General features: G+C 41.0%; 2 long non-coding RNA genes across 2 annotated transcripts; both read left to right on the plus strand.

Annotated features, from left to right (window-relative positions):
• The first annotated feature begins 19,585 nt into the window (after nt 1-19,585).
• LOC127432802 (uncharacterized) lies at nt 19,586-20,150 on the plus strand. Its single transcript, XR_007895796.1, has 3 exons — nt 19,586-19,621; nt 19,862-19,931; nt 20,111-20,150. It is a non-coding gene; the product is annotated as an uncharacterized LOC127432802 (long non-coding RNA).
• Nucleotides 20,151-22,155: 2,005 nt separating this feature from the next.
• Nucleotides 22,156-44,879, plus strand: LOC127432803 (uncharacterized). The gene is made up of 2 exons (XR_007895797.1): nt 22,156-22,208; nt 41,583-44,879. It is a non-coding gene; the product is annotated as an uncharacterized LOC127432803 (long non-coding RNA).
• Nucleotides 44,880-72,089: the final 27,210 nt, after the last annotated feature.

The raw sequence follows: 72,089 nt of genomic DNA on the forward strand, positions 1-72,089 counted from the left end.
CGACAATGTTATCATCTGTCATTTATGTTGTTAACATTTAAGCAACAACCTTGCTTAGTGTTAATACATCTTGTGGTTAAAAAATTCTCACAAAGTTAAAAGATCACACTTGTTTTCTTAGGCGGATAGAGAACTTTACTGAGCATGTGCTGAATAAGTGTGACACAAACACTCTAGCTTGTTTGTTATTGAAGAAATGTAGTGTGTTACAATTGCCCCTAGTCTCCCCTACTCTTTCCAAGGCCACTTTAGGTTTACTTTGAGTTGAGATAATCAGAGCAGATGCTGATCATTGAACTATTATGTACTCAAATAGACTACTAGATGATTCATACTCATTCCATTAGACACATTACAAGTCTTTGAGAGATTCCATTCCATTTCACTCACTGTAGTTCAGTTATTTTTTGAAAGCATTTTGAAAGAACTTCACTCAACAGCAAACTCTCTGACATTACAAGCCATTGTCCAGTCTTGTAGAAGATCGATTTCCCTGTGCCAAGTGGCGTAACTTCTGATCACAAAGTTTTTCTTTCTTTATTTCTCATTTTTAACCCTGACAAAGGAATTTTGAATAATGTGAGAACATGGAATTATTGCCTGTAAACAAAGATTTTTTTTCACCCTGTGTGCCTGTGCATATGGACTTTACACAATGAATGTGGACATGGTACCTCATCAATGGTCAATGGATATCGCTATGTTTATTCAAAGCCTGCAGAACAATGGCTGGTGGTGACATCATCACCTGTCTTGTCAGGAGCCATGGTAACCCTTCTGGGCACACTGAACTCTAAGTTAGCATGTTTGGCCTCACACGTAATAGACTTGGATATTAATGTAAAACTCCTCCAAGACATCACTGGAAATTTGGTGGAGAGCTAGCAAGGTAAGAAATGGATTTCACACTGTCATGTCAAGAAAAATGACTGTCAAGATGCTCAAAGACATTTTTGAAATGTGTCCTGCCAGTCTCCGGCACAGATTATCTTCATATGTTTATTTTGTAAATAGAGAGTACAAAGAACCATATTGTGTCGCTTCTTTTGACATACGTTTGTGAACAGGAAGCCTCAGCTGTTTAACTGCTCACCTGATCAAAGAATACACCTCTAGAGAGACACAATATGAACTCTCATTTCAAAGATTGATATTTTTCTATTTGCTGTTTCATTCAGTTCATCTCATAAGCATCATAGATTTTCGTATTTTGTGTATCACTTCACCAACGACGTTTGTCGTGTATGCGGTTTGAAAATCGAAAGGTTGAAATCTCTGCTTTGTCAACCCTTGTGTCACACTGCAAAAAATAAAAAATAAAAAAAAAATAAAATAAAAAAAAATAAAAAAAAATATATATATATATATATATATATATATATATATATATATATATATATATATATATATATATATTCTCATTCAGTGATTTTGTGTTGTTTTCCAGTAAAAATATCTAAACACCCTTAAATCAATATGTGTTTACTTGAGAAACTAACTTGCTTGATGAGGGATATTTTTCACAGTATTGAAAATTTTGTCATGACAATTCTGTCACTCTTGTGTTGTCCTTTCTTTTACTAAAAGAGATGTTAAAACACAGTCACAATTGAATGAATTAATGAATGAATTAACCTACATTTATATAGTGCTTTTCTCACACTACACTCAAAATGCTTTACACAGTGAACAGGGGACTCTCCTCAACCACCGGCAGTGTGCAGCATCCACCTGGATGATGCAACGGCAGCCATAGTGCACCAGTATGCTCACCACACCAGCTATTAATTAATGGATGGGGATTATTAGGAGGCCATGATTGAGAAGGGCCAATGGTGGCAATTTGGCCAGGACACCAGGGTTTTTTAAGACCACAGAGAGTCAGAACCTCAGTTTAAAATCTCATCTGAAGGATGGTACTTTTTACAGTATAGGTTCCCCATCGCTATACTGGGGCATTGGGATTTACACAGACCGCAGGTGAGTACCCCCTGCTGGCCTCCCTAATACCTCTACAATTCACTTTTATTGAGAAAAAAAAAAAAAAAACATGCAATGAAAGTGCATGTTGACTGATGGAGTGAGAAAAAATAAACACAATTTGTGTAAAAGTACATTTATTTTGTTTTGAAAGATGTTGAGCTATTTTTACTGGAAAACAAGACAAAAATAAGGGATGTAAAATTATTTTTGCAGTGCATACTTTACATTTTGGTATGTGCCCAAACTGTTGTGATCCACCACCAGCTCTTACTCTTTCTCCTTAGTTTTGTATTTTCTAGAAGCCCAGGACAATTAAAATAATATCAACTTGTTCAATGAGAGTGGCTTGTACTTTGCTCCAAGGCTTTATGCATGATGTATTGAGTATAAGCTTGATGTTGTTAGGTAAATGCTAATAGAGTTACCTGCCCACCACATTTCAATTCTAAGTCGCAGGAATTTTACAACATCATAAAACAGCCCTTACAGCAAGGTATTAGCTCAGTGGCAGTGTTGCAGAAAATCCATACTACTTTCTGTGCCTTGATTTTGAAAAGACTGTTGTTTAGAGGAAAGCAGGATAAGGAAATTATTCTAATTACAGAAAATATAATAATCAAATAAGATAAAATTATGATTATATTAATATCTGATTATTTAACAGCATGAGCCTGATATAAATGGTGACACGTTTGGGATTCTTTTCTTGGTGAGGTTTGTTTAAAATATTTTGCATACAGCATTTATTCAGAAACATAATTTTTCCACTTTAAATGCATACCCAGTCACATTAACAGTTTGGATCAGGGGTTGCACAACTACTCAACTAGTCGATTAGTCATGCCACTAGTCAGCGCATTGGGTTTATGTCGACTAGTCCTGGATCACATAACCTTAGTTGCGCTTGTTCTATACATCTGACACAGGAGGAAAATTACTCACATTTTCACTGTATTTGTGTACAAAGTATGCAAAAGTGTAAATATCACAGTGGATCATGAGAGCTTTGCATTCACAAATCGTGTTATGAGCAAACTGTAACAGGAGCCAACTGATAGATAGCTGTGCGATGTGTATAAACCTTACTCTCCTGACCTCAAGAGGCATGCTAGTGACTGACGCTAGGGGCTGTAGCCTTTAGCCTCCGCGTTAGGGTGCCTGCCTCCCTTGCTGGAGACCCCAGTTTGAATCCCGCTTGGAGAGGGTTGAGCAGGACCGGTTCCAATGGTGCCATGACCCGGAAGGGAGTGAGGTTTAGGGGGGTGAGTATAATGGGAGCCAGCTATTAAACAGCTGTGCAATGTGAATAAACCTCACTCTCCTGACCTAAAGAGGTGCACTAGCGACTGACACTAGAGGCTGTAGCCATTAGCCTCCTTGTTAGCACACCCGCCTCCCATGCCGGACACGCTGGTTCAAGTCCCATACAGAGTGGGTAGAACAGGAGCATCACAAAACCATGCTGCCACTAGTGTCACTAAATGAATTTCCAGAAATAATCACTGTTTTCAAACAGATTCCAAAAAAATCACCCCATCTTCCAATGGTTGTACTGATAGTGTCCCCTTAAACTCAAGCCATTGTTCGAGCAAATGTTGCAATGTCAGGCTGGTGGAAAGAATGATCACACTGTGAATTTGGCAAGAGTAGGTTTGAAAGTTTTTCTGCTGAAATTGGTCTGTGCCTACCGAAATTCAAATCACTGCCCCCAGTGGCCAAAGCTGGAAGTGTCGTTGAACATATGGGCATGTGTGGGCTCAATTTTGTGTCCTCAGAGTGGTGCCAAAAGTGAGTTATACTTTTAGTTGTAAATGATGTAATACAGTCAACAGGAATGCATATTTTAATAATTTCACCCCAACCCAGACCTCAACCTAATCATCAGTGGAGTATAAATGTCATTTCTGAGTGAAATTGCCACCTCTCTAAATCACACTCACCACTGTTTATGTAAACACAGTTACTTCATGGTTCCTAAAAGACCAGAACTCAAGTCTCAGAGGGTGCTTACGCAGTGTGCCCAAGACAAAAAATTACCAAAACGGCAATTGCGAGTGTGGTGGCCAATGGGCTGGCCAGGCTTCGGTCCATGGTGGCCACGGCCACCCCTGGCCACCCCCTAGCTCCGCCCCTGCCACTAGTCGACTGGTAAACATTAGTAGTCGTGCAAGCCCTAGTTTGAATGAGTCACCTTGATCCTCTGAGCTTGTAAGCTATCATTCAAAGCAATGATTCACTTCCTCCACAAAATCAGCAATTCATTGCTGTTAATTCACCAAATCTTGAAGCTACATGCAATTTTCTATTCCCATAATTCTGCAGTATACCAATAGGATGAGCTCTTACTTTTTCTTCCTTCCCTCACCATTCTGTTGATACAAAACAAAATCATGACTAAACCAAGCAACCATAAACCATTATGAATACTTGCTTTAGGATGTACATTTGCTAATGTACTAACAATTTGCCGCTCTGTGGTCATTTGTTTAAGGCTGAGTACATGAAATTTTTTTTCAATCACGTCTGTGCATGCTCTCTTTACTTGACTTTCGCATTTTTCCATTTCTGAAAAAAATTCTGGAGTTTTTATATATGCTGTTGCTGTTAGGCTGCAGAGAACAAACAAGCCAAATGTTTATTTTTCCATTTTCACCATGGTTCACTCCACACAGGATGTTTACTAAAAGGAGGGGATGGGCGTAATTCACTAATAATCAGAGAGCTCATTACTGGCAATGTATTTGTTAATCCATTACATTCACACTAACTAGACATCACTACATCCAAACTAGACATAACTACATCCAAACTAGTGCTTTCAGAGAATATATCTTAAATTATATTTACTTTTCTTACACCATTGGCATTTATTTTATTTATTTTTTTAAGGCTGAACATCAAAAAAATTGGTTAGTTTTAGACTTAAAACAAGAAAAAAAAAATGCCTATGGAGTAAGGAATTAATTCAAGTTATACAGTATTATCTGACAGTCTTAAAGGTGCACTCAGTAATTCTTTCCTCATAAAAAAATTTACTCCTAAAGAAATTAATTGTAATTTTGAAACATACTGTATGTATAAAACTATGACCACTCACATAAGATGAGGACTCTAGTCATATCATTAACCTTATAAAAGCTGTTTTATTGTACATGGGGAGGGGGCACCCTCATGGGGGCTGCCATTTTAGAATCACATAACCAGCTGAAAACTAATCTCAGTAACCGTCTTGTTATTGGACACTTTCACTCTTGGATTATACTAATCGTGGTTTATTGTGAATAGTGAATTTCTACAATTACTGAATGTGAAGGGGTTTGTTGGGTGGGAAAGGAGGAAACAGGAAACTTGGGACTTATGTTGGGCACTTATTGGCTGCTATTCTTTATTATTTGGTCCAAGTCATCAATTTCAAAAATGTTTTTTTTTTATTTGTTTTTATTAAATTTTAATTTTATATTGAAATAAATTAATATGGTGGCACAATTATATTTTTGTCTACAAAACTAATTTCAAACATTTAAGCATATACCTTCAGATCAAAATATTTTTAAGATCATGAGAAACATTTCAGTCAAGTGTTTCAAAACTTTTGACCGGTAGTGTAGATAAACTCAAATAGCTTTTCCGCATTCAACAATCAAGCTTTTCAGCATACAAAGCTTCACAGTCTCTCCTGTATGTGGTAACTCCCTCTCTCTGTCACTGGCATGGTTCCTCCTTATATCGCTCTCCCCAGTGCTTACTGCAATCAGAAACAGGTGTTAGACATTATAGCGCTCAGTTGTGTGCACCCTTTCCGCTTTCTCTCTCCGGACGTACGCTCGACCATGCCCCTGCCGTCACATATCCCCACCGCCCGACTCAGGCCGAGGAGTCATCTGGTCTGCCCACCAAAGCCCACCGCTCCAGCTCTGCCTCCCCTGCCAAAGCATCGCACATTTCACATCTAACAACTTTCTCGCAGGACCAATCCACACATACTCCCTTTAATAAATGTTTTAAATCCAGCCAGTTAGTTCCCAAAATTAGTGTATGGGTGAGGCGGTAACTAACCACAGCCTCCACTCTATGCTTTAGTCTCCAAAATGTAATAATGAGGGTCACTATAGTATAATTGTGAATATCCCCATACACACACCTCACCCTCACCCTTCTACCTGTGTCCAAAGCCTCATCTTGCACCAAACATTGGTGTATAGTGGTCTGATTGCAGCCCGTATCACCAAGGCTTGATGTGTACTCCCCTAGACACTCACCGATTGCTCTCTCCAGTGCTTACTGTAATCAGAAACAGGTGTTAGACATTATAGCTTTAAGGTGTGTGCACCCTTACCGCTTTCTCTCTCTTCAGACGAACGCTCGACCACGCCCCACCACACTGAAAACTACTAATTTTGAATAATGCTGTATCCAGGCCACTAGGTGTAACTGTAAGTCAAAGATGACATGAACAAAAAGTTACTGAGTGCACCTTTAAATGTACACTCAGTATTTTTGTATTTTGTGCTGTTCAATATGGCAGCCATCTTGGACTTACACTGACACCACCACGGGCCCATTCTTCATATGATGATTAGGGAGTTTTCTGGATTTCATTGTTGATGATTTGACTCAATCCTTGATTGTTATGTTCTTTGAAGAACATCTCAGAGTGGCTGTCATGGCAACAGGTCTGTAAGCTCAAACCTGCTCGGGAGCAGGCTTATTTAACATTAACAGGATTAGATCGCACCTTTAGTTACTGAGTTACTTTAAGTAATTCAAAAGTAAGTGCAATTGAAAATAATTTTACACAATTTATTCACAACTCTTCAGCCTTTTCTCTTTATTTTGGCCAGTTTGTCTGTGATTATCCTTTTTAAGAATACGTTCTGTTTAGCTGGGTTTAAATTAATTAATACAAAAATATCTTGCAGTATAAATGGTACTACTTTGTAGGCATATATATTTTTATATATTTGCAATGCTATTTACATACAAATAACAAATCTCATATAAGTCTATATCAGGAAATAAATATATATAATAATTTATATCATCATTCATATTTTTTTACTTAAGTTAATGACATCATTACGTTGGTCTTTCGTATCGCCAACCAATCACTGCATTGCTGATTATGATTTTGAGTATCGATACTTTTTCAGTAAACACAGGAATGCGCAATTATCTCAGACAACTTAATCTAGATATGATAATATTATCATTATTATCATTATCAACAGTATCATTCAAGTAATTTTTATTTGTGTAGCGCTTTTCACAACACACATAGTTTCAAATCAGCTTTACAGAAAATCATGCTTTAACAGAATATGAAGCTGTAATATCTATAAAGTCTTAGTCATCATTTTGTAGTTTGATTAAAATAAGATTGTAATTTGTGTATAAAAATAAATAAGTAAATAATTATTGTATTTAGAACCCCAGTGAGCAAGCCGAAGGCGACTGTGGCAAGGAACACAAAACTCCATAAGATGTTGGTTAATGGAGAAAAATAACCTTGGGAGCAACCAGGTTCAATGTAATTATAATTATATTTATTTATCACACATTTGCACTTATACAGTGAAATTCTTTTTTTTACATCTCCCAGCTAAGCTGGGATCAGAGTGCAGGGTCAGCCATGATACAGTACCCCTGGAGCAGATAGGGTCAGGGGCCTTGCTCAAGGGCCCAACAGTGGCATCTTGGCAGTGCTGGGGCTTGAACCCCCAACCTTCTGATCAGTAACCCAGAGCCTTAACTGCTGAGCCACCACTGCCCACATTGTATTTATGCTGGCTAAACAGCAGGAATATAATGGCAATATTATTTTATTGTGTGTAGTGCAAGTCATGGTTTAAAAATAGTAAAATAAGTAAGTTTTAAGGGCCATTGTTTAAACCAAGATATTGTTTGAACTGTAAGATTTTTTATTTATTTTTTTTTATTTTTTGCCGGAAATATACAACACAACAATTTTGAGTTATCGATGTCATTGTAGAAATTCACTCCTTACAGTCAGCCATGATTACTTTGATCCAAGAGTGAAAGTGTCCAGTAACAGGGCAGTTACTGAGATTAAGCAAGTAGTATTCGACTTGTCATGTGATTCGAACATAGCTGCTCTCATGAGGGGACCCTCTCCTAACTCTTTTATAAGGTTACTGATATTGCTGGTGTCTTCATCTCATGTGAGTTCTTATGAGTTTTTACATGTTTCAAAATCATTACTCATTTCTTTAGGAGTAAACCTTTTTTTTTAATGAGGAAAATTTACTGAGGGCACCATTATTGTCTTATTCGGTATTGCTTCTCAAGGAAATTTATCTTGTTTTAAGGATGTTTATGTATTTTTACTGAAAAAATAATCAAGACAAAATACAGATAAAGACAGTATTTTTTTCCGAGTGAACTACTACTTTAGCTTTAGTGTGAATGAACTCAATTTCTGCTGGGTTAAAACATCAACACTGCACAGAGTTTTTAACCTCCATTTTGTTTGTTTTGGTTTTGTTTAATTTCCCAATGTGTTTTGGGCATTAGTGTCTGCTGAGAACACATATTCCCTCAAAGGCAGGATTTAAAGGAATGGAAAAGACATTTTATTTCTGTGTTGACTCTCAAATGAGTGTCTAATGCAAATATCCAGAAGGACAGAAAGTGGAAAAGAAAGGACCAGCAGACAGAAAATCCGTTGGCCAGTTTCTTCTCTGCAGCACAACCATATTGTGGCAAACATCTTGTGAAAGAAGCTATATACCACACACTAACACATACAGCACATCTGTTCATCTGTGCAGAAATTAGAGTAGAAAAAAAAAAAAAACACTGCTTATCTCGAGGCTTGCACATGGCTGAGAGATAGCAGTGTTGTCTGTGTGCGTGGGTTGGCCCATGAGGCTAACATCTGCTGCTATTGTGGACTTGGCCCTGTCACCAGACTTATTCTCTGTCCACTAAATCTGCCACATTCAACCAGAAATACAGCCCACAAACTCCCTAAACATCAAATATTGTGGTTTGGTTGTAACTGAATGCTGAACAAAATGGCCTGGCAAAAATTGACCCAAAGGTTCTGTTCCAAAACCTAGTGTGTTGCTTTGCTACATAGGCAGCTGCTTTCTAATCATGGAAAACTCATTGAGTGGCTAATCTGGAACGATCCTCATACTGTGCAGCAACTCTGTTCATCATACAATTAACACATCTCTTGGAAAAACATCCAGGAGACTTGACTCAACAATTGACTTCAATCGAGTTCGGTGTTAGCACTTATGCTAACAGCACGATATAGGGCCGTCACACAAATATTGAGTAACATTAAGATGATAAAAAGCTAATTTAAAATTGTCATTTAACTATTTTATTTTTGATTATGAGCCCTTACAAAAATTGAGAGTTCACTACAAATTTGCCGTAAACGTTTTTTTTTTTTTTTTTTTTTTCAGATGCAAATAAGCTTTGCGGCAAACTTGCGGCAAATTGTCCATTTTTGCCAAAGGTTTGCCGGAGGTTCACCACTACTGGTGAAGAGCTGCAAACTTCTGGCAAACATTTGCAGCGACTCGCAAGCTCATTTGCATGGGAAAATAACGAGCAGCAAATTTGCAGCAAGTTTGCAGCTAGTTTAGATTTTTTGTAAGGTAGTATATTTATTATCAATATTTCTCTCGCTTCGTCTACCATTTTTAAATGATTTCTTTGAGCTTGTCACAATGCATTCTAAGTTTTATATTCTTTCTTTGGCCAAAAGCAGGTTTCTTACTAGGTATCCTACTTTTTGGAACTACATTCAAGTCTGGAGCGTGCCTATGATGCCTTGAAATGCTGCCTACCTAGGCAGTTCACTAGGTTTTGGAACAGAGTATTAACTCTGAAATGCTAAAATAAAGGCATCCATTGCTAATAGAAATAGATTAAGATAAAACTCATTCAAACCTGAACGTATTATAATCGAAGAACATAAAATTATAGACTTTAGGCAGATGACACACTATATTTAATTGGACGCCAACGAGGTACAGTCCATTTAGTGTTGTTCTGGTTCGAAATCACATCTAATTTTCACGAACCTACATTTTCTAGAGCATTTTGTTCATTGAAAATTTGCGAAAAGACATTTTCAACATTAAAAACTGATTGACATTAAATGTTTGATACCCAGGTTCGCAATACTATGAGATACTGAAAGGACTTTACATCCCATCCCATTTAGCCTCGTTTTCATATGCGGCAATTCAAATATTGCATTAACTCTTACTAAAGCTTGAGATTGAATTATATATTTCGTGTTGATGATAAAATGTAATTATACGTCCAGCATTTGTAAGTGGTATTTGTAGGCAACAAGATAAGGTATGATCAAGGCACACAGTATGTTGTGGTTTGTATTTTGTCCTGATATACATTAGCTCCCAAGTATGTGTTTTCAAGCTGTAAAACTTTTGTAAAAAGTTTGCATAGGGCAAAAAAACACAATGAAAAGCAATATTGTCTCTCATTTGTATTCTCTCCCTGTGTTCTAACCTTCCATTTCATCCTCTGGAGGCCATTAACTTCCATGAAAATCACGTTTCTCTGGCTTTGCCTGGTCTCAGGCAGTGGGTTATTGTTTTTCTGTGGGATGTAAATATGCATTGTTAAAACCCTTCTGTTAGTTTGCTGTTGTTTTCTTTTGTTTTCGTCTGTACGCAGATTGAAAACAGTTTTGTGAAGACCTGCTCGAAATGCAAAAATGTGGCTCTTTGAGTATATTATTGTCAGAAAACAAATGTTTTGTAAAAATTTTTATGATGAGATCAGAAATAAAGTAATTTAAAGATCTAATGTACAGGACTGTCTCTTTGAATTGTTTGCTTTTTTTGAGTGGCATCTGTGTGGATGGATATATAAATGTTTGTTTCTGGTAAAACATCAATATTTTTTATTTTTATTTTATTTTTATTTTTTTTCAGTAAACATCTTTAAAACAAGATGAATTTAGTTGTGAAGCTAGATATAAGACTACAATTAATTATGTCTTACTATTGGCATTTTATTTTATTTTTTTTCTTATTTTAAGCATAAATCTTAAGATAGATATTTGAACTGAACTTTGAACTTTAATTTGAATTCTGAAGGAAAAGCTTTGAAAACACAATGAATTTCCAATTTCTTTTTCACATTTGCCTTTTCATCTCAAATAATGACAGTCTTGCCTCGTGTTTGTACTGAAAATGAAAATTAATTACATTTTAGTTTTTAATTTGACAGTAACAATGCAGTGTCATTTTGAAAATGAAAATATAATAATTTCTTTTATTTTTAATTTTGGCACACACTTTGCAAACTCTTTACTGCAATGAAATGGTTAATCAGAATTTGGCAAGTTTAAACATCCATAAAACTTCACTTAATTCTGTTAGATTTATGTTTAATAAATTTGCAAGTGGGGTAAGAAAAATAAACTTACCATAAATAATATATTCTCTGAAAAAAGGCCTCTATATATCAATATTTTGCCTCTCAATTTATCTTGTTTTAAGGATGTGTACTTACATTCTAACTGAAAAACAAGACAAAAATCCTGAATGAAAAATTTATAATTTGCAGTAAACACTTTCATATTGTCTGAAAAGTGCCTGAGCCACACAATTCTGAAATTGCAATTTTGGAACAGCAATTTCCAGCATCACAGAATGTTCCCTAATTTTACGTAGTGGCCCCAATTCCATTCAGTCCTTTTTTGAATCAGTGCAAAAGTGATACAAGATCAAAGGCTAGCCCACTGTTCTCTCTATCTCTCCTTCAATTGCTTTCCCCTTCAAAGTAGAGGTGTCATTCTATATACCCTTTTTGGCCCACTGTAAAGTCCAGCTTGCGTAGCCACAAAAGTGCACTGGAGAATCTCTTCAGCTGAAAGGTAAGGCACCCTGCTGGTGCATTTAAACATCAACGGGGCCCGAGAGAAGCTTTAAGCTTCTTATTCATTACTGCATTTCCTCATTCTTTGCTCGGTTAGCAGGACAGGTACCATAAACTCAATGAACAGTGTATATGTAAATAAATGTTATCATTGCATGTGACACAATGAGACAGCTGACCTATGCTGCAGTGTTGGGGAAGCTTTGAAACTACAAGCAACTCATAATTCAAAGCAGTTAAACTACAGACATGCTATTCTTTAAAAAAAAGTCAATTTCTGCATAGCTACACACCTTAAAGTCATCTACAAAGGTAAGGTAGTCTTGACTATGCTTTGTTAACTGTATACAGGGGTTTACTAATGACTAAAAAGTAATTTACAGATGCATTATAAATTATTGATATGCAACTATAAAAACATGAATCAAAAGGGCAATTTTTATGCAATACTTGCCAATGCTTAATAAATACACTTATTCATACTTTGTTTTACTATAATAATTAAAAACATTAAATGCCCTAATTCATGATTTATGCAGCAAAAATGGGTTATTATAGTGACATTAGAAGGAATAAATTGTTTTATTTTATTTTTTATTTATTTTTTGCCACAGTCCGCTTTGTGTTTATAATAAATACGGTAATGTCTTGACTCACTTGTTTTGGTTTGTCACTTGTCACGTTGATTCAGCGTTCATGTTCACAGCAGATATCATAACAATAAAAGCCTGATGACCATTAGACTAACTGGCAACTTCTTCATAAATTCTTCATATACGTCCACTTTACATTAAGATTCATTTACTAATTTACAGTTACTAATTTTGAATATAATAATAAAAATGCTACAGTAAAAAAAAAAAAAAAAAAACGTTAAATGGTTAACGGGTAGTTACCTTAAAATATATGGTAAAATTTTAAAATATATTTAAAAAGACAATACATGTAGTTTTACGGTAAAATTTTGTAAAAACCATTATTTTTATTTTTTTATGCAAAAATTATGATTTTCTGTATAATTAACAGTAAAATGTATATTATGTTTAACAAGACAGTACATGTACTTTTTACAGTAAATATATATTTTTTTAATTACAGTAAAAAACAATAATCGGGCATTCCCAGAATTCCCTGTGTCACCCAGTTCATTCATTATATTTTATGGGAATAGTTGTTTCTTCTTATTTTTAATATCAGTTATGTACATTGGGGTGTTCTGTGTTATATTTGATGTAGTTTAGTTTATGTTTATTACATTATTTTAATTTCACATGTGTTACCCTGATGGTGTGTAGTGTTTGTGTGAGTGACAAGGAGCACTGTCTCTACATGTTTATTGATCATTGCTCCTGGAAGAACCACTAGTGATGAACTTTATGTCATTATGTGCCCTTTTGTAATTACTATGGTGATTAACAATATATTATAAAGTGAAAAGCAGATTTATAGTTTCAGAAGGTTAATATATCAAGTTTATTATTTAATAATATAAACGACGGTAATGCACCGTAAAATATACAGGCATCAAAATTACATCCCGTAAAGCCTGAAACATGGTTACCATATTTTTTACGGTGAATTCCTGGCAACCATTGCTGCCAGTTTTTTTTTTTACTGTAAAACTGAGGTAAAGTGGCTCACTATTTGGCAAGTATTGCATGATAGTCACCCTTTTTATTCATGTTGTTATAACTGCATATCAGTGATTTATAATGCATTTTAAATGAGATTTGATTAATAATGAACCCCTTTATAAACCCGTAACAGAGGGAACACTAATGTAATGTGTCACCGCTACAAAAAAGCTATTGAATATGTTCACCATAATTACCCAGGCAAACTGATGCACTTCAAACACATTTACCTTTTTATGACAATATTCCCCACTCTAAACCTGCATTTCACAACCTATTATAGGCCAAATTTAAACATCAAAACAAATATGAAGCATACAATGTACATGTAAACAATGTAATAGTTAAAAAAAGAATTAAAGTTAACATACAAAATATCAGACCATTGTTTCGGCCTGCAAAAGTTGTCATTAATAAATTGTACTCATATACATATTTCCCCACCTTCAGTCTACCTTCATGTAATTGATGACCCTTGCTTTAATGTACAGCAGTGTTTTGTTTTATTTTATTTACTTGTTACCCAACAGCTTTTGCAAAAATATTATGATATTGGAAATTTAGTTTGGAACAAATATTATTATTATTATTATTATTATTATTATTACTTTTACTACTACTTTTTTTTTTTTTTTTTTACTAAATCTTTACAGTTACAGAGATAATGGCAACTTTCCAATGTGACAACTTGCCTCGGTCTTCCCTACTCACTTGACGTTGTGTCGATGTAGTGACACTAGGGGTCACTCTTGGGAGCCCGAAACACCTCTGATCTTTTTAAAAAAAGGCCAATGAGAATTGGCAAGTGGAATTTGCATGCCACTCCCCTGGACATACGGGTATAAAAGGAGCTGGTATGCAACCACTCATTCAGATTTTCTCTTCGGAGCCGAGCGGTTGCATTCAGTGCACTGAATACAGTTCCTCTTTAAAGAACTCACCTCGCTAAAGACTGCTGGATTTGATGCCGCATTTCAGCGGCTTCTTCCCCTCTGTGCCTGTGCAGTGCAGAGAACGCCCCTGGGTGCTTCGGCAGAGCAAAAAAATTCTACTTCAGAAATATATTCTGAAAAGAGTATATTTTCCATTCATAAAGAGCGGCACACATGGAACATCTTTTTAAAGATGCCTTTCTGTTTGTGTGTTATTCCTGGTTGCGGTCGATATGTCTCCGCTTCTGATGGCCACGATCGCTGTCTTACATGTCTGGGCACTGCTCACGCGGAGACATCGTTCGTGGATGGATCATGTCCTCGTTGCGAGAATATGACCATGGCAACATGGCCACTCCAGCGGCTCCCCGCCTCGGTCCTTCTACCTATGGGTATGAGGCCGTGCCGTTTAGCACTGGGGGTGATTTGGGGACCTCAATGAGACCACCTCCGCCGGGTATCCCCCCACGGACCTCCCATTCCCCAGCACGCTCACTTGTCCCAATCGGGCTCTCGGGCGAGATCGCCGGCTCGTCTCAGGGTGGGTTCGACATCTCGTCCAGCACCCCGGAAGATGATGAGTTATCGAGCGCAGCATCGGAGAGCGGGCTTGTCCGGTCTGACGCTGAGGCTTGGACTCGGCTTCCTCCTTCGAGAACGGTCGCCCAGTCTCAGGCCGACGCGGAAATGATGGACAAGCTTTCCTGGGCGGCTGCGAGCGTCGGGCTGGAGTGGAATCCTCCACTCTCCCCTGAACCCTTGCGGCTCGACGATTGGTTCCTGGGCCCCGGTTCCTTTCTTCCCGGAAGTGCATGAGGAGCTGACAAGATCGTGGGAGGCACCTTTTACTGCCTGGTCCCGATCTTTCAGCTCCCCCGCTCTCGCTACCCTCGATGGCAGAGTGGCTAGGGTGTATTCGGTGATCGCCCAGGTGGAAAAGGCGTTCGCGGTGCACTTATGTCCACAGAGTGCCACCACCTGGCACAGGCACCCATGGCTCCCGTCCAAGGCCTGTAGGTTTACGTCGTCTCTGACGGCTAAGGCCTACGGTGCCACTGGACAAGCTGCCTCCAACCTGCATGCCATGGCTCTCCTGCAAGTACACCAAGCCAAGGCGCTAAAAGAACTGCATGAGGATAGTTCTAACCCAGGATTGATGCAGGATCTGCGCTCGGCGACCGACCTCGCTCTCTGGGCGACGAAGGTCACAGTGCGGTCTCTCGGGCAGGCGATGTCCACTCTCGTGGTCCAGGAGCACCACCTCTGGCTCAGCTTGGTAGAGATGCGAGAGACTGACAAGGCACGGTTCCTTGACACCCCCATCTCCCAGGTTGGCCTGTTTGGCGACACTGTCGAGGACTTTGCACAGCAGTTCTCGATGATGAAGAAGCAGACGGAGGCTATAAAGCACATCCTGCCCCAGCGCGGCTCAAGATCCCGCACCCCGTTTGCTCGTCACCAAGGGCATCTCCCTGCAGCAACATCTCCGGCCCTGGCGTGCAGCCCATCGCAGGAAGCAGATGCCACCCATCTCATGGGTGGCCGGCAAGAACCCGAGGAAGGCTTCGAAGCTACAAGGAGACCCATTCCACTGGAGCTGGTGCACAGACCACTCCATCCCCCAGTGGAGGGCCGGGAAGAGAATCTTTTGTTTCTTTTTTCGCTGCATGCCCCAGAGGCTGCAGTACGCAAAGGTTCAGCAAAAGAGCAGTTTCCTTGTTTCCTGGGTCACATGTCCGGTGTGCACGGCCGTCATCATGACCGCCATCCACCGTTCCTTTTTGGCAGGGTTGGTGCTCCAGTGGCGGACCTCCCGCCCCTGCGATGTTTACAACCTTTGGAGTCAATTCGGTCGAGCACAGGTAGACCTGTTTGCTTCCTGGGAATCCTCCCACTGCCCGTTGTGGTATGCCCTGACCCAGGCACCTCTCGGTATAGACGCGTTGTCACACAGCTGGCCCCCTGGACTATGCAAGTATGCGTTTCCCCCAGTGAGCCTACTTGCACAGATCCTGTGCAAGGTCAGGGAGGATGGGGAGCAAGTCATCCTAGTAGCACCCTACTGGCCCACCCAGACATGGTTCTTGGATCTCACGCTCCTCACGACAGCCCCCCCTCTGGCGAATTCCCCTGAGGAAGGACCTTCTTTCTCAGGGACGGGGCACCATCTGGCACCCGCGACCAGACCTCTGGAATCTCCACGTCTGGCCCTTGGACGGGACGCGGAGGACTTAAATGGCCTACCGCCTGTGGTGGTAGACACAATCACTCAGGCTAGGGCTCCCTCTAGGAGGCACCTCTATGCCTTGAAGTGGCATCTGTTCGCTAAGTGGTGTTCTTCCCAACGCGAAGACCCCCAGAGAACCACAGTTGGATCGGTGCTTTCCTTCCTGCAGGAGAGGTTGGAGGGGCGGCTGTCCCCCTCCACCTTGAAGGTGTATGTAGCCGCTATTTCGGCTCATCACGATGCAGTAGATGGTAAGTACTTGGGGAAGCATGACTTGATCTTCAGGTTCCTGAGAGGCACAAGGAGGTTGAACCCCTCTAGACTGTGCCTCGTTCCCCTGTGGGACCTCTCTGTAGTCCTTCAGGGTATACGGGGAGCTCCCTTTGAGCCCTTGGAGTCAGCTGAGCTTAAGGCACTCTCTTTGAAGACTGCCCTCCTGACTGCGCTCACTTCCATCAAGTGGGTAGGGGACCTGCAAGCGTTCTCTGTCAGCAAATCGTGCCTGGAGTTCGGTCCGGCTTACTCTCACGTGATCCTGTGACCCCGATCGGGCTATGTGCCCAAGGTTCCCATGACCCCTTTTAGGGATCAGGTGGTGAACCTACAAGCGTTGCCTCAGGAGGAGGCAGACCCAGCCTTCACGTTGCTGTGTCCGGTGCGAACTTTACGCATCTATTTGGATCACACACAGAGCTTTAGAAGCTCCGAGCAGCTCTTTGTCTGCTTTGGGGGAACAGTGGAAAGGAAGCGCTGTCTCCAAACAGAGGGTCACCCACTGGGTCATTGACACCATCACTACGGCATATCAAGCTCAGGACGTGCCACCCCCTGCGGGGTTATGAGCCCACTCTACCAGGAGTGTGGCAGCCTCCTGGGCCCTGGCCAGTGGCACCTCTTTGGCAGATATCTGCAGAGCAGTGGGCTGGGCAACACCCAACACCTTTGCAAGGTTCTACAATCTCCGGGTTGAGCCGGTCTCGTCCCGAGTAGTGGCAGGCACGAGCAGGTAAGTTCTGGGACAACTGGCCGGGTGTACCGCTTGCGCATAGTGCCTTTCCCCTCCCTTGAGGGGAATACGTGTGCTTTTGACTCCCAGTAGTGTTCACAGACTGTGATCCCTGGATGACATTCCTCATTAACCCTGTGGCAGTTGAATTTGCAGAGAAATTCACTGCCAGCTCAGTAAGTGCGCTAATGAGGCCCTGTACTGAGGTAGGTGCTCTGCATGTGCTGGTTCCCCCGAAGACAACCCCATGTGATATTTTCCGCAAATCGTTTCCCTGTCGGTAAACTGGTCTTCCTTGGGCAGGGGCCCCTCTGCCCCCTGTCGCCATGCTTTGTAGAAACTCCTCCCCCAATGGGTAGGACCTACCATGGGACCTTTCCACATGACATACTTCCAACATGGCTCGGTAAAGACCATGTGATGTATTTCCACTCAAAATACCCCCCCCCCTTCTCTGGGTGGGGTGTGGTCTCTGTGGTGTCTTCCCCTTGGGAGTGACACCCCCCCCCCCCACGTGGACAATCACAGGTTCCCAGTCCGTTAACAAAATTCCACTCTTTTTGGGGAGAAAAAAGAGGGAAAAGAGGTCTCGGCTGGGCTAGCCTGTCCTTATTTGTTGGGCAGTCGACTTGTTCCTGACGGACCGTTCGACGCTCATAGCAGCATTGGGGGAGGTTACGTGACAGCCTGATGCGCTGGCTACGAGGCACACAAAGGTCTGCCCGTCTTGCACAGCTAGTCCACGTAACACAGTTCAGCTAGTTGTGGCATTTTGTATAGGGACCCCTAGTGTCACTACATTGACACAACGTCAAGTGAGTGACAGATAGGGAATGTCATGGTTACTTGCGTAACCTCTGTTCCCTGATGGAGGGAATGAGATGTTGTGTCCCTCTTGCCACAACGCTGAACTACCCGCTGAAATGGCTGGAACCTTGTGTCGGCTCCTCAGCACAAAACCTGAATGAGTGGTTGCATACCAGCTCCTTTTATACCCATATGTCCAGGAGAGTGTCATGCAAATTCCACTCTCCAATTCACATTGGCCTTTTTTCAAAAGATCAGAGGTGTTTCGGGCTCCGAAGAGTGACCCCTATTGTCACTACATCGACACAATGTCTCGTTCCCTCTATCAGGGAACGGAGGTTACGAAAGTAACCATGACGTTAAATCCATATCTTGAGAAGCAATATAATAGGTGTGGGTGAGAACAGAACGATATTTAATCCTTTTTTTACTCTAAATCTCCACTTTAACTTTCAATTTCAGATGTGAAAGTGAAACTAAACAGGCACCACATGTGACTTTCAGATTTAAAAGTAAACGTGAAAGTGTAGATTTAGAGAGAGAAAAAAGGACTTACATTTTTATCTGTTTCTCACCCACACCAATTATATCACTTCTCAAGATATGGATTTAACCACTGGAGTCTTATGGATTACTTTTATGTTTCCTTTATGTGATTTTTGGAGCTACAAAGGTCTGATCACCATTCACTTGCAGTGTATGGACCTACAGAGCTGAAATATTCTTCTTAAAATCTTTGTGTTCTGAAGAAGAAAGAAAGTCATACACATCTGGGATGGCATGAGGGTAAGTAAATCATGACAGAATTTTTTTAAATCACCGCGTTCTTTCAACAGCATTTGTTACATGTAAAATGTATCTTTAACCTTTCATGTGGGCATAGTTTTTTGTATTTTTTAGCATTCAGACCTTTCCATTTGCATTTTTAAGAGGGAAACCGGGGCCTTAAAATCTTGCATTTTAATGACAGTCAAATCTTTTCAGGGGTATCAATAAATGGATATGCCCTGCAAACAGGTCAATGTTAAGTAAAGCAGTAAGATCCTATACAGTATCTGAAACACTGCAGTAATGCCAAACTCACTCTTCCATGTTCTCTGCTACAGATGCTGCCTGGTGACGTAGGCCGTGTGAGTAAGAGGTCAGCAGCTTCATAATTATTCTGTGTGTGTTTTCTCTGGTGCCCTTTAAAGCTGCATAGTTGGCAGGTTATTTTAAAGGTTTGTGTAACAGAGGCCATCTGATAGCAAATGACCGCAAAAAAACAAGACACTGTCAAGGAGGAATACGGAGGCAAAACATTTTCTGATGCCCCGATACAGATGTTCTGTCCGAAATGTACAAGGTTGTTAAATTTGGTAATTGTTGCTTCATTTAACAGCTCGGAGAACTAACAGAAGTAGGTGTTGTGAGCCAACATGACCTTTTCATGAAATTTAACAACAGATTAGGTAAGATTACGCATGAAAACATTCCAGAAAAGTTTTTTAGCTGTTGTTAGGGGTTATTTTCTTCTCTTTTTCTCTCTTTTCAATGCATAATATTGTTTACCCAAAGTAAACAGACTTTTCATAGTATCCCTGGAGAATTTGTTGTGTTAAATAATTTAGGATTTCTTTATTCTTACCAGGATGAGCTCTTAACATTCTACATAATGGATTATGATTTCTAGCAGATGCAATAACAACACAGGTAAAGCCCTTCCTCCTTCAGATGTACACAAAACAAGACATCTGAATATCACTAAATTGCATTTTTTTCCAGCTGGAAAAGCAGACCATCACTCCACTAAATTCCATCTAAACTAGCTGCATTTGACAAAAATTATGCGTAAAACCGTGCTGCAACACCTGTTTTGTCGAAAGCACATTTTACATTAGACATCAAGAGGGGACCCAACATAGTAAAAAATTGCTTATTGTACAAAAGTAAAAAAAATAAAAATACAATTGTTAATAAAAATACAATTGTTAGTTGTGGTCGTGAGCACTGGCAGTGACTGGGAGTAGGAGCCCTTCTTCTCCTCTTCCGCATCCAGACAGCCGTGAGCACAGCTGTGGGAGACTCAGAAGGTGGAGCCGTGGGAGGCTCAATTAAGGAAGGCTCCAGGGAAAGTGGTCTCTGTTGACGGGAGCCATAGTGGCCCACCCCGAAAATTCCTTAAGGGCTGGAGCTGGGATGGACAAGGCTTGCAACGCTGGTCCTGGGATGGAAATATATATAAATATATATAGTTTTAGTGGCTTTATGTGTGTTATGAACTGCCTTGTTTTTTTCCCTCACCTTCTGTTCAGTTCAGTGACTTGTTTAGTTTTTCCCTTTTGTTCACGGACTCACTTCCCAGCATGCACCTGTTGATCACAATCACCTGCCCTCCATCTTCCTCAGCTGTTCCCTGTTCCCTCATTCATCTGTGTGTGTATATATATACCCTCTAGTTTCATTCACTCATTGTCAGTTCTTGTTCTTATGTTCAGCTAAAGCTGTAGCGTTTATTTATATATTTTGCTTGTTAGTATTCATCCATGTTTATTGTATTACCTTCTTCCTTGTCTTCATTAAACAAAGCCTGCGATTAGATACTAAGCCTCTTTTTTTACAAGATCACCAACACCACGTAACAGCAGCTGTCCAGATACTCCTCCTCACTCAAGCGGACCATCCATTAGAGGATCATGTCCGTAAGTTCCATGAACTTGCAAATGTGGTGCACTATGATGACTCCGCTCTGATGTCATTTTTCAGAGCCGGTCTAATTGAAGCATTAAGGGCACAGATGCCCCAGGCTGATCCTCACTGGACTTTATGTGAGTATGTGGATTTGGCTATCAAACTATGTGGCTCACTTCTCACTGTAGGGCAAGAGGAAGAGGACATTAATTCTCCCCCTACAGGGAATGGCCCCTGGGTGGCCGTCACTTCCACGGCTCCTGCTCCACACCTGCCACGGCCAACACCCACGCCTCATCCGTCCCAGGACCAGCGTTGCAAGCCTCGTCCATCCCAGCTCCAGCCCTTAAGGAATTTTCGGGGTGGGCCACTATGGTTCCAGTGGTCTCTGAGCTCCCGTCAACAGAGACCACTTTCCCTGGAGCCTTCCTTCATTGAGCCTCCCACGGCTCTGCCTTCCGAGTCTCCCACAGCTGTGCTCACGGCTGTCTGGATGCAGAAGAGGAGAAGAAGGGCTCCTACTCCCAGACACTGCCAGTGCTCACAACCACAACTAACAACTGTATTTTTATTAACTAACATTAACAAAGATTAAAAAATTGTAACATATTGTTAATTGTTAGTTCATGATACCTAATGCATTTACTAATGTTAACGAATGGAACCTTATTGTAAAGTGTTACCAATACTTTTGAATCCATGAATTTCATTGCCTTTGTTTATTTATGAAATGTACAGTTATTTCAGAAATTAAGGCATTTTGTCTCCATACAACAGCATTTCTGCTGTGTAATCGCATAGGTTTGACGCAAAATGATAAATTGTCCTTTTATGAATTTATTCCAAAATTTAACGTAGAAGGCATGAAATTCAGAATTGTATGGAATACTTTTATTTGTGCTATAACTTGATTTGCCTTTGTTGTGTGTGTGTGTGTGTGTGTGTGTGTGTGTGTGTGTGTGTGTGTGTGTGTGTATTAATAAACTGTGGTTAAACACAAGATATTGAAGATTGCTGCATCTGTGATAGAATCGGATGAACTGAAATGAGAAGAAACAGTAAGTCATGTTTCCCTCATGAAACTTTTAAACATCTTTAGCCAAAGTCAGAGAAACTCTAGAAAACTCTATTTAAACTTAATGTGAATGCAGCACAATTAAGAGTGTAAACACTTTCATACTCTTATCCTAATTTGATCTGAGCCACAGGGTCAAGTTTCTTAGCCTCTTGTCTTGCATTTATCCGTGCCCTGAGAAGATAACGCGATGACATTTAAAGGTGTATAATGACAGGAGCATAGCCCCAATTCACCGGCAGCAGAGAATTATCAGCATAATAGGGCAAATGTATCAAGACACATTGGTTCCATCAGGGCATGGACTTTACTGGTAGGGGTTTAATGACTCATAGAAAAAAAAAAAAATCACCAGCGCAGCATGGACAGCCATAGGAAGGCTAGAGTCCCTTGTACCATTGGTCATAGATGTTGTCAACTGTCTAACGAGGAGTCTCGATCACCTTGTGAAGAGATCTGATTTATTGGAAACACATCGATGGGCTTCAGTTTGAGGGGGAAATTTACTTTTAAGAATACAATACCACTTCTCAACAACATCATGTTCTCTGTGATATCACTGGTTCAAGTATATAAAACTTCATTTTTAGAGATTCCTAATAAAAGGGAGATGAAAAGCTACAAGAAAGGGTTTCCTGAACTGTTCATGGGTGCGTTTTCCATACAATGAAGTAACTCATTGCTTAACCACCATAGTACGATGCATCGTTGGAGAAATGATCTAGCTTGTCATGGCTGTCTCCTGAAATCGCAGTAACTGTCGCACATACATCGTTTGAACCACACTGGTTCAACAATATAGAGCTTTCATTAACGAAGTTACAGGAGGTGGAGTAATAACTTCCATGAAAATTTAATTATAATAGCTCATTTACACACACCAGAAAGCTGTTTAATGCACAAAAGCTGCTGAAGACACAAAAGTGGCATGAACTGTGTAATGCGACAGATACATACAGTGTTCCTCCGACACACTTGAGCATATAGGCACATTTGCACTCTTCAAAAACATATAAATGGCACTCATGCGTTAACAAACACAAAAGCCATGTTCTCTGACAGAAACAATGTGTGATATAGCACTTTCTCTTAACAGCCTTTAATGCAAAAAACCGGAGTAAGATGTTCCCTATCTGTCACTCACTCGACGTTGTGTCGATATAGTGACACTAGGGGTCACTCTTGTGAGCCCGAGACACCTCTGGTCTTTGATAAAAAGGCCAATGAAAATTTGCATACCACTCCCCCGCATATAAGTGTATAAAAGGAGCTGGTATGCAACCACTCATTCAGATTTTCTCTTCGGAGCCGAACGGTCATGCTCACTGAGCTGAATTCCCACGACCTGGATCTGACGGCGCATTTCAGTGGCTTCTCCCCCCTCTGCACTGGTGCACTGCAGAGAATGCCCCTGGGCACTTTGGCAGAAATAAAAGAGTATATTTCTCTAAAAGAGTATATATCTCTAAAAGAGCAGCACACACGGAACGTCTTTTTTTTGTGCTCGTTATCTCTTGCCTTCTGACAGTCATGATCACTGTCTTTTGTGTCTGGGCACTGCTCACGCGGAGACAGCGTTCATGGATGGTCATGTACTCATTGCGAGAACATGTCCATGGCAACGATGCGGTCGCGGCTTACCTTCGTAAGAAAGTAAGCCACCCCAGAGGCTCCCCACCTCGGTCCTTCTACCCACGGGTATGAGGCCAGCGCGGCTAGCACTGGGGGCGATTTGGGGACCCCAATGGGACCACCTCCACCGGGTATACCCCCACAGACCTCCCATTCCCCAGCACACTCATCTGCCCCGATCGGGCTTCCGGATGAGTCCACCGGCTCGTCTCATGGCAAGTTCGACCTCTTATTAGGAGCCCGCGAAGGTGATGAGCTCTCGAGCGCAGCATTGGAGAGCAGGTTTGTCCAGTCGGACGCGGAAGCCTCAGCTGGGCTCCTCCCTTCGGGTGCGGTTGACCAGTCACAGGCTGACGCGGAGATGATGACATGCTTTCCCGGGCAGCCACGAGCATCGGGCTAGAGTGGAACCCTCAGCTCTCCCCTGAACCCTTGCGGCTCGATGATTGTTTCCTGGGCTCGCGGCACCGCTCAGAGCCATGCAACGCCCCCGTCCCTTTCTTCCCGGAAGTGCATGAAGAGCTGACAAGGTTGTGGGAGGCACTTTTTACTGCCTGGTCCTGATCTTTCGGCTTCCCTGCCCTCACTACCCTCGATGGTGGGGCGGTCAAGGGCTATTCGGCAATCCCCCCGGTGGATAAAGGCGTTTGCGGTGCACTCACGTTTCTACAGGCAGACATTCCCCTAGAGCAGGTCTCCAGGTGCGTCGTGGTCACGACAGACACCTCCAAAATGGGCTGCGGCACTGTTTACAATGGGCATGCAGCCACCGGCTTATGGACGGGCCCGTGGCTGTGTTAGCACATCAACTGCCTCGAGTTGCTGGCAATTCTGCTCGCCCTGCGGAGGTTCCGGCCATTGATCCAGGGCAAGCGCGTGTAAGTTTGGACAGACAACACGGCAATGGTAGCATATGTTAACCATCAAGGTGGTCTGCGCTCCCGCTGTATGTCACGACTCGCCCGCCGTCTCCTCCTCTGGAGTCAGCAGCACCTCAAGATGCTGTGAACCACTCAAATCCCGGGTGACCTCAACACTGCAGTGGACATGCTGTCACGGCAGGTTACCCTCAGGGGAGAGTGGAGACTCCACCCTCAGGTGGTCCAGCTGATCTGGAGTCGATTCGGACAGGCACAGGTAGACCTGTTCGCCTCCCAGGAATCCTCCCACTGCCCGCTCTGGTACGCCCTGACCGAGGCACCTCTCGGTATAGATGCGCTGGCACACAGCTGGCCCCCTGGACTGCGCAAATATGTGTTTCCCCCAGTGAGCCTACTTGCACAGACCCTGTGCAAAGTCAGGGAGGACGAGGAGCAGGTCGTCCTGGTAGCACCCTACTGGCCCACCCAGACATGGTTCTCAGATCTCACGCTCCTTCTGACAGCCCCCCCAGCCGACTCCATGACAGCTTCTTCCCCCAAGCAATCAGACTTTTGAACTCTTGATCTCCCACGATCAGAATACATCGGCACTGCACTTTATTACTCTTACTCTTATATCTCACACCGGACTGTCATAAATTATATTATTATATTATATTCTCTCTTAACAACTGACTATCAGCCGACAGCCTGAATGTCAATACAGTACAATACAACCTACTGTACATTCTATATATACTATATATACTTTTTTTTATTGAATAATGTGTATCTATATTGTGTGTATTGTATACTGTACAGTGTATTTTATTATTTGTATATTGTGTTGTGTGTAATTATGTGTATATTAGACTTTAAATTGTGTTGTGTTAATTTGATGTTATTGTAAATTGGTATATGTCTCATCACTGTCACGACTGCTATGTTGATCGGAACTGCACCCAAGAATTTCACACACCACTGCACTTGTGTATATGGCTGTGTGACAATAAAAGTGATTTGATTTGATTTGATTTGAAGTGTTGTTCTTCCCGACGGGAAGACCCCCAGAGATGCGCAGTCGGATTGATGCTTTCCTTCCTGCAGGAGAGGTGGGAAGGGCAGCTGTCCCCTTCCACCTTGAAGGTGTATGTAACAGCTATAGCGGCACACCACGACACAGTGGACGGTAAGTCCTTAGGGAAGCATGACCATCAGGTTCCTGAGAGGTGCCAGGAGGCTGAATCCCTCCAGACCACACCTCGTTTCCTCATGTGACCTCTCTGTAGTTATTCAGGGTATACAGAGAGCCCCCTTTGAGCCTTTGCAGTCAGCCGAGCTTAAGGCACTCTCCTTGAAGACTGCCCCCCTGACTGCGCTCACTTCCATCAAGAGGGTAGGAGACCTGCAAGCATCCTCTGTCAGTGAATGTGCCTGGAGTTCGGTCCGGGCTACTCTCACATGATCCTGAGACCCCGACCGGGATATGTGCCCAAGGTTCCCACGACCCCTTTTAGGGACCAGGTGGTGAACCTGCAAGCGCTGCCCCAGGAGGAGGCAGACCCAGCCCTGACGTTGCTGTGTCCGGTGTGCGCTTTACGTATTTATTTGGATCGCACGCAGAGCTTTAGAGTCTCTGAGCAGCTCTTTGTCTGCTTTGATGCACAGCGGAAAGGAAGCACTGTCTCCAAGCAGAGGATTGCCCACTGGCTCATTGACACCATAGTTATGGCATATCACGCCTAGGACGTGCCGCCCCCGAGCCCATTCTACCAGAGGTGTAGCGGCCTCCTGGGCCTTGGCCAGGGGCGCCTCTCTAACAGACATTTGCAGAGCAGCGGGCTGGGCAACACCCAACACCTTTTAGAGGTTCTACAACCTCCGGGTGGAACCGGTGTCGTCACGTGTAGTGGCAAGCACAAGCAGGTAAGTCCAGAACAGCCGGCTGGGTGTATCGCTTGCACATAGCGCCTTTCACCTCCCCTGAGCTGAAGACATGCGCCGTTAACTTCCAGTAGTGTTCACAAACTGTGTTCCCTGGTTGACTTCCTCCGAGCTCTGTGGCAGTCGAGTTTTCAGAGAAACTCGCTGCCGGCCCAGTACACGTGCTAACTAAAGCCCTGTACTGGGGTAGGTGCTCTGCATGTGGCGGTTCCCCGTAGGTAACCCCATTCGATGTATATCTTCCGCTAATTCGTTTCCCTGTTGGCAAACTGCATCTTCCTTGGGCAGAGGCCCCTCTGCCCCAGTCTCCATGCTTGTAGTAACTCCTCCCCCATTGGGCAGGACCTACCATGAGACTTCTCCACATGACATACTTCCGACATAGTTCGGCAAGACCATGTGATGTGTTTCCTCTTAAATACCCCCCCTCTCTCTGTGGGCAAGGTGTGGTCTCCGCAGTGTCCTCCCCTTGGGAGGGACACCCCCTGACTAGACCTGGTCGGCCCAGTCGGATAATCCCCTTTTTTTTAGGGAGTGGAAAAAAAGAAGGGGAAAAGGGGCCACGACTGGGCTAGCATGTCTCTATCTTTTGGGTAGTCGACTTGTCCCAAAGGGCTATTCGACGCTCATAACAGTGTTGGGGGAGGTTACGTGTCGGCCTGGTGCGCTGGCTACGAGGCACACGGTTGTCTGCCCGTCACACACCGCCAGTTCACGTAACACAGTTCAGCCAGTTGTGGCATTTTGTATAGGGACCCCTAGTGTCACAACATCGACACAACATTGAGCGAGTGACAGATAGGGAACATCCTGGTTACTTGCGGAATGTCCTGGTTACTTGCGTAACCTCCGTTCCCTGATGGAGGGAATGAGACGTTGTGTCCCTCCTGCCATAATGCTGAACTACCCGCTGAAATGGCCGGGACCTTGTTTCGGCTCCTCAGCATAAAACCTGAATGAGTGGTTGCATACCAGCTCTTTTATACCCGTATGTCCGGGGGAGTGGTATGCAAATTCCACTCGCCAATTCACATTGGCCTTTTTTCAAAGACCAGAGGTGTCTCGGGCTCCCAATAGTGACCCCTAATGTCACTACATCGACACAACGTCTCGTTCCCTCCATCAGGGAACGGAGGATATGCAAGTAATCAGGACGTTTTCTTAAATGCATGTAAACGTGGTCAGTGTTGACAGAATTAAAGATATACAAGCTTCAGCGAAGTTAAATGATGTCCAAACAGCAAAAAGATGAGAAACTATGCTTCTAACCACAGGTAAAGAGCTTTAGTTCACCACACAACTTTCCGATGGTGTTTCCGAATGTTTGTTGGAACTATGGTTTCATGAAGCAACAAATCGTTAAATTATGTTGGTAATGATGGAACTTGCATAGTTGGCTAACGGTGCTTTGGGAAACACCCCTGGAGGTGTATAAAACTAATGTCTTAAGGTCAGTAAGAATAGAGATGTTGCACTAAAATCTTTATTAAAAATTTAAAAAATTTAAAAAATATCTGGAGGTAGAACAAGTAACAGGGATTATTGACTAAGAATTAATTTTGCCCACTGATGAGCATGCTTTATTTGCACATTCTGTCTGTGATGTTTTAGCACCAGATTCACTAATGAAATGAAGCAAATCAGGTAACAGCGAATTGACTATGAATTGACTTTGAATATTAAGCTTTAAAATATAAATATGAATATACTTTTCTATGCAGCTCTGCTTGATTTTATGTTGGGGTTTCAGCCACCCTTAAAACTGGTCATACCACTCACTTGGTGTGTGCGGTTCAAATAAATGTGCAAAAAAGAAAAAGAAAGTTCATTCAAGGATGTGCATTCATTGCGAATGAACAGAACTCAGAACATAACGTAATTTTCTAAAATGCATTTGCACAGTTCAGATCAAATCAAATCACTTTGTCACACAACCATATACACAAGTGCAACAGTGGGTGAAAGTCTTGGGTGCAGTTCCGAGCAACATAGCAGTCATGACAGTGATAAGACATTTTACCAATTTACAATAAACATCAGTTTTACACAACACAATTTACATATCTAATATACACATAATTACACACAACACAATATACAAATAATAATATACAATTTACAGTATACAATACACACGATAGAGAATATACACACAATATATAGAATACACAGTATACAATAAAAATAGTATATATAAAATATACAGTATGTTGTATTGTGCTGTATTGACATTCAGGCTGTCGGTTGATAGTCAGTTGCCAGTATTGTTAAGAGAGAATATAATGTATGACAGACCAGTGTAAAATAATAAGATTAATATAGTGCAGTGCTGATGTATATTGATCGTGGGAGATCAAGAGTTCAAAATTCTGATTGCTTGGGGGAAGAAGCTGTCATGTAGTCAGCTGGTGCGGGTCCTGATGCTGCGATACCGCCTACCTGATGATAGCAGTGAGAGCAGCCCATGGCTCGGGTGGCTGGAGTCTCTGATGATCCTCCAAGCTTTTTTCACACACCGCCTAGTATAAATGTTCTGGGGGGGTGGGGAAGCTCACTTCCGATGATGTGTCTGGCAGTTTGCTCCACCCTTTGCTGGGCTTTGTGGTTGAGGGCGGTGCTGTTGCCATACCAGGCAGTGATGCAGCCAGTCAGGATGCTTTCTACAGTGCTGGTGTAGAACCGTGTGAGTATGTGGTGGTTCATTCCAAGCTTTCTCAGCCGTCTCAGGAAGAAGAGGCACTGGTGAGCCTCCTTCACAACGTCCTCAGTGTGGACGGACCATGTGAGTTCCTCTGTGATGTGGACACTGAGGAACTTGAAGCTGCTGACTCTCTCCACCGGTGCTCCATTGATGGTGGAGATTCTCTGTCTTTTCTCCTGAAGTCCACCACAAGCTCCTTGGTCTTACTGATGTTGAGGAAGAGGTTGTGCTCCTGACACCAACGTGTCAGAGTGTGCACCGCCTCTCTGTAGGCTGTTTCATCATTGTCAGTGATCAGACCTACTACCGTTGTATCATCAGCAAACTTAATGATGGCATTGGAGCTGTGTTATGCCACACAGTCATGTGTGTACAGGGAATACAGAAGTGGGCTGAGCACACAGCCCTGCGGGGCTCCAGTGTTGAGGGTCAGTGATGAGGAGATGTTGCTGCCCATTCTAACCACCTGGCATCTGCTTGACAGGAAGTCCAGGATCCAGCTGCACAGTGAGCTGTTTCAGCCCAGAGCCCAGAGTTTCTCATCAAGCTTGGAGGGCACTATAATGTTGAATGATGAGCTGTATTCTACAAACAGCATTCTCACATATGTGTTCCTTTTTTCCAGGTGGGAAAGAGCAGTGTGTAGTGTAGATGCAATGGCATCATCAGTGGAGCAGTTGTTACAGTATGCAAACTGCAGTGGGTCCAGTGAGGCAGGCAGCACATAGCAGATGTACTCTCTGATTAGCCTCTCAAAGCATTTGCTGATGATGGGGGTCAGAGCAACAGGACGCCAGTCATTTAAGCAAGTGATTTTGGATTGCTTTGGTACAGGCACAATGGTGGACATTTTAAAGCATGTGGGCACCACAGACAAGGAGAGGGAAAGGTTGAAAATGTCTGTAAAAACACCAGCCAGTTGGTTTGTGCATGCTATGGTGACGCATCCCGGAATGCCGTCTGGACCTGCAGCTTTATGGGTATTCACCCGTCGGAAGGATCAGGTTACATCCGCTACAGAGACGGAGAGCCACGTCTTATCTTATGGTGCCGCTGTAGCTTCGGCCGCGAGAGCTCTCTCCGCGAGGGAGATGTTATTTCCCTCGAAATGAGCATAAAAATATTTCGCTCATCCGGGAGAGAGGCAGCAGAGTTTTTATTTGCTTTGAAGTCCGTGATGATATTAATTCCCTGCTTCTAGAGTCGGTGGTGTTGAACTGTCCTTCAATCTTGTGCCTGTACTGCCGTTTGGCTGCTCTGATAGTTTTGTGGAGGGCATAACTGGTTTTTTTATGCTCCTCCACGTTCCCGGAATTAAAAACAGAGGTCCGCGCATTAAGTGCCGCACGAACATTGCTATTAATCCATGGTTTCTGGTTCGGGTAGATCCATATAGTTTTGGTCAGTACAACGTCTTCTATGCACTTACTGATGAAACACGTTACGCTATCAGCGTATACCTCGATGTCGTCATCAGAGGCGGACTGGAACATCTCCCAGTCCGCATGATCACAACAGATTTGTAGCACAGAATCTGATTGGTCCGACCAGCACTGGATCGTTCTGAGGGCGGGTGCTTCCTGTTTCAGTTTCTGCCTGTAAGTGGGCAGGAGCAGAACAGAAGAGTGGTCTGATTTGCCAAATGGTGGGCGGGGAGGGATTTGTAGCCATCCCGGAAGGGAGAGTAGCAATGGTCCAAAACCTGGTCCCCTCGTGTGTTGAAACTGATGTGTTGGTAGTATTTCGGTGCAATTGATTTGAAATTGGCTTTGTTAAAGTCCCTGGTCACAATGAATGCAGCCTCAGGGTGTGTGGTTTCCTGCTCACTTATACTCCCATACTGTTCCTTGAGTGCCCGGTCTGTGTCAGCTTGTGGCGGGATGTACACAGCTGTGATAATGACCGCTGTGAATTCCCTCGGTAGCCAGAATGGCCGACACACAAGCATGAGAAATTCCAGATCAGGAGAGCAGAGAGACTTGATAGAATGTACGTTCCTCTGATCATGCCAGGATTTGTTGATCATAAAACGTACACCACCACTGCTTTTACCTGAGATGTCTTTCGCTCTATCTGCTCAGTGCACGGAGAACCCCACAGGTTTGATGGCTGAGTCTGGAATCTCCGCAGACATCCAAGTTTCTGTAAGGCAGATAATGCAGCAGTCCCTCATGTTTCACTGGAAAGAGATCCGCGCTCTCAGCTCGCAAAGATTGTTGTCCAGAGACTGAATATTTCCCAGTAAAATACTGGGTAGCAGGGGTCAATTTGCGCAACGTCTTAGTCTGATGAGAACGCCGGCTATCCTTCCCCTTTTCTGGTTACATTTCTGCGGCCAGGCAGCCCAGACAAAGGGCTCAGCTGTCATGTTTGTAAACAGCAGGTCGGCATTGAGGAATTTAAAGTCCGGTTTTCGGTGTGCTATTGCAGAACCAATGACCAAACGTGTTTGTCTATTGTAGACGATAAGGCAGACAACATAAGAATCATAGACAAAACAAACAAAAAACTGCAATGTTGGGTCAGAGCTCGCAATGCAGCTGCCATACTCGGTGCCATCTTGAGTTCCTTCCACAGTTCAGTTGAATTATAAAGTTAATCCTCTTTAACTTAATGCTGTTGAAATGAAAGTAGAGATAGAATATTTGCACAACTGGGTGCATCTGGCCTGTAAAATGGGCTCATATTCTTTGGTAGTTATACAACCGTGCAAAGCAATAATCTGAATTAATAGCACCCATGTGATTGCAGCTCTTACAATTAAAGATCCCTCACCATTTTCAACAGTTAGCAACACACTTGTTGGGGTTAAATGCATTTTTCTTCTAGCTCACCTGGTGGATCATAGCGTTAGCATCACCAATGTCATGAGTTCGATCCCCAGTGAACGCACATACTGATACAAATTTGGGCTTTTTATCAGGTATATACACTGGTGGCCAAAAGTTTGGAATAATGTACAGATTTTGCTCTTATGGAAAGAAATTGGTACTTTTATTCACCAAAGTGGCATTCAACTGATCACAATGTCAGGACATTAATAATGTGAAAAATTACTTTTTTACTTTCAAAAAAATGTTCAGAACTTCTTAAACTACTTCAAAGAGTTCTCATCTAAAAATTCTCCACGTGCAGCAATAACAGCTTTGCAGATCCTTGGCATTCTAGCTGTCAGTTTGTCCAGATACTCAGGTGACATTTCACCCCACGCTTCCAGTAGCACTTGCCATAGATGTGGCTGTCTTTTCGGGCACTTCTCACGCATCTTACAGTCTAGCTGATCCCACAAATGTTCAATGGGGTTAAGATCCATAACACTCTTTTCCAATTATCTGCTGTCCAATGTCTTTTATTCTTTTATTTTTTTTTGCCCACTCTAACCATTTCTTTTTGTTTTTCTATTTCAAAAATGGCTTTTTCTGTGCAATTCTTCCCATAAGGCCTGCACCCCTGAGTCTTCTCTTTACTGTCGTACATGAAGCTGGTGTTGAGCTGGTAGAATTCAATGAAGCTGTCAGATAAGGACATGTGAGGCATCTATTTCTCAAACTAGAGACTCTGATGTACTTATCCTCTTGTTTAGTTGTACATCTGGCCTTCCACGTCTCTTTCTGTCCTTGTTAGAGCCAGTTGTCCTTTGTCTTTGAAGACTTTTCAAGCATCGTATAGCCTTCATTCCTCCAAAAATGATTGACTGACGAGTTTCTAGAGAAAAATGTTTTTTTTTTTTTTTTGACCTAATATTGACCTTAAGACATGCCAGTCTATTGCATACTGTGGCAACTCAAAAACAAACACAAAGACAATGTTAAGCTTCATTTAACGAACCAAATAGTTTCAACTGTGTTTGATATAATGACAAGTGATTTTCTAGTACCAAATTAGCAATTTAGCACGATTACTAAAGGATAAGGTGTTGGAGTGATGGCTGTTGGAAATGGGGCCTGTCTAGATTTCATCAAAAATTACTTTTTTCAAATAGTGATGGTGCTGTTTTTTACATCAGTAATGTCCTGACTATACTTTGTGATCAGTTGAATGCCATTTTGGTGAATTAAAGTAACAATTTCCTTCAGAAACAGCTAAATCTGTACAATATTCCAAACTTTTGGCCGCCAGTATATATACAGTGCATCCGGAAAGTATTCACAGCGCTTCACTTTTTCCACATTTTGTTATGTTACAGCCTTATTCCAAAATTGATTAAATTCATTATTTTCCTCAAAATTCTACAAACAATACCTCATAATGACAACGTGAAAGAAGTTTGTTTGAAATCTTTGCAAATTTATTAATATATTTATATATATATATATATATATATATATATATATATATATATATATATATATATATTTATTAATATGTACATAAGTATTCACAGCCTTTGCTCAATACTTTGTTGAAGCACCTTTGGCACGAATTACAGCCTCAAGTCTTTTTGAGTATGATGCTACAAGCTTGGCACACCTATTTTTGGGCAGTTTCTCCCATTCTTCTTTGCAGGACCTCTCAAGCTCCATCAGGTTGGATGGGGAGCGTCGGTGCACAGCCATTTTCAGAAATCTCCAGAGATGTTCAATCGGGTTCAAGTCTGGGCTCTGGCTGGGCCACTCAAGGACATTCACAGAGTTGTCCCGGAGCCACTCCTTTGTTATCTTGGCTGTGTGCTTAGGGTCGTTGTCCTGTTTTAAGATGAACCTTCACCCCAGTCTGAGGTCCAGAGCGCTCTGGAGCAGGTTTTCATCAAGGATGTCTCTGTACATTGCTGCATTCATCTTCCCCTCGATCCTGACTAGTCTCCCAGTTCCTGCCACTGAAAAACATCCCCACAGCATGATGCTGCCACCACCATGCTTCACTGTAGGGATGGTATTGGCCAGGTGATGAGCGGTGCCTGGTTTCCTCCAGACATGACGCTTGCCATTCAGGCCAAAGAGTTCAATCTTTGTTTCTCATGGTCTGAGAGTCCTTCAGGTGCCTTTTGGCAAACTCCAGGTGGCTGTCATGTGCCTTTTACTGAGGAGTGGCTTCCGTCTGGCCACTCTACCATACAGGCCTGATTGGTGGAGTGCTGCAGAGATGGTTGTTCTTCTGGAAGGTTCTCCTCTTTCCACAGAGAAATGCTGGAGCTCTGTCAGAGTGACCATTGGGTTCTTGATCACCTCCCTGACTATGGCCCTTCTCCCCCGATCTCTCAGTTTGGCCAGGTGGCCAGCTCTAGGAAGAGGCACCCACGCCAGGTGGTGGTGCTCTGCGGACACAAGTGCACCGCAAGCGCCTTATCCACCTGGGGGATCACCGAATACCCCCTGGCCGCTCCACCATCGAGGGTAGCGAGAGGGGGGAGCTGAAAGACCGGGACCGGGCAGTAAAAGGTGCCTTCCACGATCTTGTCAGCTCCTCATGCACTTCCGGAAAGAAAGGAATGGGGGCCGAGCGTGGCTGTGGGCGGTGCCCCGAGCACGTAAGATAGCGATTGTGGCCGTCAGAAGTGGAGAGATATTGACCGCAACCAGGAATAACACACAGACGGAAAGGTATCTTTAAAAAGACGTTCTGTGTGTGCCGCTCTTTTAGAAAGAAAATATACTCTTTTTTTTTTATTCTTTTTTTATATACACTCTTTTAGTTGTTTCTGCCGAAGCGCCCAGGGGCGTTCTCTGCGCTCCACGGGTGCAGAGGGGGAGAAGCTGCTGAAATTTTGCGTAGAATCCAGCAGATGAGGTGAATGAACTTCGCAGATGAATTCAGCTTCAATGAACAGAAGCACTCGGCTCCGAAGAGAAAATCTGAATGAGTGGTTGCATACCAGCTCCTTTTATACCCGTAGGTCCGGGGCATTGGCATGCAAATTAAACTCTCCAATTCTCATTGGCCTTTTTTAAAAAAAGCAGAAGTGTTTGGGGCTCCCAACAGTGACCCCTAGTGTCACTACATCGACACAATGTCGAGTGAGTGACAGAAAGGGAAAGAAGAGAGCGCTCATTCACTGTGACGTACGCAGCACCTGTAGATTATATTTATATATAATTGCAGCATTTTGCACTTCAGTAATCACACTGGGCCAAATAACTGTCTAATCCAGAAGTGTGAAACTACCATCAAAAACACAGAACCATAAACCAGAATTTTAACCAAAATAAAAGTTTGATTCAAAATAAAAGCTTGATGTGTGAAATTTAAGCAATTGCACAGAAATGTATTAGTAGTGTTTAATAAAAAATATTTTATTATTATTATTATTTAACCTATATCTCACAAGCAAGAGTGCTGATGTACTGAACATAAGTTTTCATCAGTGTTTTCATTTATAATGTGATGCTCTGTTGTGCAGCATTTTATTTGACAAAAATAAGACCAAATTTGTGTTTTAGATTATGTTGTGAGGATCTTTAATAAAGCATTTCATTTAAAAAATAATAATAATTGTTTTGTTGAAAAAGCTTTTTTCATTGATTAAAATTTTGATTAGTTTGATTAAACACAATTTAGATGATTAAGTTGAATTAAACTTTAAAACATGGAATTCAGAAAAATAAAATGGAAAACATGGAATTATTATTTTTTTTTTATTTTTTATTTTTGCAAAGGGTCCTACTTTTAAAAAAAATAAAAATAAAAAATAAAAAAACTGTTTACTTTTCTAAGCAATTTTAAATAATTGAGAAACACTCAAGGAAACATGCTATTGTTTTAATGTATTATATTATATATTATTACAATGAAATGTAACATTTTAATAAAAGGAATGTGTTGAATAGCAAAAAAAAAACAAAATTCCCTGTGGTAAAGTTGGTATCAGGAATTGTGAAATTTTAATGGTATCGGTTCCGACTACTGACAATTTGGTATTGTTACAATACTAATTAAGGGTATCTAAAGTTAAGGATGACCACATCAAATCAAAATCAAGAGTTGTGTGGCATTTTTTTTTTTTTTTTTTTTTTTGCTTTGAGGCCATCTGTATGCTATTGAACTCCTATAAGGTGACAAAATGCCCTTTTAATAGATATACACATTACAATTTACAATGTTTCTCTTCCGGGAAAATGGATCAAAACTATTGATGACTCATAATGCACTACACAGATTTCTGTCCAATCAAGAGTCCTACAGACTCCCACTGCATCTAACCAGCAAATAGCAAATCATGGTTCATGGCTTTGATGAAACTAAAGGCTGTTTAAAAAGGGGGGATGGGCCCTTACTAAATGTCCTGTTTCAATAGGAAATACATCAACACAAAGGCACATACAGCCATTTCACCATACCTTACTGTACCAAGAGCAATAAAAAAAAAGTGACAGTCTATATTTATACAGGGGGGAAAATGAATTTGTATGAAGCAGTTTAATGATGATGTTGGACTTAGAGGACTCTTACTCTTTGGGGCCATTCACAGTGGACCCATTCTAACATTAAAAAAACAGCTAGATGGAGCACAACAGAAGGCACATTGATAGGTTTATTATCTTCCATACACCATTGCTAATGTATTTACTAGTGTTGGGTTCGAGTCTACCATAGTCGAGTCTGAGTCAAGTCCGAGTCTTTAAACAATCGAGTCTGAGTTAAGTCTCAGTCCAAGAGGGGCCAAGTCGGACTCAAGACCGAGTCCATAACAGGCAGAGTCCAAGTCGAGTCCAAATGAATCTGTTCATGAATCTGAATTAAAATTGTAACCGTAAACTTAACATCAATATTTTAAATTTCACAGCTAAGACAAACAGTTTGTCAATATAAATGTAAAAAAACCAACAAAAAAAAAACACCGCTGTTGCCCTTCACAAATATATTTTATGATTAGTATCCTGCTGAACAAACTTCAAAGTGGTTTCAGAATGAAAGCATATGTGTTAGGTGTATGAAGACAAAACTGTCCTTCAACACAATTCTTATTGTGTTCTGTTGACATTTTCAATAATTTGTTGCTTTTCCCCCTCCACTCAAACATACACCAAAGAAAGTGAAAGCTGCGTTAGTCATTACAACCAGAGTTATTATTATTTCAAATTTTAATTTAGTTTTTATTTCTACTTGATTTTCAATTTGTCAATTTAATTAAATTTTATTTAAAATTATCCCTATCTACACAAATATTAGTCTATACTGAGATTTCTTTCTGAATCTTTTTTCTCTATCTGCCGAATGATTTGGGAAAATACAGTACATACAAATGAGTCAACACAGAAGTAATTAGCATTCGCTGAGAAGTTACGTCTCACAATTTGACTGCAAATGCTACATCCTAAAACACTGGAAAAGCCCACTGATAATATTATGGCGATATCGTCAAGGACATGATTTTCTAGTTAATTTGCAGGAAACCGCACAATGCAGGGCAGTTCTGCGTGCTGAAACCGCACAATGCAGGACAGTTCTGCGTGCTGCTCATGTACCTAAATACCTGATGCGTCCGTGTGCATCTCGCAGCAGTTGCTGCAGAAGATTAAAAAATAATAATAATAATTGATATTTGCTTGAGCGGCTGCCACGTTTGTCTGCAATCAGTCTGAAATCTTTAAATACCAACCAAAGAAAATTTTATTGAGCTCTTCTTTAACCGCAAAAACATGGAGAATAATAATTTTGAGTCATAAATTTAACAGAATTGTTGTTCATAAGTGTCAGAGATGTAGGCTAAAAAAAGACATGCATAAGTTAACCGGTGGTTTACAATTAAAATAAAATAAAATAAAAATGTAAAATAAAAATGGTATAACCAACGAAATTTATCTCGTAACATGAAGTTTAGCTTCATACACAAACTCTTTCATCGAATAATACATTTATTTTATAGTCTATAATTAATTTATAAACAAAACATTTCACTGCCCAAAATATCCTAATATTTTATTGTGCATTGTTGAATGTTGTGAATGGTGGACAAATGCTGTAAAAGAATATGCAGCTCGTCAATGCTTTGAAAATAGTCAATCAATAATAAATAGGTGCTGTTTATCTGTTTAGAGTTGCTGTCTGCTTTAGCAATAACACTTTTTTCCCCTGACTATTTAAAAAGTTACACAGTTAATTCATCAAGCTATTATGGACCAGTTCAAGACAGCACTGCATGTACCACAAAAGACTACAGAAGCCTACATGTGTAGATACATTACACCTAAAAAGACTTATATCCAATATTAATACTGTTTATATGTATTTTTATTTCGATATGCTGTTTTTAGTAAACTGTGAGAGACGTGGGTGACTTGACTCAATGAAGTTCTTGATTTAAGTTTTTAACCACGATGAAACCGCAATGCGAGCACCGTCTTGGTTGCAAAAACGCTGCATGCAATTTTACCAGTTGTCAGGTTCCGTGTCATGTGAAACTGCCTTGTTTAGTTTCTATTACATTGGATACATACCCGTCTTTAAGTTTTCGTCGTGCCAGCCACTTCGGTAGTCAATGTTATACAGTAGTCTCTGTAGTAACATTCAAGCATATTGGTTGACTGATGAGCTAGCTTGTGCATGTGGGAATGTGTGTGAGTATTTGCTTAAATACGTTTACGACTTCAGTGGCTAATAGAGCTGCATGCAGACAGAGATGTGTTCATTAGATTCTGTTTTGTTATTTATTTATTTTTTACATTGCATCACAAATGTCATGGACTCGGCTGGACTCTGAAAAAAATCCTGAGTCCCAAAGGCTCGAGTCTGAGTCAAGTCAGAGTAAAAATGCATCGGTGTCCCTGACAAGTCCAAGTCTATTAAAATTGGATTTGTGACACGGACTCGAGTCTGAGTCCAAACTCGAGTACCCCAACACTAGTATTTACTCAGTACACTAGAGATGCAACTTATCAACACTTAAAAAACAGTGGCGCGACAAAACACAAGAACGCATCCTGTGTGAACAGGCTATAAAATACATAAATACATTTATACAAATACATTTACATAAGCTATAAAAACAAATAAAATTAGATTGCAAAACTCCTAAGTCACATTTCCACATTTCCGTAAGAGAAGAAAAGAGGCTGTTGATAAAAAAAAGAAATCTCTCACTTCCTCTTCGCTGCGAACAAAATTGCTCAAAGGTCATACATTTGATATGCAGATGCATTTGGACAGACCTTTACCCTTCTATCAGAATGTTTTGAATAAAATTTCATCTCCAAGTACCTTGATCAAACACTCTTTAAAACCAAATACCCTCAAAAATCAAAGAGGGCCAAAAGGGGCCATTATGTTCTTTATTATATAAAATGGCTCTGTCACTGGCATTGTAGAACAACAAAAGCATCTAAAAGACAGTTTTATTGCACAAGAGTGTCATTTAAAGAGAGAAATATTTTTTATAACATTTTCTCTCCTGTATGGCTTTCTGTTTTCTGAGAAAAACAAAAGGAGATGTTAGGCAGAATATCCATTTACTTTCATTGTGTGGAAAAAGATTCAGATGGAAAAATATTTTGCCTAACATCTCCTTTGTGTTCCACGGAAGGAAAAAAAAGTTATTTGTTTTGAAAAAACATGAGTGAATGAGTAAATGATGACTGAATTATCCCTTTTTTGGGTGAACTATGTAAGGAATTATTGACGACGGACCGTTGAATTGTTTAAAAGTAATGCAATAATATGTGCATTATTTTTAAACAATTTAATGGGCCAAAGTCAATTATTCCGCTTATACAACGGTTACCACACCTTAAGACAACGTTCAGGGTTTTATCTCAAGACATTTTCTGGTTTTCGTCCCTAAAGCGCTCTTATGAGAGGAACCACTTTATCTTCGCCACAGGTTCAGCGTCCTGCTTTAATACAGCTCAAGCCTTCGTTGCTAGTTCGAAAACTTCACTTCAGAACTAGCAACGGAGGATTGCGAGGCTTGTGCTGCTTTACTGGAGGTCTTACAGTTTGGAGTAACAAGTTTGCATTTGGGTGTGTGTGTGTGAGTTAGTGTGTGAGTATGTATATGAGGGATCGAAAGAGTGAAACTGAGAAAATGAGATATCTTGCTTTTGGGATTACCTTTACATTGGAGTAAAAAGGTAGTGCATGTGGGTGTATGTGTGTGTGTACACGCACGAATGCGTATGTGCGTGCGCATGTGCGTGCGTGTGTGTGAGCGTGTGTAAGTGCGGGGGAGACGAGGGAGTGCGAGGGCTCTTTTTAACCAAAATTGAAATAAATGTAGGATATTTTAGACATAGTTTTGAAGTTCTTAACCGATTTACTTGAACCAATGACTTGAATTTGTTATTTAGTTGTGGTAGCCTGTAGGGCTCTTTGAAATAACTGAAATAATTTGGCAAAGTGATATGGAACCGTTATGCGATCAAGACCCGGAACTACTTTATAGCCGTGCATTTACTTGAAAAATAATTGCACACCTTAAAACCTCCATGAACCAATCAGAATCAAACATTCAGCAAACCCGTGGTATAAATCATTTTAATGCTAAACCTTTTATACACATTTTAGTTTCTTTTGTTATTTGTAAAATACATTTCTTTTAAAGAAATGTGTATTGATGGATGCTTCTGCAACATACAACACATTTGTCACTACAAAGACAAGGATATAAGCAGTAAACAATGTGACCACAGTAATCAAGGCACTTTATAGCAAACATACCAGTAAGTGCGCTGTTGCTTTGCAGGTGTGTGTTCACAATTTTCACAAACAGAGATGTGTGTGGTCACTGCATGAAAAGACTAAAGCAGAGTGGAGATCACAATCATGCCAGTGAGTGATAGTGCTTCAGAGAGAAGATCAAACACAGCCGTCTGTCTAGATATTTAGAGAGAGGTTTATATGTCAAAAAAATTTAAAACACTCAGTGAGAGGGTGATCCCCTCCCATAAGAACCCTAAACAACACTCTGTTAGAAAGATTTCTGTTGCAGTTTATCCAGCCACCTGCCTGATATTAAGGCAAAAGCAGAGATGGGATAGGGATCAAATTGGTGGTGTAACTACTGGCAGTGTGGGCAGGGCAATGATTTATTACACTATGCATCTCATCCATGGTGAGTGTTAATCTGGTCAACAAAATTACTGCCGAAAATGTTTGTTGATGTAGGGTTTTTTGATTATGTCAATGATGATAACAAAGACTGGACGAAAAAGATGCACCATGACGATAAACAAACTTTTTAATTAAAACATACTGATGATGAAAATATGACAAAAAAAATAAATAAAAATAAAACTGCAAGATATTAACAATGCACTAACACTGTTTTTCTATTTATTCATTTTTAAAGAAAGAAAATTCAAGAATGAACTGATAAAAAAATCCAGTCATAGCAAAGTCTTTCTAGCAAGTCAGTCAACTGTCGGCCATCTTTGGAACGCTCCTTGGAGGCTATTTCCAGTCATGACTGAGCAGTTTCTATCTACTTGAATGGGGGAACACAGAAATAAAAAAGTTTTATAAACAAGATTCAGGAGGAGCAAGGTCATTTAATCCGACCAATCACATCGCAAACCGGCTGCTTTGGCACTGTATACATGTGAAACAGCTCTCTACAACTGCTCATATGTTCTCTTATCTAAACTTTACACCCAAAGCGGATGACTGTGTGAAGCTGCTTCTGCAAACCGGCTGCTTCGGCACTGTATACATGTGAAACAGTTCTCTACGACTGCTCATAGGCTGCCCTGGGTGACCAGAAGTGGGTAGACGAATTGAATCTTTAACAGATTTGATAGTGGATCTTCTCCTAACAACCTCCACTCTCATCACGGTGAGAGTTCTCTCTCCTTTTCTAAGCCTTCATCCAATACCTTGACCAACCTCCCCTCTCCCTTGATCTCACCCCCAGACTCTTACCTCTCACTATCGACTGATCAGGTGAGATGGGGGTTAAAAAGGATTAAGACAAGGAAAGCTGTAGGTCCTGATGGCATCGACCCTAGAGTTCTCAGGGACTGTGTGGATCTGATTTGTGAGGTGGTCCAGTAAATTTTTAATTTGAGCTTACAACTGGAAAAAGTTCCGGCATTGTGGAAGACTTCCTGTGTGGTGCCTGTACCTAAGATTGGTAAGCCTACAGAGTTCAATCATTATTGGCCAATTGCTCTGACGTCACACCTGATGAAGACTCTAGAAAGACTTGTACTTAACCACTTACAACCTCTAGTGCACTCTGCTATGGACCTTCTGCAATTTGCTCATCAACCAAATATTGGGGTAGAGGATGCAGTTATCTTCCTTCTGCAGAGATCTTTAGCCCATCTAGAGGAGGCTGGGAGCATTGTGAGAATCATGTTTTTTTTATTTCTCCAGTGCATTCAATACCATTCAGCCTTCACTGCTTAGAATTAAGATGGAGAAAGCAGGAGTGCATTTTAGCTTGGTAAACTGGATAACTGACTATCTCACAAATAGACCTCAGTATGTGAGAATGCAGGACCCTGTGTCTGAAGTGGTTAAGTGCTGTACAGGATTCCCAGAAGAAACTGTATTAGCCCCTTTCTTATTTACCCTCTATACATCCAACTTTCAGTACAACTCTGGCAGCTGTCGTCTTCAAAAAATTTCAGACGACTCCGTAGTTTGTGGATGTATTTCTGAACATAATGAGGGTGAATATAGGGAGTTGATTAAGAACTTTGTAGACTGGTGCCAGCTGAACTGCCTCCAGCTTAATACAAGTAAGACAAAGGAAATTGTAGTGGATTATCAAAGGAAGTCACATCAAATAATACCAGTAAACATCCAGGGGATGGACATTGAGACTGTCAAATCATATAAATACCTGGGTGTTTATCTAAATAACAAGTTAGACTGGTCTGTGTCACATCTAGATGTGTTTTTGTTCATGTTTTGTGTTCATGTCTTTTATTTTAAAGTTTAGTTCCTGTTCCTGTTCAGGTCATGTGGTTTCATGTCACATTATTTCCATGCCATGTTTGTTCCTGTTTCCTTGGTGATGTGATTTCATGTTTCCCTCCATGTTCATGTGTCTTGTTTTTATTGGTTTATTGTTTTATCTTGTTATCAGTTATGTCTTGTCATTAGTTATCTTGTCATGTTTCTCCCTTGTCCATGTATTTAAGCCTCATGTTTGTCATTGTCCATTGTCAGGTATTGTTTATGTAACGTTGTTTGGTAGTAAAGTCATGTCATGTCAAGTCTAGTTTAGTTCATGTTTATGTTTTCTGTTCACAGTTTCTGGATTTCACGTTGTTCTAAATAAACACTGCACTTGGGTTCTACACTTCATCATCTGCCAGTCATTGCCAGCATCATTACAGTCTGATAACACAAACTATTTATATAAGAAAAGTCAAAGTTGCATTCATCTCTTGAGATGACCGAGATACTTTGGTGTGTGTCAGGTACTGTTAAAGACTTTCTATGAATCTGTATTAGCATCTGTCATTTTGTATGTTCTGGTATGTTGGGGGAGGTATCTTGGAAAGAGAAAAAAAAAAAACTTAAGTTAATTAGAAAGGCCAGTTCTGTTGTGGGATCCTCCCTAGGAGACGAGAGGATGACTAAGAACTATCTTGTATTTTAGGCAATAACTCTCATACCCTCCACAAGGCTCTGGGCAGCACGTTCAGTGCAAGGTTAATTCATCTGCGCTGCTCAAAAGAGCATTACTGAAAGTCTTTTTTGCCATCTGCCATAAGATTGTACAATCAATATTATACACGATTGATTTGTTACTGATGTAATATTATTATGATGTAGAGCTTGGGTTGGTGCAGTATTGTTTATTGTCTGTTGTTTTGCTTTGTTCTTGTTGTTTTTTATCTATTAAATTAATACATTTTAAATTATACATTTTTAAAGATATGGATTGTGTTGCTGCTGTAACATGTGAATTTCCCCCTAGTGGGATCAATACATTTATCAATCAATCAATCTATCTATCATTTATTTGTTCTCTTATCTAAACTTTCCACCCGGAGCGGCAGACTGCGTGAAGCTGCTTCCGTAAACCGGCTGCTTTGGCACTGTAGGCTACATATGAAACAGCTCTCTACGACTGCTCATATGTTCTCTTATCTAAATTTCCCACCTAGAACGGCCGACAGCGTGAAGCTGCTACCGCAAACTGGCTGCTTTGGCTCTATATACATGTGACACGGCTCCCTATGACTGCTCATATATTCTCCTATCTAAATTTCCCACCCGAAGCGGCCGGCTGCGTGAAGCTGCTTCCACAAACCAGCTGCTTCAGCACCGTATACATGCTAAACAGGGGCCGGTTGCACCAGCTATACGCAAGTTACAACTTAGCCTAGTTGTGGCGTAAATGGGCACTAAGTCACAATTTACATACTACTAAATATTTGAGCATTTCACCATTACATTTAGGTAGGATGTAACCCTACATATAAACTAAATATTTAACGGAGTAACGGATGGAATAAAAAAGACTCATTTAAAGACATCAATGATCTCATGTTTTGGTTGACAGGCTTTAGTCCTTTCAACATATATGATGATGTTGGCATTTACACTCGTTTACATTTACGGGAGAAAACATTATGTAAAAATAAATAAATAAATAATAATAAAAAAAAAAAAAAATAAAAAAAAAAAACACGTACCTCCTCAGCATGAAACCAATCTAACGGTGCACTTTCCTGTGTACTCTGCCCAGTGTCAAGTTCCAACATATACGAAATAGATATTAAAATGAATAAATGTATATTTTTCCAGCCTGTTGTATTAGTATTTATTTATTTATTGTTCCTTATTCATTTTAGATACAGTTATTGAATATTGTTATTTATATAAGCAAAATATATAATTATTGAAATCTTGTTGTATTACGTATCGTATTTCAATGGGGATATAATTTATTACAGCTAACAGTTACGAGCAAACAAGGTTTGAACAAGATAAAAATTCACGGCTGTTTAACACTTCGGTGTAGAAATCTGAAGGCTGTTTATTGGATCAATACAGGTAAACATCATATTATGCGAGTACGCATTACTTTAAGTCTTGCCTTAAGAACAGGTGGTGCAACCAAATTAAGCACTGACTCAGTTACAAACTAACTAGTAGTTACTAAGCCCTTAGTGTGAACTTTATGTCTCAACTTAAGTGAGACCTTATGCACAGCTGGCGCAACCCTACCCAGCTCTCTACGACTGCTAATTTTTTCTCTTATCTAAACTTTTCAACTGGTGGCTCGCTCCATCGAGCGAGCCACCTCCGCGAATGGGCACTGCCCCAGCTCATGCCTCTCAAATTCTATCCCAGCTCCATTCGAACATGAGGGGAACAAAGTTTAACTATTTGATTTATCATCATTCACACACTCCCCAATGTTTCAATCAGGTTCTCCCACACAGCTGATTTCCGTCAGCCTCATTAGCTCGCCGCGCAGCCCGTTCAGGGCGCGATCCATTCAGCGATTCTGTTAAACTTCTAAAATGAATATTGATCGTTCTCCCCTCAAAATGCCATCTGGAGCATGATTTGTCCCATTCTCAACACAGGGGCAATCATGCAACAGCGAATTCCTTTCAATCAACCAATACTCTAATTACAACTTATTTTCAAACCAACGCAGACATTTTAACGCGAGCTCGCTGCCACGCAGCAAGTGCTCTGACCATTACACAGCATACCGCAGTTTTACACAGCCTCTGTCCAAACAGACACGAGCCGCGTTCAATGATCTGTCATAATTATATGCTCCACCCAAGCTTAAAGTAACAGGTTTTAATCAACGCTGAATGACTCTTGGCACCTTGCTTTATACTCCAATTGTTTCGTTTCCATAGAATTATTACAAGTCATCAATATAAACAAGTTGTTTTATTCACCACACTACCGCAAATGGTGCTCTTATAGTATCCATTAAATCCAACTCCCACGATTTCATGCGTCCTCGTCAAACGAGACAAGTCATCCCGTGCCATTTATACAGAGTCATGAAATGACATTACATTCGAAAAAAAATCTACAAAGCTCCAAACTATACGTTTAAATTAATAAACATCAGACCATGGTATTCATCTGAACACTCAGTTCCAGGTGACTTCTAATTTCATGACAAACCAACTTTAATTGATGTCGTTCGTATGCTCACGTAAGCATGTTTCCTGACATTGTTTCACACCTTCCTGACATTTAACCTAGCAAACAATTAGGTCCAGGCATCCGCAGATGCTACGTTTTCCACGTTACCATGTTTTCTATTAGCTCAACAAATCCCTAAGCAGCACAAATGTGCTGTCCAGGTGCCGCAACTACGGCGTCTTTCGGGCCATACAACTAAACCTCCCACTACACCGTAAACAGTGCGCTGTCCAAGCACCGCAACTGTGGCATCTTTCTGGCCATGCAACTAACCCCCACTACATTGCAAACAGCACACAAGTGCCACAACTGGTCACCTACCACTACTGCAGCACGTCTTTCAGATCATGTGACTCAGCCTCCATTGCTCTGTAACCCATATTATTCCACTCATACCAAACGAACCATCACCCACCTAGCAACTGACAACAGTCTGGCTGTTTCAGGTCTTCCCTAAACAGCTCACCATAGGCCTGCATCTTTGCACCAATCAATTTCATTCGTACATAGCCTACCATATGCCCTCACGTCGAATGCCATGCTCAACCCATTTGTACACCAGAGTGAGTTTTTGCTTATTTGCAGCGTAAAAGTTTCACACGAAAGCAAGGGCTATTCCTGTTAAACGCTGCGCTTGAGGATTCATCCCGTTCATCCTACCATCGTACGCCATGCGGGTCACGCCTGCGGATCCAGCCATTTGCAGCTTCAAGCGAGCTCAGTAAATTAAGTATACTCATTCTTACACGAATCGTATGCTTTCCCATTGAACGCCATGTGATCCCGCACCTACTGCCTCCACTGGTGAACCCGCTCCAGACCCATTCCCCTCTTCACTTTATCCCCCTCCCTTCTACCATTCTAATCTCTCCTACTCCGGATCCATTCCTTCTGCAAGCGAACTTTATCCCAAATCGCTCCTCAGCTAACCACAATTAAAGCAGAAAACATTCCAGGCTCAAAAACCATTTTGCTGACTCTTTCTCATTTTCCTTCAGAGATCCAGAGCCTTGGCCCTGGAAGAAAGCCCAACTCCAACCCCAGTTCTTCCCCGTTCAGAACTGAAATTCCTAGAATCACCCTCCCAGACTTCTCCACGCTCCCCAGGACTCCATTCTTCAAGCCATTTCCCCCTGAACCCTACAAACATATCAGACAACTTGGAAATGCTTCAAAGATTTTCACCTAAATTGCAATCTGCCATTTCTAGATTTTTCTCTCCTCTCCATATCCTCCTTCGCCTCACACCCCAACAAACCTTAAATTACTTACTATTGAACAGCTAACTCATTGCCTAAACACTCTTCATCAGGGCCACATTTCTCTAAACACCTCAAATAAAACACTAGATTCCATGTTCATCCTTGCCTTCTTTGACTTTCTCCATTGCTCCAAATTCACCACCACAACAACTCAACCCAAGATTTCGGACCTCCACATCCTAGACAATGACACAATCAGATCCATCCTGCTCAATTCCGGCATCTCAGATAAACTATACTCAAGCCATTCCTTTCGCATTGGCGCCGCAACCATAGCACCCCACAAAGGCCTGCCCGAACACCAAACATGATTACAATAGGCTGGCCCCACCATTCAGACACTGCAGGGGTCCACCCCGCCCAGTCCGGAAGCCCCCAGTCCCACAACACAACCATTTGAACCGCGCCGGGGGTTCTCTCATTCGAAATGCCGTGAGGGCCCCTCATTGCCAGGAGGAGAGTCTGAGGTCATCCCGAGCGCCTAGGATCCACTCCTATACTCGGGGTGACCTGCCCTAGTGGCTAGGATTCACCCCTTCACTCGGGCGGGCCTGGCTCCCCCAGTGCAATACACAAGGACTCTCTCATTCAAACCGCAGCTGGGGTTCTCCTGTTCCGAATGCTGAGTGAGCTATTCATGTTTATTATTATTGTGGGCTCTCCCATTCAAAGCTCAGAGGACTCTCCTGGTCGAATGCAGCGAGAGCCCCCATTCCATCACAGGTTGGGCTCGCCTGCTCTAGCGGAGCAGTGCTCCATCCCTCAGGGTCTGCCCGCTTGCTGCACGGGCCCATCCATCAAACTCACCAAGCCTGGAGGGAGACTTAATGTTCGGTCCGGGCAGCTAAGATTCTTGCCTCCATCCGGGGCAACCCGGCCCTTCGGGCATAACAATCCCTCATTTCTATGTGGCCGCAACCACCACTGTCTCTTCAGTGCTTCCACCTAATTTCCATTCTCTACCTATTCTATACCTCCCAGTTCTTATCCCCCAAGTGAACCCTAGCATGAGGCTGCCTCCACTAGTAACCTCCGCTCATTCTATTATAGTTTGGCATCTCTGCCCACCACTCACAGGGCTCAGCAAGTGCCTCCCCCTTCCTCAAACTCATTTCATCGCTCCACGCTCCATTTTGGGGGGGTACAAGAGATATCATAAATACTTTGTCTCGTCTCAAATACAAGACTCCTTAGACAACAGCCTGTCCCATTTCCTGGCATCTTTTGGGGGGTATTTGTGCTTCCCTTCGCCCAGGACAGCGAGCCACAAACGTCAACACTATCCTCTAAGCAGGATTGCATTAACTTCCGAACTACTGAAATGGTGTTTTACAAACAAGGTTTGGGAGGAGCAAGGTCATTTAATCTGACCACTCACATTGCTAGAGTAAGCATATATAAACAGCCACTTACCTCTACATGGCGTTGAGTCTTCTGGCATCCCTCCTCCTCCCCTTTCTCCTCCTATCCATTTACTAATAAATCCCTCCACCCTCCCGGGTTTCGGCACCAATGTAACAGGTAAAGGTAGGCAAGGAGGAGGCGGGAACCGGCTGAACAGTCAATGTATAGTTTAATAATATAAATGAACTTAAAACAACATAAAACATAAAGACACACAGACACACATGCAGCGCGGCCGCGTGCATCTCTCTCTCTCTCGAACTGGCGTCTCTGGCTCCCCTTTATCTCACTCTCCCGCTGATCATCTGATTCAGCACCGGCCGTGCACCCTCACGGCCTGGCCACGCTCTCCTCATCACAAGAACTTTGGCCAACAGTTGTTGTTTTTAAATGTGCTATATAACTGACTGACTGACTGATATACAGTACAGTATATCTATCATACTTCAAAATTATAATACTAGTAATAATACTATAATACTATTAAACTTTCAGACAAGGCTTTCTCAAGCCAACATCAAAGTTTGTCCTCACAAACTTTACCTATCTAGTTAAAATTTACATCTTACTCTAACACTCACTAGAATATCAAACTCTCTATGTAAATATATGCATTTTAAATTTACTGGAATATTTACTAGAAATATTGATGACTCGTTCTCTAATACATATTTTTTGTCCGATCAAATGCTTTCAAGTAGAGTGTGAATTACACAGCGACATTTGTGTTTGTGAGGGCTGGAAGCACTTGCTGGGGCAGAGTTACAGCAAACAGGAGCGTATCTGCTCAGATCTGCATCCGCTAGACTCCAATCAGGTTATTCGCAAAATAGCTTTCCGGGGGGTCTCCGGTTCCTTCCGTAATTCGCACCATGATCTCAAGAAAGAGAATCTCCCTTTTCCCGCAACAGACCAGCAAGTAGCAAATTATGGTCCTTGGCTGTAATGAAACTAAAGCCTATTAGCTATTTTAAAAAGGGGGGTGAGCCCATCAATATATACCACCCAAACTTCCTTTTTCAATAGGAAATACATCAACACAGGAACATAAACTGTGCTCATCAAGCCATTTCATTGGGTCTTAAAACAAAAGTCTCCATTTACTCACTTATTTAATCTGATTTTTCTTTCCTGCAGGCGCAGTAACAGGTGTGCATTTACTGACTATTTTTAGAACCTCAAACACAACACATCCCATCAGAATTAATAGCAGGAACTGTCTGTTTTATAAAGAACAGTATTCAATGCATGAAATATCTGCCTCATAATAATTGCAGGATCAGTGTCTTAATTGCCATCTGAAATCAGCTGATGAAATTACAGTTCTTTGTGCTCATTACCTGAAGTGTGCATATCACAATATACTCCCTGTGTGGACTAAGAACACAATCTATACCCTTAGCTTTTAAGCTTGCAAGAGTGTCTCTTAAGGCACTCCCATTACACAAGTCACTCAAGAGAAAGAGAGACAGTCCCTCCTATTAATATAAATTGTCTCGCTAAATTTAGTCTTTACACTGCATCAAGCTGTTAGTAAGACTGTGAAAGTCCATTTCATTTCACCAAATTGGTCTGAAACACCATTATCATGAAGAAAGCTGATACTTTAGGACATGTTCTTGAGATAGGACTACAATTTTAAGGCCGTCTTGCCTATAATCAAGGGCCACAATGACATAAAAGGCTTTTTAAACATCCTTGCTAAATACAAACAGCAAAGAATGTAAAGCAGCCTGAGAAGTAACTAGGGTTACCAAAGATCAAACGAAAGGGATGTCAAAGAAACCTACACTTTAATCACCTTTCCTTGTTGCCATGGCATTAGAGTGACAAATGTAGAAAAACTGGCCATTGCTGCCTTAACACATATCAACCTGTTTCTATGCTGCAAATAAATGATTTTCTGTGAACTGCTATTGTTTCATTTCAAGGTAATCAATCAATGTATCAAACCGATCATTTCTGTCAGGACCATGCATTGTTTTGGCATCAATCATTTTTCTGAAGACAAAATGTCAGGCGTATTGAGTCAACGGCCATTAATTTGGTTAAAGAAGAATTGTGCTTTGCAGAGGAAACTTGGCTGGCTGTGAATGCAGCAAAAGAGAGTAATGTGTGCACACAAAGCTTATGATTATGTTGGTGTAGAATTATCCAGGAAATTACTATCTTCAGGTGGAAATGCTTTTCCGCTCATTATTAGAGGTAAATGGGGTCTATTTGTGAGGCCTTTTTCAAATATCTTTAAATTGATTAAAACACCTGTTAAATCCTTTGAGGCCGCACTAAAGTGTAAAAATGTGTAATAGGCTACATACCTGCAAAAAAAAAAAAAAAAAAAAAAAACACAATAGATGTTACGATCTATTTTGTTAAACTGATAAAACGTTTTTGTTTTTTTTTTTAGAGTTAGCATGCCAGATTTTCTTTTAACTCTGAGGCAACTCATGTCTCAATCATTTGTGGTGTTTAAGGAACTATTAGTATTGCACTTCTAAGTATTAAACTTTGGCACACAAGTTTTTGCTTCTAGTAAATGTATCCTGTTTTAAGGATGTTTAGATCATTTTACTGGAAAACAATACAAAAACACTTAATTGTATTTATTTATTTGTTTATTTTTCTTGAAGTGTAACCACATAGAAATGCCCTAGCGACACCCACAACACCCTGGCATCATGGCAGAAAGTTTTGCATGGGCAAGCAACACTCATATTTTCTTCAGAAAACATCAAGTTTCAATGTTACCCAGACTTACCCTCTACAAACAGATATACATTACTACTAGTATAAAACTTTTGAGATGTTACAAAGGTTAGATAACTTTAAATCTGCTGCTTTGAGTTACCAGCAGTCAAAACCTCTCATGTGGTTGGAGCTATGGTGCCCATGCTCACAGCACAAAGGAGTCAAAATGCTCCCACAGGGACAGGGTTTGAGTCCAGTGTTATTTCCCGATCCCATTTCCCCTGTCTCCCACTACTTTCCGTCCGGTCTCTGATGCCCTGTCTCATAAAGGAAAAAAGCCCATAAATAAAACATTAATGATCAAATTCAAAATATATTCAGTTATAGACATTACTTTAAATAATATATATATATATATATATATATATATATTTAAATCCTTGAATCAAAAAAGCAGATAAATTACATTTATCATACATTTTGACATACATTTCGGGCTCATTGGAAATCATCATAGTACTCTTTAAATGGTATTTAAAAAAGCTTCAAAGGAATTTCTGGGTTCAATACAAGTTGTTCAATTGACAGCGTTTGTAGCATAATGTAGATTACCACAAAAAAATACTTTAGACTAGTCCCTCCGTTACTGTGAAGCACTTACAATGGAGGTAATTGGGGCCAATTTTTCTAGGTTTTAAAGGCAGAAATGTGAAGCTAATCATTTCTATAAGCACTTACATTTATCCTTCCTTTAAAACTTGTGTTTTTTTTTTTTTTAATTGCAAAGTTGTTTAAATCGTAATTTTTCTGTCATTTTAGGGTTTACGGTGTTATGTCGTCATGGCAATGAAGTTGTAAAATTGGATATGTAACTTACTCAGAAAAGGTTAGTAAGTGATTTTATCACACTAAAATTAGATTAACATGCATATTGTTTATGTCTTGTGGCTATAATATTGAAACAGTGAGTATTTTAACATTTATGGATTGGCCCCATTCACTTCCTATGTAAGTGCCTCACTATAACCCAGATTTATTTATTTTTTTAAGACAAAATAAATGTTTGTGATAATCAACATTATGCCACAATTGCTGTTGATTGAGGTAAACTTGTATTGAACCCAGAATTCTCCTTTAATTTAAAACTCAAATTAAATCTGAAGTGTGAAATTTCTGCACTACTAGTGTCACAAATCAAAATTAAAAAAAAAAAAAAAAGAAAGAAATTTCCAAACAGGTTTCTTGATCTAGTTCAGCAAGTATATCAAGTGTAACTGGCAGAAACAATGCACCGTTTTTTTTGCACTCATCTTTTGTTCTTTTTGCGCTTTATTATGATGCAGTAACACACTGAAATAATGATCTATGTATGCAGTTATGAAATCAGAGACCCTCCACTCAAAGTCCGTACACAAGTAGTCAAAAGAGATGCATATTGCGGGTGTAGGCTAAATGGCGATGGCGCCTGTCCAGCTGTGATCAGACAGCCCAAAGCGCATCTTTAATACCAGGCAATAAACAGGAGGGTTAAAGAGAGTGAAGTCAGAATTTATGCACTAGGCTAAAATACTTCTCTTGTTTCTTTGTTATCTGTCAAAATGATGGACAGCATTTGGAATTATCCATCAATGTTTCAGAAAAACGGTAAATGACTGAATTTCGGTTAATGCAACCCCTGGTCCCACCCCAAACTCACACCATTGGTTGAGCTAATGTCCTTCTTGGCTGGTCAGGAGCAATGTTTTGATAGTCCCACATAGCCACAATGTTTTTGGGTATACCAAACCACAAATGCCTTACTGTCTTTGCAAATTAAGCTGGAATAGGAAAAAGTATTTTAACATGGATAAAATTACACACTTCAGCTTTAATCAGGGCTTCAAAAGCAGTTGTTGTAGCTTTATTAACTTAGACTGTTCAGTTTTTCTTTTCTTACTGGTGTGCTTTTAAAGCATCCCTTGTATCTTAATGAAGTACTGCTGGCTAATTATCATGTTAGATTAGTGTTAGCCAGAGATCTCAAACAGTACTTGTGTATCAATTACGTGCTGAATGCTAGATTACACATCATGACTCATGACATAATCAAGACTGAATTTCAAAGATCACATCAATGTTCTTGTTGAATAAAGAGCCCTTTAGCAAAACTGCAGTGACTAACATAATAAGTTGTTAATGTTTTTTACCATTAAGGCAATTCTCATCCCACATACTTTATGTGTGCTATTAACATTAGAAAGTCTATAAGAGCCTAAAAACAGACCTTTTAATGCACATTCATAAACAAAAATAAAAAAATAAAAAACAAATTGCATTAGAAAAGAGGAACTTAAATTTAGAAGAATATAGAATATGGTTGCACCCATTAATGCAATAACATTAGTTAACTAACAATTAACAATACTTTTTATAGCATGTATTAATCTTGGTAAATGTTAAATGGTTAGTCCCCCCCACACACAAAAGTATAATATTTCTGTAATCATTTTATGACTTTGCTTCTACTGTATAGAGCACATGAGGGTTAGTAAATGATGACAGAAATTATAGTTGCATTATGAAATCACATGAACTAACAATAAACAATAATATATTTGTAAATAAACATGAACTAATGTTAACATACAGAACATTATTGTTACAATAAATGTTACCAAAATCTAACACTCTTTTTCATGATGCACCATATGGCTATGCAAAGAGTACAGTACGATCCACATACAGTATCACCTCAGCATGAAAACAGTGAGTAACAAAGAGGAAAGCAATGTCATTTCCATATTAATGACTCTCACACTGTCATTTCTGAAGCCAAATCTTTAACATTTGAAAGTACACTGATAAGTGCCGTAGTGATAATGGCTGAAACATGTTCAGCCCACTCTGTTTTGTCCTTTGCTGCATTTTCATAATTACAAGCGCATTATTACTTTTGCTGTGTGACCATGAATTATTTTTGTACGTGCATGGTGGTACTGTATAAAAATGAATTGTATGCATGCATAATAATATGTTAGAGTCATTATAATTGTATAATGGTGATAATTGTTTGTCTAAACTGTGTAAATATGAACTGGAGAGCGTGATGACAGCACATATTTTCAAACACATTTCCCTGTTGATAAATGTCCCAAAGAGAGTCCATTAATTGGGTGTTGGATGTGAATGTCTTCTTTCTTTTGCACTAAAAGTGTGATGAATGTCTGTGTGCGGTCTGCACCACAAGAAGCCCGGTTGCCAGTTAATAGATGGAGCAGAGATATGCGGCCATTTATGTAGAGCGATGTTTATTAAATCTGAAAGATAATAATGGAAGTGGAGAGAGAAGGGAAAGATAAAAAAATTGGATAAAAAGGAAATAGAAAGTACAACTGTCACTCATTTTCTGGAGGATAAAAGACAGCAGAAAGAAAGAGATATCAGAGAATCATATGGTAAAAAAAAATAAAATGGAGCACAACAGTGAGCTTCTGGAAGTAAAAATACCATTAATTTTCTCCATAGAGAAATTGATTTTTAAAGATAACTTATAAATCTTTTAAGTCAGACCTACCATAAACTTTGGGATTGTTAAGTCATGGTGTATGCTTCTGTAGAAGCCAAAAGTTAGTGATTTTAGTCTCGACGGCCATGCTGAAAATATCTAAATATTTTGCAATAAACATAAATAATATTGTCTTTTTTTTTTTTTTTAATTTGGCATGCCCAATTCCCACTACTTACTAGGTCCTTGTGGTGGCAGGGTTACTCACCTCAATCCGGGTGGCAGTGGACAAGTCTCAGTTGCCTCCGCTTCTGAGACAGTCAATCCGTGCATCTTTTTACGTGGCTCGCTGTGCATGACACCGCGAAGACTCACAGCATGTGGAGACTCATGTTATTCTCTGTGATCCATGCACAACTTACCATGTGCCCCATTGAGAGTGTGAACCACTCATCGTGACCACGAGGAGGTTACCCCATGTGACTCTACCCTCCCTAGCAACTGACCAATTTGGTTGCTTAGAAGACCTGGCTGGAGTCACTCAGCACACCCTGGATTCGAACTCGCAACTCCAGGGGTGGTAGTCAGTGTCAATACTCGATGAGCTACCAAGGCCCCTTAATAATATTGTTTTTAAACTTAAAACCAACGACAATTAAACAATAATTTTGTATTGCACAATTATTTTTGATTTGATTACGTCATTCTCCATTTTTAATGTTATCAGTAGGCTCATTCATTCCCTCACAAAAGAATTTAAGTACACAGTCTTGTACCTTTTCCATTTTTCACATACTTTTAGCTTCAAATCAAAGTTTGTGATGATGTGATTCATCTTGGAGCTGGTTGGTTTGGAACATGGCTTACGATTCAAAATACTTTCTTTTAAAAATCCCCATGGTGAAAATGAATGGGAAAAACACTTCTGAACTGAGGCTGCTGAAAAAGTTACTGTTGCAATCTATTGTGTAAATGTTGAAAGGAGTTTCAATGTTGCTTGGTCTGCTGTATTGCATAAAAAATGGAGGAAAAACACTATGATCTCTCCTAGCACCCTTTGATCTGCTGTGCTAGGTCTCTTCTCTTGCTAAGTTATTTGAATAATTTTGAAAACAGGGCTTTTATAATGTATGATGGATGTAAATGTTCATTGCACAAATTGAAAACATAGCTCTGAATAGATACAGACTCTCTGAGACTTGGAGGATAAACAGCACCGGCCGGAGATAATCAGTTCCTGTCTCAACTCAAAGCATTTACTTGCAAATGTTTAAATATTCCAGATAAATATTCAACCTGCGTTTCAAGAGAGTTTAATAAGAGAAACGTTAAGACAGTGACATTTATACATGCACCACCAAAAAAATCCTAAAACACCTCTGCAATCTTTGGATATTATCACATGTTTGAGAACGACACATAACATGAAAGTAGATGTTTTATTATTATGGGTTTCAATCTATTAAATTTTTTTTATCAAATTAATTAGATTATATGCCGAAACAATGTATTTATTGAATTAATCCTGATCGCACATATTAATAGCTGAAAATGGCCCCCAATATAGATAATCCCTTATAAAATTATAAAACTAATTAGAAATATACTATATCTTATAAGTAGAAAAATTCTGGGGCTGTGCTCCTGACAGAAACTCAAAAACATGCAGGTGGTACATGCTTTCAGTTTGAAATGCTTCATTGGATGAAAAAAAAAAAATTTATTATGGAATTTACATGTGATCCGGTGGCTTTATATATGTATATATATATATATATATATATAAAATAGCCCCCCGGATCACATGTAAATTCCGTAATAATTATTTTTTAATGTTGCATTTGCAATTTGAGAACATTAGAAAACATTAGCAATGTTAATGCTAAAGTGAAATTAGCAATGCTGTTGGCTAGTTGAAACTGAATAAAAGCATATAGTAGTCCCAAAGAGTAGGCGTATTTGCACACTTAGACACATTAAAATGTATGCAAGTCAGTGCAAAGTGGCATGTTTTTAAAAGAAAGTTAGAGCAATAAAACATTCCACAAAAAGAAGTTTATTAGGCTTGATTAGGAAGCAGAAGCAGAATTAATGGATGCAGGAATGTCCTGCATATCAAAATTGCCAATATAAACAGAACAGCTTATCTATCGTGATTAAATTTCTGTTTAAAGTTCTCTGTTGGACTTTAATGTTATGGTTGCTCAGAAGAATCAAATTTCTATGCAAGGAAACCAATTGCATCCCTGTTTTGCTTACATCCAATGTAACAAGTGCTATCGGCTCATCTTGTACTTGAACTGAATGCTAGATTTATTGCCTTTAGTATAAAGATGAAACAATGTAGAATGTACAGTGTTACTCTACATTATACCACCCTAAATAGCACACATATATCACCAAACATCTATGCAATCTGTTAAATATCATCTGTATATAGTATTTTTTAAATGTCATCTGCAATACATTGTGTAGACATCCCTGTCAGATGTTAAAACAGCAAGGTTGTTAGAAAAGATAAAGACCTGGGGCCGGTTGCACCAGCTATATGTATGTTACAACTTAGCCTAGTTGTGGTGTAAATGGGCACTAAGTCACAACTTAAGCACTACTAAATATTTGAGCGTTGCACCATTAAACTTAGGTAGGACGTAACCCTACGTATAAACTAAATATTTAAGGAAGCCTCTGACCAGGCATAACAGATTAAATAAAAAAGCAGACTGATATTTTATGACATCAATGAGCTCATGTTTTGCATGACAGGCATCAGTCATTTCGACATACAGTATGATGTTGACATTTACGAGAGAGAGAAAAAAAAACATACTTTTAAGCGGCTCTTCAGCATGAAACCGATCTAATGGTGCAGTTTTTAGGGTGTGTCACCCGGTGTCAAGTTTCAACACATTCAAAATATATACAGGATATTAAAATGAATAAATGTCCCCTGTCCCTTCCTGTACTAACAGCCTCACAGGCTGTTCCCCCTTCAATGCCAGTGCCCATGCCATGGAGGTTATTCCCTCGTCACTGTCTGTGCTCACGACCATGGAGACTGTTACCCTGTCATGGCCAGTCCCCTCTGCCCCGAGGCTGTCTCTCAGGTCTCCACCACCCCCGACCACTGACATCCTGAGACGCCCCCTTACAGCCTATTTTTATAATAACATATTTTTATTAAAATAACACATCTATATGTCTCTACAATCCCTCTGAACAATATGCAACCTTTGTAACCTCAAAATTCCTCTGTCCATGAACAGCCTAAATTTTTGAATGGGATAGGTTGTACATGGGAAGTCCAGATCTCAGTTACTGGATGACATTGGAAGCTGAAACTCACAGTCCTCTGCTTGTCTTGGTGTCCCCATTCCATGGTGTGAATTTCAAAAAGATTGGAGAAATTTGAAAATTCAGCTCAAAAATAGGCTTAAAAAGGCTTTGAGTTTTTTTGGTCGAAATTTTTGACTTTCTCTAATCTTCTTCATATTTTCACCATGAATAGTGGACACTGATACAAGCATAGAAATACAAGTTTCAGCCTCCTATGTTATTCAGAAGCTGAGATCTGGACATCCCATGTACAACCTATCACATTCAAAAATTTGGGCTGTTCATGGACAGAGGAATTTTGAAGTCCTGAAGGTTGCATATAGTTCAGTGGGACTCGTAGATTTGTGTAAATATGTTATTTTATACATACCTTGATCATTGACTGTAGTAAACTGGTGTCCATAAACTACCTAAATTAGACACATTAAATCGGTTGGAATTGGGATGATCCTACCTGTAACTCATTTCATAAGCTCTGAATACGTGGTGTCTGGACAATTATTTTTTTAATTCTAGAGTGTTATACACATATGTTTTTATTTAAAAATATGCACCTAAATAATAAACATGTCTTAAAAATGGATTGTCCAGAGACCACCTATCTGAGGCCCATCAAATAAGTTGTACTTGGGAGACCATAGCTAAAAAACTCTGTCCAAACAGCATCCCACCCGCAACTTATTTGACAGGCTCCACATAGGCTGTCTGTTGACAGATGTTTTTATGCAAGTTGTAGGTGTTTTTGACATTAAAGTTATTGCAAAATGTTCTTTGGTGTGTCCAGAGTGTCATACAAATGGTTTTATTTAAAAAATTATGCACCTTAATAATAAATATGTCTTGAAAATGGGCATCAGATAGGTGGTCGCTGGAAAGTCCATCGAATAAGTTGTACATGGGAGACCATAGCTAAAAAACTCTGTCCAAACAGCATCCCAAATGCAACTTATTTGACGGGTTCTACATAGGCTGTCCATGGACAGATATTTTTTAAGCTCCATAATCATTTAATCTAATAAAAAACCTATTTAGGTGGCTCTGCCCTACATCCTGCTGCATGTTCATCCATCAAAACCTCAAAATTCCTCTGTCCATGAACAGAAAATATCTAGAAAACATCTAGAGCTTCAGAGCTCGGTGGCAGGATTGAGGGAGCCCTGGACTACCACCGTGCCTGTGACCTTTAGACCCCTTTATTTCTAGACATCCCACTTGCAACTTAAACAATGGAAAATCCATAAGTGCATTTAATGCACATTCATATAAATAAAATAATAATAATAATAAATAATAATAATAATTAATAAAAACAATTGCATTAGAAAAGAGGCATTAAAAAACTTGAATTTAGAAGAATTTAGAATATGGTTGCACCCATTAATGCAATAACATTAGTTAACTAACAATTAACAATACTTTTTATAGCATGTATTAATCTTGGTAAATGTTTAATGGTTAGTCCCCCCCCACACACAAAAGTATAATATTTCTGTAATCATTTTATAACTTTGCTTCTACTGTATAGAGCACATGAGGGTTAGTAAATGATGATGAAATCACATGAACTAACAATAAACAATAATATATTTGTAAATAAACATGAACTAATGTTAACATACAGAACATTATTGTTACAGTAAATGTTACCAAAAAACTAACACTCTTTTTCATGATGCACCATATGGGTATGCAAAGAGTTGACATGAACAGCCTAAATTTTTGAATGTGATAGGTTGTACATGGGATGGCCAGATCTCAGTTTCTGGATGACATTTGAAGCTGAAACTCATAGTCCTCCGATTGTCTTGGTGTCCCCATTCCATGGTGTGAATTTCAAAAGGATTAGAGAAACTTGAAAATTCAGCTCAAACAAACTCAAAGGCTTTGAGTTTTTTTGGTCGAAATTTTTGACTTTCTCTAATCTTCTTCATATTTTCACCATGAATAGTGGACACTAAGAAAAGCATAGAAATACAAGTTTCAGCCTCCTATGTTATTCAGAAGCTGAGATTTGGACATCCCATGTACAATCTATCCTATTAAAAAAAATTAGGCTGTTCATGGACAGAGTAATTTTGAGGTTTTGATGGATGAACATGCAGCAGGATGAAGTGCAGAGACACCTAAATAGGTTTTTTATTAGATTAAATGATTATGGAGCTTAAAAAACATCTGTCCATGGACAGCCTATGTGGAGCCTGTCAAATAAGTTGCAGGTGGGATGCTGTTTTGGACAGAGTTTTTTAGCTATGGTCTCCCAAGTACAACTTATTTGATGGGCCTCAGATAGGTGGTCTCTGGACAATCCATTTTCAAGATATATTTATTATTTAGGTGCATATATTTAAATAAAACCATTTGTATAACACTCTAAACACACCATTTAACATATGTATACCATTTAAAACTCATAGAAATGCATATTATTGCATAAAAACGTCTGTCCACAGACAGCCAATGTGGAGCCTGTCAAATAAGTTGCAGGTGGGATGCTGTTTTGGACAGAGTTTTTTAGCTATGGTCTCCCAAGTACAACTTATTTGATGGGCCTCAGATGGGTGGTCTCTGGACAATCCATTTTCAAGACATATTTATTATTTAGGTGCATATTTTTAAATAAAACCATTTGTATAATACCCTGGACACATCATTTAACATATGTATGATATTTAAAACTCATAAAAATGCATATTATTGCATAAAAACCATCTGTCCACTGACCGCCTACATGGAGCCTGTCAAATAAGTTGCAGGTGGGCACTTCCTGTATGACTAAGCAATAACACAGGAAGTGCCCATCTGTAACTTATTCAATGGGTCCCAGTTAGGTATTACATGGACAATGCATTAACAAGTGACATTTAATTCATTTATTCATATTGATTTACAAAACCACATTTATAATGCTCAGGACACACCATTTAACATATGTATACTATTTAAAACTCATAAAAATGCATATTTTTGCATAAAAACATCTGTCCACAGACAGCAAACGTGGAGCCTGTCAAATAAGTTGCAGGTGGGCACTTCCTGTATGAACTGGTGAAAATAACCTTAAATTTGATGCTAAGGCCTAGGAGCTTCGAATACTTCATCTTTGGGCCCTCATAAACAAATTATAAAAAATGTGTGTCTCTCACCTATTAGGAAGTACTTTAAAAAAATCAAGAAAAATATTCTGGAAAAATTTTAGGTGCACAAGTCAGCCAATAAAGCACTTAACGAACTCATTCAGACTTCAAACTTTGCACACTGTCTAAGGGGCCCCTGAGAAGCTATAGATTTCAAATTGGAGTCATTTGGAGCTTTGTGTATGTACATATGTGTATAATTATTTTTTTTAATTATTATTATTATCTATGTCTTGCTGCTGTTTTTGTATTGTTGTACACTGGAAGCTCCTGTCACCAAGACAAATTCATTGTATGTGTGAGCATAGCTGATTCTGATTCTGATTAAAACTATGGTTTCTGCTTAAAAAATGAAAAAAAAAACATTGTTACTACAATATTACTAATACAGTGATGCAATCTACACACATGCGATGCAGAGCCACTGGAACGAGTGTGATCAACAGACCCCGCCTCCGGATCAAACCCTTCTCTGCACTCCCTGACATTCATCGTGACCAAATCACAATGATTAAATCAACATTTATATTCATTTTTATCTATTATTTTAAGTAGTGTAATGAGTGATAGTGAGACAAATAAACACACCCAAGAGCAGAGGAAATGTTCAAAGGATTTATTAACAATAATTAAGTGCAGTCACTGGGCTGTGGAGTCGAAAATCCCAGCACCGGCTGAGCAGCGGGAAGCAATCTCTGATAACGTACGCACAGTGGCCGCACAAGGGGCAATCTGTGAAGAGTGTGTGCATTGTGGAAGTCAGGAACAGATTTGTAGAATCCTCAGTAGAAGATTAGTGAGATGCAGAACAATACCCAGCAGAGAAGAGCGAACTTGACTCCTGACTCACGGGTAGAGATTTGGTATCCTCTGTGGAAGACCAGTTGACATGAAGTAATACTGAAATGCAACTACGCCCCCGATAGGCGGGCAACCAACAGATACACAAGACAGGACCAACTAGGAGAGTGAGGTTAGTACTCCACATCAAACAACTATCTCGCAATGATACTGAGAACACGACGGGATAAAGAAGGGAGTGAATTAGGAGAGAACAGGTGTTGCTCGGCATGCTAATCAATGACATGATCAGCGTTCCCCCGGGAACAATTAGTGTTCCCATGGAAACGCCAATCATGCATGCCGGCCGTGCCTGTAAGACATGAGGAAGAGAAAATGACAAAACAAACCGACAAACTCACCGGAGCCATGACAAAGTAGTATTAAAGGAAATATTAAGAGTGGAAACAAGAGTGGGACAAAAAGCGGATTCAAAACCGCGGTCGCTAGGACGACATCACACATTGGCAACATCTTTACACACCACTTCAGCGACACCTAATGACTAGTTTGTCATATATTCCTGTGGTTTCACCAATAAACACTCTGTACATTTGATTTACTATGGCCCATATATGCCCTTTAGAGAGACATTATAAGCCATAAGAAATTAGATAAAAATAAAGAGATCAGAGATGAAAGATAAAAGGAACTAAAGATCAGAAATAATGGAACTAATTAAAGAACAGACATAAGACAAGTATTAAGAGATGAAGGAACAGACTTTGATAAAAACTGAAAAATATTACATTTTGTAACATTGGAATGTTGGTAGGATTGGAAAATGACTCTGGGTTCATTTGGACTTGGGTCACAACCTTACATTTTTGCAACGTACAAAGCATTCAAGCTATATATTTTATCAGAATGTGTTTTCATGGAAATCGAACCAATGACTTTGGCATTGAAGCTCCATGTTTTATCAGCTAAGTGCACCTTTAAAATATTCTGAATATTACCTTTCTTGTCTGATTTAGTCAAGAAAATGTGAATAATGTGCAGTAAGAGAATACTTTTGAATGCAACAATGCATTATTAAAGGGTTGGGGTCAGAACTGAAACTCTTTTAAGATCTGAATCAGCCCTTTAACCCAAAAGCTTAACAACAAACTCGAATGCTTTTATTAAAATAAGCTTAAAGGGGATTTTCCATTTTTAATGCTACATAGTCTGATAAAATCATTTCAAATAGCAATGCAGAATGCAGGCTGTCGAGCGATGCAGGCGGTCTGCCTCAGGGCGGGCTTAATGTGTCATTCATGGCTCGCGACAAGGATGAGCTTTCGGTCGCGGCATCGGAGGGTGGGCTTCTGCTATCAGAAGCAGACGAATCTTCTGAGCTCCCGCCCATGGGCGGTAGAGCACAGGATGAGACAGACACTGAGATGGCAGCCGTGCTTGCCCGGGCAGCTGCGAACATCAGGCTGAAGTGGAACCCTCCACCCTGTCCTGAGCATTCATGGCTGGATGATTGGTTTCTGGGCTCGGTGCCTTTCTTCCCAGAAGTGCACGAGGAGCTAACGAAGTCATGGAAGGCACCTTTTACTGCCTGTACACGCTTCGCGGGCTTGTCCACTCTGACTACACTCGACAGCGGAGCGGCTAAGGAATATGTCGGGCTTCCCCAGGTAGAGCGCACCATAGCGGTGCATTTGTGCCCGCAGGGCGTAGCCACCTGGCACGACCAACCAAGGATCCCTTCCAAGGCCTGTAAGTTCTCTTCCTCTTTAATGATGGAGGCTTACAAGGCCGTGGGTCAGGCCGCTTCCACTCTTCACGCCATGGCCATCCTGCAGGTCCACCAGGCCAAGGCGCTGATAGATCTGCATGAGGGTAGGACCGACTCAGGGCTGATGTAGGAACTGCTAACTGTGACCGACCTTGCCTTACGTGCGACGAAGGTCATGGCACGCGCCCTGGGCCAGACAATATCCACTCTTGTGGTCCAAGAGCGGCACCTGTGGCTCAAACTTGCAGAGATGCGTGATGCCAAGAAAGTCCGCTTTCTTGATGCGCACATCTCCCAAGGGGGGCTTTTTGGTGACACAATCGAGGATTTTGCCCATCAGTTCTCGACAGTGAAAAAGCAGACCAAGGTGATTAAACACATCCTGCCGGAGCGCGACCTGGCTGCCTTCAGGCCACTGAGGTCCCGCACCCCATCTGCTTCTTGACAGAGCCGTTCCCCTGTGGTGCCAGCCCCGGGTCCTGTACCATCAGAGCCCGCACGACAGGCCTCAGAGAGAAAGATCCTCCCGTGGGAAGTCAGATCCACCTGCCCATCAGCCGGCCCCCAAGAAGCCCAGATGGGCTTCGAGGTGGTCCTGACATGGGTCGCCCAGGGATGAGGCAACTTCTCCTTACCGGTTTGGCCCGGGCATCTCTCCAGCCCCACCATCACCCTGGGGCCAGTGCGTGGTGAGTATTACATCGCTGAGTGCCCTCTGGGCCTCGGCACCCACATGGTCAATAACAGCAATTTCCTCATTCCGCTGAGGGAGAAGGGCATATGCATTCTCAATTATCTCGAAGACTGGCTAATCCTAGCTCACTCGCGAGATCTATTGTGTGCACTCCCCCTCGGGTTGATGCATATGAAACCACTTCAGCACTGGCTACAGACTTGAGTCTCGAGGTGGGCATGGTACCACGGTACTCGGCATGTGACCATCACGCCATAGTGCCATCAGACTTTCAGCCCTTGGTCGGACCTTGCATTTCTATGGGCAGGTGTTCCCCTAAAGCAGGTCTCAAGACACCTCGTGGTCACGATGGATGCCTCGAACTCAGGCTGGGGAGCCTTGTGCAATGGGTTGGCAGTGTTGGGGCTCTGGGCGGTATTGCTTGCCCTGAGGAGGCTCCAGCTGTTGATTCAGGGCAAGCATGTTTTGGTCTGAACCAACAACACAGCGACTGTAGCGTACATAAACCACCAAACGGCGAATGGTCACGTCGCATGTCGCAACTCGCCCACCACCTCCTCCACTGGAGTCAGCAGACCTTGAATTCTCTGCGAGCCACTCACCTTCCGGGCATCCTCAACTGTGCAGTGGATGCGCTCTCACAGCAGGTAACGCTCCGCGGGGAGTGGAGACTTCACCCCCACATAATCCAGCTGATTTGGGAGAGATTCAGGGAGGCACAGGTAGACCTGTTCGCCTCCCAAGACTCCTCTCACTTCCCCCTGTGGTACTCCCTGTCTGAGGCCCCCCTCGGCACGGATGCCTTGGCGCACAGCTGGCCTCGGGGGCTACACAAGTATGCGTTTCCTCCTGTGAACCTCATTGCACAGACTCTGTGCAAAGTCAGGGAGGACAAGCAGCAAGTCCTGTTCCTTTTCGCCATACTGGCACAACCGGACTTGGTTCTCGGATTTGATGCTCCTGACAGTAGCACCTCTTTGGTGTATTCCCCTGAGGTAGGACCTTCTCACTCAGGGGCAATGCACACTCCAGCACCCGCGGCTGGACCTCTGGAATCTCCACGTCTGGCTCCTAGCAGGTCTTCCGCCAGCGGTGGTAGACATGATCATTCAGGCCAGGGCCCCCTCTATGAGGCGGCTGTATGCCTTGAAGTGGCGTCTTTTTGCTAACTGGTGTTCTTCCCATGGGGAAGACCCACAGAGATGCACCATCAGGTCTGTGCAGTCTTTCCTTCAGGAAGGGCTGGAGAGACGGCTGTCTCCCTCTACCTTGAAAGGGTATGTGGCTGCCATAGCAGCTCACCATGATACACTGGACAGCGTGACCTGATCAACAGGTTCCTCAAAGGCACGAGGAGGTTGAATCCTCCTAGACCGCGCCTGACCTCCTCTTGGGATCTCTCTGTGGTCCTACCTGCCATACAGATAGCCCCCTTTGAGCCCCTGGAGCAGGTCAAGCTCAGCACTCTGTCCCTGAAGATGGCCCTCCTGGTGGCGCTCACTTCCATAAAGAGGGTGGGGGACCTGCAGGTGCTCTCTGTTACCAGCGAATGCCTGGAGTTAGGGCTGGCACACTCTCATGTGATCTTGAGACCCCGGCCTGGTTATGTGCCCAAGGTTCTGACCACTCCTTTTTGGGACCAGGTGGTGAACCTGAAAGCCCTCCCTCCAGAGGAGGAAGACTCGGCCTTGTCGTTTCTGTGTCCAGTTCATGCCCTGCGCATCTATCTGGACCACACGCAGAGCTTTAGATGCTCGAGGCAGCTCTTTGTCTATTTTGGAGGACAGCAGAAGGGGAAAGCTGTCTCCAAGCAGAGATTAGCCCATTGGATTGCGGATGCCATTTTCCTCGCATAACAATCTCAGGACTTGCTGTGCCCCTTGGGAGTCCGGGCGCACTCCACTAGAGATGTTGTGTCCTCCTAGGCACTGGCAAGGGGGACCTCTCTAGCAGACATATGCAGAGCTATGGGTTGGGCTACACCCAATACCTTTGCAAGGTTTTATAACCTACGTATAGATCCGGTTTCGACCCAAGTGTTACGCGGTAACAGCAGGTAGACTGGGCAGTGTGGGTGCACTGCGGTTGGGTGTACCGCTTGCATTGCACCTTTTTTCAAAGGTGATAATGTGCACTTTTTTGTTCACAACAGTTCCCCGTACCGGTGAACTCCGGACGCCTCTTTAATTCCTTAGCACTGTTAAGTGATAAACTCGGCGGAGGAGAAACACCACCAGGCCCAGTACTCGTGGTATTCCCCTGTTCAGGAGAGCCTGTGTGCTTGAGCTCAGTGCTCCATGCATGGTGATTCCCCCGTGATAATCCCGTATGATGGGTTTCCACTGTTCGGTTTCCCCTTTAGGTGAAACCTGTGTTTCCCCTCATCAGAGCTTTCTCTGTCTTGGCCACTGTGCCGCGTACCATCTCTGTAGATAGGGTCCTCCTGTGGTATCATTCCACATGTGTACTTCCCCGTTGGTAAGTCCACGTGAGGTATGCACCGCATGTTAACCTCCCTCCGGTAGGATGTGGTCTCCATAATGCCCTCCCTCCTAGAGAGGGAAGAGCACTTTCCAGCGCTATTCTAGAAAGTGCTCTGCGGAAATTGCTTAACAGCAATCAGGTAAGACTCCGCCGGTAGCCTCCTTGGGTAAGTGCCTCCTCCCCCCTTAACGGGACTAGGGAGACGCCTTACCTAACTCGCTGGAAGGTCACGACGTGGTTGAGCGCTCGCAGAAGGCCCTTCAAAATCAACCATCTATATGATGTTCCACAGTAGACTTGCTTTAAGGTGCTTTTTCATTTCTCAACCTTCAACCTTCTGAGCTTGTTTACAGAACATTTTAAATGACAAAGGTCCCACACGACATCAAAAGCTTCACCCTGTAACATCAATTCAGCCGTACTCTTCCACTGATGTAAGTCACCGGCTATTCTGGCATCCGTACAAACCTCCCTTCACCTTCTCATCTTCACAAACATGTAAAGACAAGTCGTAAAACAAAAGAAAAACAAAGAACATCCGTCAATGATCCATCTGAAGCATGCCACAGACCGGAGAGGTCGATTCTGACTTGAGAAAGTATCTCAGGAGGCAAGGACGGATTAAGAACTGAGAGGCCCATGGGCTGGTACACCATGGAGTTACCCCATGATGTGTCATGTGACTACGATCACTTTTATGGACGCTACAGGACGCTTGCCAGATTTGGTTGGATTTTTCAAATTGACGGAAGAAAAGTTTTGAGCAATGTCTTACATGGCCAGTTATATGTACTTTTTAATTATGAACCAATCCAAAATCATACGTTATTAATAGGGATGTGCATGGTATTCAAATGCCAAAATCACTATTCGGATATTCTGCACGTGTTTAGAGGTCTTCAACCCGATCTGAATCCAACAGTACCCGACAAACCTACAGGTTTTGGGCCTGGTTCGGGTCACTTATTCAAGTAGGCTATAGGGCGAGTTACAGGCTGTTCACACCTGCGTCGAGGCCATGTACTGGATGGACGTCTTTGATCGTTGTGCCACATCTCACTGTTACATTTAAAAGAACTTATATTTATTTATATAACGCATCTTTATAACATTTATAAACTAATCTCAAGACACCTGCATTCTGTATTACAATTCGTTGTGCAGGACCGCTGCATTTTTTAGACACTGTTCATTTAAAAATAATTTCAATATGTATTAATGCATCTCGAGACACCTGTATTCTGTTTCACCATTTGTTGCACTGCATCAAACTTTTTCAGCGCTGGTGTCACAAATCAACGTTATGATGATGTTCAGGTTGCAAAGAGGACTTAATGTGACTGTTACACATGATTCCAGATAGTTTTTCACCTGGCAAAGTTTCAACGCTTGATAAACAGTGAGCCAATGTATTTTTCCCCTTTTGCTCTGGTGTGCAGACAATAATTACACAAGTAAAATGCTGAATCATTTAAAAATGAAGCATACCAAAGAAGTCCTATAATCCATAACGTTCGCTGCTTTATGAAAAATGAACCTGCCCAGGCAGAATTACACATTTCCATTTATTAAGAATAGGCATACTATGTTGCAGGCTGTGACAGAAATTATTTTTGTTTGATTTAAATGTGATTTTATCATTTGAAGATCTATGTATCATGCTATTTAGGCCCATAGCTCACTGTGCACTTTATTCCATGCTAATCTGAGATTGTGTTTGATGCATCCATGGCAATAAACGTTTTTTATTCCAGAGTTCCGACTCCTGACAAATAACAGAATAACCGTTCGTGAACTCTTGCGGTTAACTAAATATTACAAAAGGTTACCATGCACATGGTTAGGGTATTAATGCATTTTTCGCTTTATCATTAAACATTAAATGCATGCAGGATTTAAACATTTAAAATCCTCCATACTGTTGCATGAATTCTGTCGCTTACATGAATTTAAACTATCAGCTTTGTACACAGCCAGGGTAAACTGCATCTTATCTTTGTGTTTGAAAGTGTTTTGTAAATCAAAGTCTGTTCTCTGCAGTCCTTCAAATACAACCCCATTTCCAAAAAAGTTAGGACAGTATGAAAATTTTAATAAAAACAAAAAGGTGTGATTTGTAAATTGTATTCACCATTTGCTATATCGAAAGCACTACAACTAAACATTATATGATGTTTTACCTTGTGAATTTAATTGTTTTTTTAATGTACAGTAATTTCAAATCAGATGACTGCAACACGCTCCAAAAAATGTGAGACGGGGCAATTTAAGATTAAGAACAATTTGATGAGTTAAAATTACAAGGCAATGTGAAACAGGAGATGTTAAACAGGTGAAGCAATTGTGTCATTGTATGTAAGAAGCCTCCAAAAACAGTCAAGTCCTTCAAGAGCAAGGATCATTCAAGATTTGTCAATTTGCCAACAGATGCTTCATCAAATAATTTAGCACTTTGAGAACAATGTTACCCAAAGACAAATTGGAAGGATTTTGAGCATTTCACCTTCTCCAGTGCACAATATAGTGAAAAGATTCAAGGAATCTGGTCAACTCTCGGTGCGTAAGGGGCAAGACGAAAACCACTTCTGAATGTGTGTGATCTCTGATCCCTCAGACATCACTGTCTTAAAAAATATCATTCATCTGTAATGTATATCATGAACATGGGATTGGAATAACTTTAGTAAACCTTTGTTAGTCAACACCATTTGCCGCTGCATCTACAGATGCAAGATAAGACTTTACTATACAGTTACCATACATCAACACTGTCCAGAAACGCTGCCGACTTCTCTGGACTTGGTCTCATCTTAGATGGAAAGTAGAACAGTGGAACCGTGTTTTTTTGTCAGATGAGTCCACATTTCAAATAGTTTTTGAAAAAACAGCCATCGTTTTCTCCGGGCCAAAGAGGAAAAGGACCATCCAAGGTGTTATCAGCATTAGGTCCAAAAGCCAGTGTCTGTATGGGCCAGAGGTGTGTCAGTGCACATGGCGTGGGTAACTCACACATCTGTGAGAACAGAAATTAATGCACACAGATATGTACAAAGTTTGGAGCAGCATATACTGCCATCCTGCACCATCTTTTCCAGGGACATCCCGGTATTTTCAGAAGGACAAATTCAAAGCACATACTGGACGAATAAGCAGAGAGTACAGGTGCTAGATTGGCCTGTCTGCAGCCCTGACCATCTCCAACTGAGAATGTGTGGTGCATTATGAAGCGTACAATACGGCAATGAAGACCCTGTACAATTGTGCAGCTGAGGAACTGCATAATGGATGAATGAGGGAAAATTCCACTTTTTAAACTTAACAAACTTGTATCTTTAGTGCCTAAATGCTTAAGAAGTGTTATTAGAAGAAATGGTGATGTTTCACAGTGGTAAACACTCAACTGTCCCAACCTTTTTGGAGTGTGTTGCAATCAGCTGACTTGAAATTACTGTACATAAAAAAACAATGAAATTCACAAGGTAACACATTGTATTAAGTTTAGTTATAGTACTTTCAATATAGAAAAGGGTGAATGTAATTTACAAATCACTCCTTTTTGTTTTTATTAGCATTTTTCATACTGTCCCAACTTTTTCGGAATTGGGGTTGTAAATGCACTGCACCCTTGAGACGCAGATTCCCTGAGCGCACACTCGAGTGCCTGTGCTCACGCTGCTGTAGTCCAGCACGCATTCGGCCGAACAAATGGGATTTCACATAAGGCTGATATTTATGTGGAATTATAATAGGTATCTCAAAATAAATAAATAATTGATTTAGAGCTTGGGGCCCTTTGGGTTTAGAGGCCCCTGGGCAAGGACCAATCGGCCCGGTGGTTAATCCGTTCCTGTCAGGAGGACAAAAAAAGGAAATAGAACTCCTGACGTTCACCTTACATGGCCTCAGGGACAAATTATAATTTCAGGGAGTAAAACAGCTCAATTTTCTAAATGAGTATAAACAAATGATGGATTGCGATAATCTGAGCATTCAGTGGAGCGCAACGAATGACTGAACGCCCACACAGCCATGTTTGAACACACAAAGAATATCAGCAGGCCTAGAATAACTGATAGATTCAGTAGAAGTTTCAAGTTTATTTGTGCACAAAATATCAGTGACAATTGTATATTGAAATGCATGTAGTGAGGCTCAGTTACACTACAACTGTGCAATAAATATAAAAATAAATTACATTCAGAAGATAAAGAGGGGAGGAAAGAGATTATTTACAAATACAAAAAATATACAAAATATGCAGAATATATTAGTATGTTTGGTATATATGCCTAGTTGATATGTAAGTAAAGTGCAGATCCTAACTGAAAACACTGGGATATGTGCAGGCGAAGTATGTGAACAAGAGTGCAAAATGTAGTAAAATAAATAGTAGCAGTAGTGTATAATAAATATGATCAATATATCAGTATATTGCACAGAGACAGGACTTAGTCCTTAGCGGCAGTAAAGTGGTAATAGTGCCCTTAGAAATTCTGCAATATGCACAAAAGTGACAGAACCATGTGAAGAGGTTGTCCAAGAGTGACCTTGAGCTGTCAGTGAGATGACCAGTGTGTGGAATGTAGTGGAGGCATGAGTGAAAGTGTAGAAGAAGAAGTAATGACTGGATTACAGATTATTCAGGATCCTAATGTCCAACAG

Source organism: Myxocyprinus asiaticus, chromosome 42, assembly GCF_019703515.2.
Source record: "Myxocyprinus asiaticus isolate MX2 ecotype Aquarium Trade chromosome 42, UBuf_Myxa_2, whole genome shotgun sequence".
Taxonomy (NCBI): Eukaryota; Metazoa; Chordata; class Actinopteri; order Cypriniformes; family Catostomidae; genus Myxocyprinus; species Myxocyprinus asiaticus.